Source organism: Alosa pseudoharengus, unplaced genomic scaffold (genome assembly GCF_046254945.1).
Source record: "Alosa pseudoharengus isolate Yale_2024_CS ecotype anadromous, Long Island Sound unplaced genomic scaffold, YU_APseudo_1.1 YU_APseudo_1.1_scf_4, whole genome shotgun sequence".
Lineage (NCBI taxonomy): Eukaryota > Metazoa > Chordata > Actinopteri > Clupeiformes > Clupeidae > Alosa > Alosa pseudoharengus.
The window spans coordinates 44009423-44080854 of NW_027468774.1; the positions used below are offsets into that span (position 1 = coordinate 44009423).

Genomic DNA, 71432 nt, shown 5'->3' on the forward strand with positions numbered 1-71432 from the left:
ATTCACTATTTGGATATGTTGGACACGTGAACACTGTATTTTAGATATTTATTAGATAAGCGGGTTCACCCAGGTAGGTCCTTAAACCAGATTAGAGATTTGATATTTTCTGCCATTTATTGAATTGCACATTTTGTGATTTATTTATTTTCTTATTTTATGTATTTTATTAATGTACTATTTGTAATATTTCCACTGCCTATTTAATACAATTCACATATTATAATACAGAAAAGTATTACACCTATACACCATCCAAGTGTTCTGAGTCATTACATTGCAACCTTCTATCTCCAGCAGTCTAACTTAGAAATCTTCTTACAACTGGTCCAGATACTTGATAACCCTAATTTAGATCATTAAACTATATTTCTGAGCTGAGTGCTACATAGGCATTGGCATCAAACAATAAAAACAGTCTCTTTTGGTGGACATAAACAATATTACCTTACAGTATAACTAACAGACACACACACACACACACACACACACACACAAACACAATACAAATGGGAAGACATAAAACACTTTGGTTATAACATCAACATTAGATAACACCATCAACACTACCCACACCGACAACTCACAGCCGCACCTAATAGCATTCACCTTTTCCACCAGCATTGTGATTTCCTATATTCACAGGAAAGGAGATGGATTTACCACAGTGGTGAATCAGCAACCAATCCTGTTCAATATTATGCAACATGACACAGGATACAACAGCAATGCACAATTGGCTGAAAGGGGAATATTAAAGACATCTAGATAGGTAAGTAGGCCTATGTTACATGACATCCATTGCACATTTAGACAAAGTATACAGGAGTAATTATTAACAATGATGGTAAAAATGGTCTCATAAGACTAATAAGATGTTCAAACATCAATAGTTTTAGACTTTGCTCCATGCAATATCACATGGCTACGCGTGAGCAGCAATAAAAGTAATAATAGGACATTTCGTATTAGGAAAGTATATGCAAAGGTAAAGGAGTTGACCATAACTCTATCCCGTTTTGCTTCTGTAAAGGCCGCAAAGAGTAGATTGCATTGAGAAACGAGAGCAGCAGGATAGTCATAGTTAAGGAGAAAAAGTGAAAGTGAAGTCAAGTCTAGATCAGTGTTCCAAAGCCTGTGCAGCTTAACATCGCCTATAAAGGTGTCCACATTTTGTGGTTAACACTTTCTCCTTACTTGACCTTTTTAGGTGACCTATGATTGGGAAAACGGCATAGACCAGAAAGAGTCAGCTTCTCGGTGTCACTTGCAGATGTCAACTTGATAAGGAAATAGGTCAAATGCGCTGATTTCACGTCCCCGTCAAAGAGGTTTGGCTGCCTGCCGGGGTATGTGCTTGTGAAATCACCAGAGGCTCATTACTTTAATTAAGTGTAGCTAACTACTGTATTATATGATCAATAATGTTGTTAACAGTTTAATCTCGCCATTTTACAGACACCTGAGGCCGCTGGTGAAGGATAGGAAATCCAGATGGATGTTGGATCTATGAACTGAGTAGTTGCTGGTAAGCTTGCTGAACAACTATCCAAACTGGTGAAAAACCAACAACAAATTAATCTAGAATGCTGCCTATGTTTTAATTATTAAAAAGACTCCGTGAAAGAGCACGCCAGCCTTGTGGATTAGCCAATAATAATGACAAAAGGAGATTATCACGGCTCTCCTGCACTAGGTTGTATGTCTGAGTCAGTGGCTGCTGGGATTTGTCCGGGGAGGTTTCAGCCTGATGGTCGTGAAAGTTGAGAGCAAGAGACCTAATGCCGCCCATAAATTTCGAGGCCAATTTGATAGGACAGCGGTTTTTAGAAAGTAGCGGCTGACGCAACGCAGTCCCGAGTGGATGTTTCTATTTCGCCGTTGTAGCCGATAGGTCGAGACAATGAGTAACGGTAGGTCATGACAGTTTCTAAAGACGCTCATATCATCATTTATTTGTCGAAACCTGGCAGTGATAGGATACAATACAATACACGTCTTCGTAAATACGCAAAGATGAAAAATTAAAGGGTTACTGGAAGTGTCCGGTGAGTAACTTTTTAGAAACTCATGTCACCTGAACCAGATGACTTTATTTAACAATTAGGCTAGCCTACTTAATAAACAGAGAAGCGGATATTCGCTGGCCACTCGTTAGATTATGTAGAAAATACATTAGAGAAAAAAAGTTTCATTGGGTGCCTTAGAATACGATTTCAGCTTGCTGAATATGAGAATAGGTAGCCTACTGCTGGCAGCTTGCTTGCTGAAAAATTTTCAGTTCTCACAGTGTGTTCTAGCACTGCTGTATAAGAAAATGTAGCTTTCCTGTCAATCCCAAAATCTCTGCATGCGGTTTTATTTTATTGATAAATTATGTAAATGTGCCTTTTCTGTCAATCCCAAAATCTCTGCATGTTTTTTTTTCTTTTATGTTTGTCAATATAAATACTAGAATAATGCTATAGTACATAGCTTTATTGAGGTATACATTACTGGTGTTGTTTGCCCCTCTACAGCCAAACACAATGACAGAGGGACTGGAGGGGCACCAGAAGCAATCTCCGAGATCTGTGCCCTCAAACGGCCAGTCTACCTTGGTGCGACGGAGCAGCCCTGATGCCCGCCAAAGCCACCTGACCTGGAGTTGGGCGTCCTCCCTGCGGTCTGTGGACTCGCTGGACGCGCTGGACACGGAGAGGGACTCTGACTCAGAGGAAAGGGATGGGCAGGAAGGGGCAGCATCAGGGCAGCCCAGCGCTCCCTGTGATAGCGAGGAGCCCGAGAGGCAGCGGGAGGAGATGCAGCTGCAGAGTGGACCGGAGGCGCCTGACGGAGGCTGGGGGTGGGTGGTGTTGGCCTCCACCATCATGGTGCTGGCACTCACCCTGGCTTTCCCTTCCTGCATTGGCATCTTCTACACAGACCTGCAGACTGAGTTCAACACCACCAACACCGAGACCTCCTGGGTCCCTGCCATCATGACCGCTGTGCTGCACGGAGGAGGTAGAGTTTCCTACCTCAAGCCCGGGCTACACCTGGTCCGCAACTGAGGTGCTCCATTGTAAAAATAGTTTTAGAAGACTGGTCTAATTTTTTTTGAACGTATGTGCCACTGTCTTATCTGATGTAGCCAATTCCATAGATTATAGTGGAAGCTTATTGCTGCAGCAGAAGCTCTGCAAACGGAACGCTTCAGTTACGAGGCCAGTGTAGCCTCCACACCTCAGTTCTCACCAGTCACCATGCTCTGTGTCTTTCATTTTACCAGGAAAAGAGATAATTCATGTCTCTCTTGCTGCTGGGCTCTCAATAACGGGCTGCAGGGAATTAGAGATAAGATAAAGACGCTCTTGTGTGTCAGTGTTTAAGGACTCCGTATAAGTCCATTTACTGTTGTTTGAAAGGACACTCCAAACCAAATTCATGCTGCTCATTGGTGTGTTCTGCCTGTAATGATGAGCTCAGCAGAGGATGTTCCCTTGCTGAGTCACCATACACATGCTTAGTCGGGAGTCGTTAGCAACTCTGAAAGATTCAGGGGACATCACTTTGGACTGGGCCCTCATACTGGGCCAGTATAGATTTTAGAGATTTAGTCAATATAGGGTAAATACAAGCTGTGGTTTATGAATTAAATGTTTTATTTTTCCCTCTGTTTCTGTCTATTTGGTTTGTCTCTGAACTCTGAAACCTGTGGCTCTACAGAGCACACACAGACAGGAGTTCTACACAGACGGAACTTCCACATGACAGTCATGTGCAGAGCCTAATCGCCCCAAAGACCGAATGAAATAACTGGATTATTATTGTTGCATCAAAGACTTGTAAAAACTCTCCTAGAATATGTGTAATTTAAAAGCATTAACTTGACTCATTTCGACATTCATTTTGTCTGGCCGTGAGCAGTGGATATTTGTCACAGGAATTTCAATTAATTCCGTCGTTATTGCCTGTCTAGTGCTCAGTACAGCACTGTGCACTGCCTGAACAGAGTGAATAACTGGATTATTACTGTTACATCAAAGACTTGTAAAATCGCTTCTAAAATTAGTGTAATTTAAAAGCATTAGCTTGATCATTTCAACTTTCATTTTGTCCTGGCCGCGAGCTGTGGAAATTTTGTCACAGGAATTTCAATTAATCCCATCATTATTGTGTGTCCAGTGTTCACCGTAACATTATGGCCTGCCTGGCTGGCACTTCTGGCGGGAAATTTTCACTTTGTGTTTGAGAATACAGCTTTGTATTTTAATCATGATCATTGTGCCTTTCCCCATGTGTTGGAAGAAAATGGTATTACGATTTGCATGCCTTTGAAATCTGTTCATCAGTGATTCAAAACAATGTCCCTGAGTGCTTTGTCTGATTGTCGTGGGTCTGTGTTGGCCCATTTGTATCTGCTTGTCTGTATTTGCATGTTGATGACTGCGTCCGTCCTCTGCTGCTTTTGTAGGCCCGCTGTGCAGTGTCCTGGTCGAGTTGTATGGGTGTCGCCCGGTGGTCATGCTCGGGGGGATCCTTAGCGGCCTGGGCATGGCGACCAGTTCCTTCGCTCAGTCCATCACAGAACTGTACCTAACAGCCGGCATCCTCACAGGTGGGCTTACATACAATTATATTATACATTACATTATATTATATTACACAATTATACACAGTTAAACACAGTTATATTCTTTCAAGGGGGTCACCAAAGGTTTCCTCTAAAGGTAAAATGGGAAAAAAGTGCTTAAGGATGATGCGCTTTTCTTTTGTAGGTTTGGGATTCTGTTTTTCCTTTCAGCCGGCCATAACGATGATAGGGCACTACTTTGTGCGGCGGCGCGCGTTCGCCAACGCTCTGTCGTCCACGGGCACGGCCCTGGGCCTCTGTGTCTTGCCACTCCTGGCCAACTTCCTGCGGGGCTACTACGGCTGGCGCGGCAGCTTCCTGATCTTCGGCGGGATCCTGCTGAACTGCTGCGTGTGCGGGGCAATGCTCCGACCCCTGCGGCCCAGCTCCCAGCGCAGCGGCCGGGGGCAGGAGGACCGCGCCAACGGCTGTCCGCGGCAGGGGAACCCGGAGGGACTGAAGGTGCGCCTGCGGGCCACGCTGTCCGGCCTCATGGCTTTCCTGCACAGACACATGGGCTTCGACCTCCTGCGGAGCCATCCTCGCTACCGGGCGTTCACTCTGAGCGTGGCCTGGATGATGCTGGGCTTCACCGTGCCGCTGGTCTACCTGGTGCCCTACGCCACTTCACACGGCATCACCCAGGACCGTGCCGCTCTGCTCATGTCCATCCTGGGCCTGGTCAACCTCTTCGTGCGGCCAGTGGTGGCGCTGGTCTTTGGGCTGCCACGTTTCCGCGGGAGCCCCTACTTTGTGTACATGTTCGGAATGGCCATCTTGGTGAACGGCCTGAGTAACATTGTGTGCGCCATGGTGCCCACCTTCCCCGTGCTGCTGACGTTCGTGGTGCTGTTCGGCCTCTCCATGAGCTTCATCGGCTCGCTGCTGGTGACCGTGCTGATGGACACCGTGGACATCCGGCGCTTCCACTCGGCCCTGGGCCTCATCTGCTGTATGGAGAGCATCACTGTGCTGATGGGCCCACCACTCGCAGGTCTAGAAACAATGCTATTACTACTACTACAGTACTACTACTACTACTACTACTACTACTACTACATAATACATTATTATTACTATTATTATTACTATTATTATTATCATCATCATCATCATCATCATCATCATCATCATCATCATCATCATCATCATCATCATCATCATCATCATTATTATTATTATTATTATTATTATTATTATTATCATTATCATTATTATCATGTGATTAATTGAGAAAACTCATTTGTCATGTCCCCAGGGAAAGGGGCAAAAAGGGAATAATAAAACATATTCTATCCTACTACATTAGAATGTACTAAATAAGTATAGCTCACAGTAGCAATACTACATTCAAGAGTTAGGAAGATTTAATAGACCTAAGTGGTCAAATTTGGTGAAATTTTACAACTTGAATGGCTTACAGATGGAACCTCTAGATTCAAAGAAATGCCTTTAAAAGAGTCCTGAATGAGCCTTTGCATACTGCATCACATTTGAATCAGATCATTGACTCTCCAGTGGATTGAACCATCTGAGTGTGTGTGTGTGCTTTTTATTCTTTGCTCTGTGAGGTAGACATTTTACACCTCTGGGGGAAATTCAGCAAAGTTGTTTGGAAATGGTGGATCTGTCCATAAGAGAGCGAGAGCCTTCAGGGAGAACCCCCGAGAGCCTTCGGAGCTCTGTTTGTGTTATGTGAATGTGTGAGGGAGTCACAAGGAAATGGAATGTGCTGGCCATGGAGGACCCTCGTCATCAGTTCAGGGGGGGTGGGGGGTGCACATGTGTGGGAGTGGGTGGGTACTGGTTAAGCAGTCCAGGTATTGGCAGAGGGGGGCTGGGTGGAGTGCACTCACAGGAAGCGGATGGATCCTGTTCCTCAGACACAGCTCTGGTGGCCACCAGCTGACTCCCACGTGGCGAGGTCGTGGACTGGAGCCACTTCAGCTATCGCTTGGGAGACCCTCTCTGGTTACCAGCTCCATGGAAACACAAATGTCAAGCCAGGCCTGCCGTCTGACCCGTGCCGGCCCGAGCAACTCCTAAATGCTAAAATGTTTAGACAACAGCTGCATTGAGATTGCTATAACAACTTAATGGCTTAGTTTAGTATAACTTTGTTTTGGATCCTCTGAGCAGTCAATGTCAGTGTGTTGTCCCAGAATTATACAGGATCCGCTCATACTGGCTGTAGCTCATAGTAATACAGTACATTTGAGTCTTGACCTTTCGCTTTTCCTGCAGGTCTGCTGATGGACAGGACTGGCCATTACACGTACGTCTTCTACGCCTGCAGCGTGAACGTGGCCTCAGCCGGCCTGTTCCTCATGGGCTCCTTCTACTACCTGGACCGGCAGCGGAACCGGGAAGCCCGGAGCTGCACCCCGCCCGCCCAGGAACACCCGCTGAGACCTGTCATCTCCCTCTCCACCTCTGATGTGGCCTACAGCCAAGTGCCCTTACAGACAGAACAGGATGAGAAGCCCGCTGATGTGAACGTCTCAGATGTTTAAACAGTGTGAATGGCCGTATACTGCATCTATTAAACAGAATGTCTCCTGTTGCATTATTTTTTATTTTTTGCTTTTTTTATTTTATGACTCCAGAGCAGAAACACACATAGAACAACTGACTGAAAATGACCTGTTCATGTTCCCCTTTGTTTTCCCTGTCCATTCTGTCATCTTTGCTTCCTCTATGTCCCCACAGTTTTTCATGGTGTTTTGTCTTGAGAGATGCAGAAGGGGGCTCACTTAGTCTTAGTTTCACGGACTGTTGAAATGTTAAATGCTGTACAATGTGAAAATGCATTTTCAACTAGATTACTAGACTACTATAACTTTATTACACTGTAATAGAATTGATCAAGAAATGGCTTCTTGGTGTGTTTTTACATTTGTGGTAAATAACAAATGTGGAATGCATTCAGGCCTGTGATTTATTGAGCTTTTGTTATTGAAAACCCTAAATTATAAATATCATTTTTATTAGATTTCAATTGCCATTGTTACAGCTAAAAATATTTTAATGAATCAAAGTATACATAATCATATAAATGAAAATCACTGGCCAGTTTCAGTTTATATGAATAGAGTGCACCATGAGCATGATGCTCTAACATGTTTACAATGATGTTTCTGGGCACAAAGATTTTATATTTTGAGAAAATTTAAACAAGTTCTCCTTTTAGAGGACTTCAAGAACTGGAATGTTGCTGAGGGACACCAAATATTTTCTATTGTCTACCTAAAGTGTTATTGCCTTAATTTTATCAGATATACGTACAGATGAAATGTATGTGATTTATGGTTTCTATGGGATTTGGAATAACAAGTATTTGATAGACTTATTTTAAAAATAAAAAATATCAACATGACCTGGTGTAGTCTGTAGTCTACGAGTGTGTCATCCATTCTTCCCAGAATGCTCGGTTGCAATGCAGAAAGAAAATGGGAATGCTGAAAGCTATAGCTTTCATTTTTGGCAGGTGACCCTATTTTGATGTCTCAAAACGTTGGGGACCCCAATCATTAAAATGTTGCGACTTGCGAGAGAGAGCGAAACTCATCTCTGTTGCAACATCCAGACGAGAGCAACTGATTTTCCCAAAGTGTCCTTGCGCGCCTGATGGTTTTGCTATTTCGTTTTGAACATTGATCAAGCATAATTCCGTCAAACATCTCATGCGGGCTGTCTAAGCTTAAGTTTATTTTTACTTAGCTAGATTGTAATGAAGGATCCGTTACTTATCTTGGATATCATGGGATTTCCAATATTTTTTTAATTTAGGTTATGTATATTTTTATGTAGCCTAGGCTAATGCACTAGTAAATTGTGAGATACCCAGTATGTCAGCAGACCCCATTTGAATTTCAGGCGACCCGACCCCAAGGTTGGGAAACGATAGAAGTTGAATTCCAGATGACAAGAGGATGAGGTTTTCTGTAGCACCTGTTGTGTAGCCCCGGCGACACCTTGTGGCTTTGCATTACAACGAATTTGTAATTTTAGCATTTAAATTAATTCAAAGAAGCTAATTTTGCATAAGCCTACTGTGTAGCCCCGGCGACACCTTGTGGCTTTGCATTACGAATTTGTAATTTTAGCATTTAAATTAATTCAAATAAGCTAATTTGGCATATAGCCTACTTTTAATTAATATAATATCTAAAGCTTGTTCATTTGTAGTCCCGAATGAGATATCTGCAAGTCCAAAGATCTGCAAATGGCTTAGGTAGGCTAATCAGTGACGGGAACAGACACGAACTGGTTTGTGCAGGTTTCTGTCCAAACTTGCAAATTTGACACAAGTCTGACACCGGTAGCGAAGCATATCAAAAATGATTGTAACAAAATTACTACCGTCTTCTTTTCCATACTCTCGATACGCACATTCTTGCACAGCGCAAAAGGTCTGGAAAAATCTTAGCGCATACTGTTGCAGGTAAGAACACCTGGAGAAGTTGATTGTTTAGTTGGGGAAAATGTTTTGCATAGCCCGTGTTTTTACGCCATACTGTAAGTATATTTTAAAACGAACTTTTTCGAAACTGATCTCACTTCGTTTAAAAACTAGTATGTATTGCATTGCTGTTGACTGAACCACAATAAAACAAAACAATGTATGTAATTGGTCATTGAGAAGTAGCCTAAACTACTCTCCAGTGTCTTAAGTTGATGGAGTGCAGCAGAGCAGCAGGGTTGCCATTGTGCCAATGTGCGTTTCTGTTGGCCATTTGATCTATTTCGGCTTGCTTAGATAGGATCAGATGGAACCACTGGCTGATTTCCTTTGGCCATTTCCATGTGTTTATGATGTTAACTAAATAGCTTGGGTTTCTGTTGTAAAATCAGTCATATTTTCTATGGCAGCAAGGGAACTGTTGAAGTGCAGAATTTATTCAGTTGCTGACGATTCTCATGGATCACACACAGGACTTAAATATTCCCACTGAGAGTTTAGATGGACAGAGGCACATCTCAAATGACTTTAAGTCCACACAATTTCCACACTTTCATAACATTGCCTCAACCTAACCTATCTCTCTCTCTCTGTCTCTCCCCCTCTAAGGTCACTCCATGTGGACAGTTCTCCTGGTATCCCGTCAGTTAAAAGCAGCTATGTCCACGGCACATCCTCTCTACCCCTCCTGCCCCTCACGGTTGGGCAGAGCTTGCAGAATGCTGCAGAGAAATGGCCGGAACGTGAGGCTGTAGTTTTCCCAAAGTCAGGTATTCGGAAAACCTTCAGTCAGTTTCAGCAAGATGTGAGTTCAAGCTTCTCTTGCCTGTCATCCGGGGCTCAGTAGCCAATCAATATTCCTCATAAACTAAACATAGGACCCAACAATTACCCACTCTGGCCCAAATTAGACAAAAGGGCACAATCTCAATCTGCATTGGACTTTGCCCCCACAAAGGAAAGTAGGAGAGAGGCCGCACTATGCATATATACTCTTTTATTTGCAAATAAAAGACTATATATGCATAGTGCGGCCTCTCTCCTACTTTCCTTTATGTATAACTATCCAGGCCAGCACTCTTAAAGTTTAAAAGTAGACAAATTGAGTGAAGCCTGCTCCTATCCTCACTGACTTTGCCCCCACAGCCATACCATTGGTTAAATATTTATCTGAATCAAGAGTGCCCAAAAGATAGCAGTTGGTGAAAAACAGTGTGGAAAAAGCACAAAAATGATGGGCAGCTACTTAGACTATTTGTATGCTATCTGACATTAATTCTGTAATATCTCAGAACACTTTCTGATCTGTTTTTATATTAGTACATGACTTCTGAAGCAAACACTGCTCCAAATATCTCACGCCTGATCAAAAATCCCACCATTTTCGAGTTACAATCAGGTTGTTAATTCACTTTATCTCATGTGTATTAAGATAACTTAGAACACTACTGTAGGTATGCACAGTACAGTCAGTTGAAAGGCACACAGTGTTGGTTAAGAGCTAGATGTGTAACCTCAGCATTAGTGCAGTACATGTGCTAATGTGTTGTCCCGGTCCTGCAGGTGGATCAGGCAGCTGCAGGACTCCTGGCATTGGGCCTGAAGAAGGGAGACAGGTTGGGTATTTGGGGACCCAACACCTATGAGTGGATCCTGTACCAATATGCCACCGCCAAAGCTGGAATCATCATGGTGAGCGTCACAATGCAATACTCCTTTTCACTTAGAAGTCCCATTTTATACCAAGTGTCTTGATTAGAGCATACTTGAGTATGTTAATACTCTAGTGGTTATTACAAGTTATTATGTCTTACGAACCCTATCCCTTACCTGAACCATATATTGTAACAACATATAGTAATATATCATATCAATTCACTCTGTAGGAGGTGTAGGTGTAAGGTGTGGCCTGATTACATAAATACAAATGTGTATCAGGTCAAAGAGAATAGGATGTTTTAATGTGGTTGTAATGTATGTTAGTTTGGGAGATTAAGTATGGCTGAAGATAGTAAATAGGCAGCAAATAGGTCTCAGTAGAATAGCAATAGACTGGCATTTAAATGAGGTTGTTATGGGAAAGTGACGTATCTTGACGTATGTGGTGTCATTTTCTGTGATATGTGTCTTAATACAGTATATCCTGTACTGGTATGTGTCTTAACACATCTGGTGTGTCCTTACAATTCATGATTATGGAGGGGGTGTTAGTCTGGGATGGCAAAAACACGGGTGTTGTGGACTTGAAACAGTGAAACACAGACCAAAGAAGGTGGTCACTTCACACCTTCAGAGAAATGTCTATGAAGTCTTTGTTTTATTATGGTTGTGGTTATGGTTAGCCTGTATGATTTAGCAGACACTTTTGTCCAAAGCAACTCACAAATAAAAACAACACACTAGTTAAAAACAGTTTCAACATGTTGGTAACCCTAACCCTGCGAAAATAGTGTTGTGGTGCACAGTGGTGTATCATATTACAGTACATAGGTTGTTGTTGGATATAACTATGTGCTGCTGTGAGAAGTTCCCAACTGGCACAAGGAATTTAACACCCTCCCCTGTTTTTACCTAAAACAAATCAGGGCCATAAATCAAACTCTTCCCCACAGGTGTCAGTGAACCCGGCCTATCAGGTGAAGGAACTGGAGTTTACACTGGGGAAGGTATGTGGGTCCCACAAATGCATGCAATATGTGCAAAACTATAACACTAGCGCAGACGTTCGCAACCTTTTTGGGGCTAAGGCACACCAAAGGTCAAACTAGAACGCCAAGGCACACCGACTTATGGTAACTGATTATGATGAATGGCACACACATTATTATAGTCTATAAAAGCCGGATGCTCATTCATGTAGGCCTACGTGCATATTTTGTCCCATCGCACAGGATTGCACAGGAAGTCGTGTTTGTTTGTTTTTATATTTATATTTAAATCTATTAGCGGACGCCTTGTCCAAAACAAAGTGCATTCTGTTTCAACCAAGGACCAAATGAAAGATGCCAGAGAGGTAGCTCACCCCTACCTTCAGTATTCCCAGAGAAACTCCACACAGGGTTAAAAAGTGTCATAGTCTATGGTGCAATTGTTTTGGTTTGAATATTGTTTGATGATTGTTTGATTATTGAATGATCACATAAGCTAACAGTAGTTAGGCCTAGCTAATACTATCCAAGTTAAAAAGAGCATGCTACAGGAGAGGAAGGGCGGAGAGAGAAGGCAGTGTGTAATTTCCCAATCTGTACATTCGCTTTTAAAATTCCATGGTAGCCTATTCTACAATTTCCAAATCCAGAAAGCAATGGCTCAAGAGAGGATTATTGTGCAAGTCAAGTCAGTGTTCTGTAATCGGGTTTCTTCACTTAACTGAGATCATCTCACCTTTGCACTCCCTTTCTGTTAAATATGTAACAATTTAGCATACCGTTTTCCAGTTTGTAACACGGATGTAACGATGCACCGTGAATCGGCTAAAAATCGGTACACACGTGTGAACATTACAACCGGTTGAGAGAAAAACAGTGACGGCGCCTGAATTTTTTCATTGGTCTAAAATATCAGTCCCTGCAGACTGTTGTTATATTAGCAATATAATCAGCAATATTGCGAGAGTGAAAACTAATGGCATGGTGTCCCTCTTAATAGGCTACCAATTCGCTGAAGCCCTTTTAAGGTTTGTTCGTCCACAGCATTGTAATGTTAACATTTTATTTACCATAAGTTAATAACGTTGAAGTGGCTCTGCAATGTTGGCCAAGTTTATTTGTTTGTTTGCATTACCTTGTTCCTTACATGCCATGAGATAATGTCCTCTTAACATGCATGTGAGCCTATCTAGGAGTTCCGTACCCTATGCATGGTGTAATTGGTTTTATTGGGCCCTCGCAGGTGGGGTGCAGTGCAGTACTCTGTCCAACCCAGTTCAAGACCCAGATGTTATGTGAAATGCTACGACAGATCTGCCCAGAACTGGACACAGCAAGGCCAGGATTCCTCAAAAGCTCCAGGTGCGGGGGTCGCTGTGGTACAACGGTACCATATTCGGGTCCCAAGTGCCCATGGGAACCCGGGTTTGAGTCCGACCTGGGTCATTTCCTGATCCCACCTCATCTCTCTCTCCCACTCACTTCCTGTCTGCCTCTCATTATCCTATCAAAATAAAAGCAAAAAGCCCCAAAAATATACTTCTAAAAAAAGTTCCAGGTGAAGCATAGCCACTCTTGAATTTCCCCTTGAGGATCAATAAAGTATCTATCTATCTATCTATCTATCTATCTATCTACTTACACAGCCCCATAATATAATATGATACATTAAAAACAATCATACCGTATATTCATACAAACTGTCAAGTTGTCAAGCCTTTACAGTATATCCCAGGTCCCATTCCTACATTTGCGAAACTTTCCTTTTTTTGCGTAATTCAATTGAATTAAACTGAAGAATATCACACATAAGGTCAGTGGAATACATCCAACTTTCTATCCAATAATCCTCTGTCTGACGGTAATCCCTCACTCTTCGCAATAAAAAAGTATCTCTCCCCTTCTGGCCCTCCAGGTTGCCAGACCTGCGTATGGTGATCGTGATGGACAGCCGCCAGCCAGGCATGCTCCATGTGGACGATGTGATGCAGGCGGCAGGCAGCCAGCAACACCAGGAGCTCCAGAGTCTCCAGGCCCAGCTGTCCTTCGACGACCCCATTAACATCCAGTTCACATCTGTACGTGCCTTTCTGTCCCTTATGTACTATTCTGTACCATACCACTGGCTGTACTTGAGCCGGGCTGTCATCATCGACCGACAATCGCTTAACCCGGGTTTGATTCTTGCTGCTGTGAATAATGTGTTGCTTTGGATGAAAGCATCTGCTAATAAATATCAACTATAGTCAACAGTTTTACATGAACTTACTATGACTAGAGCAGAGTCTTTCAACAGCCAAATGGACTGAGCCATGACTTACGCTCTGTGTGCTGACTGTGTTTGTTGTTACTCTTTCAGGGGACAACGGGCCTGCCTAAAGGGGCCACTCTGACGCACCATAACATTGTTAACAACGCCTACCTCCTGGGACTTCGCACAGGCTTCGACTGGAGGGTGTGTTGCCCCTTCTCACACCCATCTGATTCATAGGGCTGTATTTTGGGCACCAGCTCATGGCGTAAAGTTCGTTATTCAACCGCGCAAAGTTGAATTCGGTATTTTGCACGTTTATTTTTCAAGCATTGCGCCCAGGGGTGTGGCAATTAACAACCTAGGGAGGGGCCTAGCGCGTCATCATCGCTATCATACACCACCTAAACCTGGTCAGAAGTCAGTGGCGAGTTATTTTTGCTATTTTAAGAGCGCATGTCAACAGTCATATTGGCAGGTGCACGCACCATCCTTCTATCATTCACGCACACCAGCGCACATCCACGCAAAGCATTACAAATTGCACGATTACAATAGGAAACATAATTAGAATAAAGATATTACGAAAAACTGTACATCTCATGATGAGTAGTTATTCACCATCATTTGCAAATTGGTAATGACGGTTAAAAGTGATTAGGGGAGAGGCGAGAGACACATACAGTATGGAGCACAGCTGAAGACGCACTGTCACGAGATATAAGCAACTCCTCTGGAGGATAAATGTTGTTTTATTCAGTCATTTGAGCAATATTAGTGTAAGTGTTGCTTTTTCCAGCCTATGTTTTCGATGGTAACCCATTGTCAGTCAATAGTGAATGTAACTACATATAACTGTCTTCGTTGACTGACACCTTGGTGAAGTTAGTTTCACTTTGCCAATGAGTTCAAATAATAGACGAGTGCAAATGCGTGAAGGCTATGCTAGGTTTTAGTAAAGCATGGTTTAAGAATGACTATTTCATACGGTCTCGCAAGCAGCCTCCTTCAAATGCGCCGTTGAATGCCAAAATACAGATGCATTTATTTGACATATTGCGCTTTGCGCCGTTAAAGGGAATGCCAGATGTCATTCTCATTGGTTTAAAATGATGTTACGCCCCAAACACACCCATATGACTGATTAAAAAACTTAGGAGCACCTTGTTGCGCCATGCGTCTAGTTCTCGATTAAAAGCCAATAACCTTTTTTTTTTCCAAATTCACTGATTTTTTCCTCACAGTGCTCTTAGCTGTTCGTTTACAGCCCTGGCTCTGTAAATGTGGAGCAGTAAAAGTGTAAAAGTGACCAAACAATACAGACTGGTGACCGAAGGAAACATTTAAAAATGAGGGCGGGGGGAGTCAGTTCTCTCCCATGTCCACATTCCTGCCTGAGGTGCCTTTGAGCAAATCCCTTAACACACAACTGCTCCTGGACAATGGCTGCCCACCACTCCAGGTGTTTGTGTGCGCTCACTACTACTTGTGTTCACACATGGTGTGTTTGTGTGTTCACTAAGCACAGATGGGTCAAATGCAGAGGAAGAATTTCCCTCAGAATGAATAATAGTATCTATTTATCTATCTATCTATCTATCTCTATCTATCTATCTATCTATCTATCTATCTATCTATCTATCTATCTCTCTGTCTGTGTCTGTCTGTCTGTCTGTCTATCTATCTATCTATTATTCCATCCAATCAACAATGCCTCAGAACACTGAAATGAGGGGTGTACATGTTTGCCTGTTGAGTTCAAATACCAATAATCTTTTGCCAGGATAAAGGACTGTACCTTTAATGTTGCTGAGTGGGCCTGGATAGAGGACTGTGCCTTTAATGTTACTGAGTGGGTCTGCTGGCACCTCTAACGTCTAGCTTGTGGCGTCTCCTCCTCAGCCTGAGGTTCGAGTGTGTGTCCCTGTGCCCCTGTACCACTGCTTCGGCTCTGTGCTGGGGGGCATGTGCATGGCACTGCATGGCGTCACACTGGTCTTCCCCTCGCCAGGGTACGACGGACTGGCTAACCTGGAGGCTATTCAGAATGAAAGGTATATATTCCTCTAACTGCCTATATGCCAGGCACTTCCTGGAAGGCTTTTCATCCAGCTCATACATTTCCGATGGACTGTCACCTGTGTTGTAGCGGCTATTATTTTAGCGTACCTGTTTACACAGGCCTGGCTGGGTGTTGCACCTAGTGAATGAGCTCGTTAAGATGCTGAAGGATTTACGGTGTGTTACTGTAAAGTTGAATAAAGTTGCCCTGTTGGGCATAAACAAGATATTCAGTGTCTGAGTGAACACGAAAGGAGCAGAACATGACACTGATGCTCCTCCACTGGAAATAGATGTGCTGGCTGAAGATGAGCCCTCCGTGGCATATAGTCCACTCAGACGTTTGTAGTGGTATCAGTTTAGCAGGCGCTTCACTGGATTTCACAGTTAGGATGATATTCCTAATCTGTCCACCAGAGGACTCTTGCCTTTACACAGTACGTATGTTAGTATGTCTTCACACTCTGCACTATCACGAGTATTCATTTATATGCATTTTATTTTATTTTAATTATATTTTCATTTTCATTTTATTGTTCATATATATTCATTTTTCATATCCATTCATTCATTCTTCCATCCAGATGCAATTTCCTCTATGGCACTCCTACCATGTTCATCGACATTCTCGGGCAGTCAGATTTCCACAAATACGACGTGTCTTCAGTAGATGCTGGTGAGACGATCAACTAAACGAATGTATTTCTGTGGTAGGGTGTTGAGGTCGTTAATGCATGCTGCATTAACTATCATTGCTCTCTCATGGAAGGAATCATGGCTGGGGCCCCATGCCCTCCGGAGGTCGTGAGGAAACTGATTAGAGACATGGACATGAAGGAGATGATGGTAACAATCAAAAGCACATGTGACCAGACTGTCATGTCTTGAGGTCAAAGGTTAAGAATCAAACTAGACAAAGGGGAGCCGGAGCACTGCTGGGATCCCTTGTATCCTCTGGTGCTCTTGGAAAAATGTTCATCAAAAGAGAATTGGAAAAAATCCAGGTCCAGGCACTCAGTGAGATGCAAAAGTTCAAAAGCCTTTATTATTTCTGTGGGGTAAAACATTAAAACACCAACGCGTATCGGCCCACTGGCCTTCATCAGGGTGTTGCATATTTAGAATAAGCCAGTGGTGTAGTCTATGTGATACGTAGGACTATGCAGTATACCCACTTAAAAATCATTACCATCTCAGTATACCCACTTACTGTAAAATAGGCAAGGATACGTATTAACATTTGGGGTAACTGGTAACTGGAATAAGCATATTTACCAATCTTGGTCACACACTTCTTTCCTTTTTTTACTCAAAGGTTGCCTATGGGACTACGGAGAACAGCCCTGTGACATTCGTAGGCTTCCCTTATGACAATGAGGAACGCAAGACAGAGACTGTGGGCTGCATTATGCACCATACTGAGGTATGCTGAAGCCTGTAGGCTGCATTATGCACCATACTGAGGTATGCTTAAGCCTGTGGGCTGCATAATGCACCATACTGAGGTATGCTGAAGCCTGTGGGCTGCATTATGCACCATACTGAGGTATGCTTAAGCCTGTGGGCTGCATTATGCACCATACTGAGGTATTCTTAAGCCATGTGCTGTGCTCTGGCTGTGGTTGTCTGAAACTCTCTACACCACCTGATCAAGCTCAAACAAGTGCATGAAGAACTGTCAAAATTCTCATATTTTCATATTTTTTTCATATTTTTTAATAGTATTTCAAAACTACATTCTGCACTCTTAATTTCTTGGGTGAAAAACAAGGGATTCACGCAGGTAGAAGTGGCGTTTGCGCCTTAATTCCGGTCCGGTTCAAACTGGGAACACTGCTGATGGGCTAGACCCGGAGCGTTTGTGCACTATTGTTTCATGGCCTGGAAGACTTTTTCAGCACTAATATATTTTTGATATCATCCAGCCCTTGTGTGCGGTCTCTTCTTTTTTCGCACACCTCATTCTGCAGTGCATATGTGAACTGTGCATTCAGAAGAGTAGACTTGACTTTAAATGGCGCGGCTTCCTTGCCAATCTGCTTGGTCACTCACTCCTGCATCCATCAGGCGAAGATCGTGGACCCAGCCACAGGCGAGATGGTGCCCCTGGGGAGCTCGGGCGAGCTGCTGATCCGCGGCTACTGCGTGATGCAGGAGTACTGGGACGAGCCAGGCAAAACCCAGGAGTGCATCACCAAGGACGGCTGGTACAAAACTGGGTAAGAGACACAGAGGGAATCTGGAGGTGCAACATATACTCATATGTTATACTGTGTATAGTTCTAGCTGTGTTCAGACAGCCCATTGATGGTTGCTTCAAAAGTTGGAGTTAATTTAACTCTGCTGCAATTCTCACTTTTGCCACTTAAAGCTGCAGTTGGCAAGTCTGACAGATTGAGGGAACTTAGCCAACATTTTGAATGTTTACAACTCTCATGCCCCTCCCCCACTACCACCGAGCACCCTCTCATCGAGTTCATGCTCGTCAGTGCGCACCAGATTGTGATTGACAGTCAGATCTCACACAGCCCTGCTCTGATTGGACCAGAAGAACCGGGAGCTGTGGATTTTTGCAAAACAAATAACAGGCTCTAGGTGGAGGTAGAAGTGCAGGGTTTTTTCTGATTTATGTTGTTCTGTTTAATTTCATTAGCATCCCATTACCATTCCATTACCATTCTATGATCACTTGTTGCTAGTTGCTTCCTGTCTGAATGCATCTTAAGGCAATGAGTTACATGCTATAAGATGCAGAGAAGTATCGTCTCATGGAGTTAAAAGAGCGAAATACACTGCACAAGTTTATCTCCATATTTGTCTGAAGTGACAAGTAACAGTAGTTGTGTTCTAAAACTATCGCTAAGAGACAACCAGTCCTCTGCATAGAGGTCATCATGAACCTGTTGACGATTGTGTTCTTCCACAGAGACATTGCCATCCTGGACGGGTTTGGTTACTGCCGCATCGAAGGCCGCATTAAAGACATGATCATTCGTGGGGGCGAGAACATCTACCCAGCAGAGATAGAGCAGTTCCTTCACACCCACCCCAAAGTACAGGAGGCCCAGGTGAGGATGTAGCACATCAACACAACCACAAGGGGGCAGCTGTGAGTCGAGTGCTGATGAAGATTTACTGTGATCTGGTCTAAATTAGACCAGAGTGGTTTGAAGGTACAGTCCACAATCTATTCAAATACAGTTTTTTCGTCAGCCAATTGCTCCTCACTGTCTAGAAAAATGTTCTAGAGTTCGTATGTTCATACTTGCTCTGTAAACTGGAAACAAAGTGGCTCAGACCAAACCATGCACTATTCCAATCTACCCAATATCAATTGCTTCAGGTGTACGAAAAGGAAATTGTAATTTGATTGGCTGTTGACCTCAGATATGAACAATCTTTCATCAGAATCACTGACGGTGCCTTTAAATGTGCCTTTGCAAAACTGAATGTTTTTGTGGATATTTCAGTTCGGAGGTTAAGTTAACCTTCATGGTTCAAACATCCCCTCACAAAACAGAGCGTTAGAGGCTCAAAGGGATCAGAGACGTGAAACAATGTTTAGAGTAGCGTCTCTTCAGAAAGGTCTCCACAGCCTGCAGGGCTTCACCAGAGGTTTACAAACACAAGTGTGAAGAACTCGTTGGCTGACCGGTTTGTGGCCCGTGTGGATTCCCAGGTGGTGGGGGTGAAAGACGAACGGCTGGGAGAGAACGTGTGCGCCTGCATTCGTTTGCGGGAGGGGCAGGACTGCACTGCAGAGGAGATCAAAGCCTACTGCAAAGGCCAGGTACAGTACACTGCAAAACATAAAGTTATGTGTTATTAATCTTATGTTAAGATTAAAAAATCTATTTGGTATTGTTTTTTAGCATGAAGAGACTTACCTAGCACTCTCACGAGAGATCATTTTGATTTAGTTTAAGAAGATTGACTTATTTTAAGGACTCTTATCAAGACAAATTTGCTCAACGTACTGGCAGACATATTTGCTTGTTTTTAGAACAACTTGTCTTAAAGCATGCACTGGCAGACAAATTGGTTTGTTTTTAGGATGAAACGTCTTAAAATAAGTCACTTCTAAAATTAAGTAAAATGATTTTATGAGAAAGCGCTAGGTAAGTCTCTTTATACTGAAAACAATACCAACTAGATTTTTTGATCTTTATATAATATTAATAACACTTGGTTAGATTAGCAGTTTTTGCAGTGTACAACCACTGTCTCCAGCACTGGCCTCAGCCATATTTAGGTAGCCTCATGCCACCTTTTTGCTTGAGCTCTACTTGCTTCTCTGCCCTGAACGTGCAGATTGCCCACTTCAAGGTTCCCCACTATGTTGAGTTCGTCACCAGCTATCCACTCACAGCCTCCGGCAAGGTGAGGGATTTTGATTTCATGTTTGCATATTTAATGATCTGCTAAATTTAACAACTAAACATTGGTGTTGGTATTGTACATATTTATTTGCAGTGAAAAGGGGACCATGGATCATCATCTATTTCTGTTTTCAATCCTTTAGATCCTGAAAAACAAACTAAGAGAGGCAATGGAGAAGAAGCTCTGTGTTTGAGTCCCTCTTTCTCTTCCCCTCTCTTTCTCTCTCAAACACACACACACACACACACACACACACACACACACACACACACACAGGTAACAGTTACTGTTCCTGCAGGTGGGTCTTGGGGAAGGTTTTTTTTAATGAATTATTATTTAATGAAGCCCAGTGTTGGGCTGTTCATCCCTACTATCTAACACTTATCTTGTGAACCAAAAGACTCACCATGAACTCTGTTTCAACACTCTACCTGTAGCAGAATAAAACTATTGGAGACAAATGACGTTTTAAATATTTTCCACTTTTATTCGAACATATTAGACAACCGCTTCTACATCATGATAGATATGATTTTTAACCAAAGTACAATTCATAAAAGGTCACTCATCTTCATAACATGCCATAGAGAATCTGAAATAAATTAACGCAGATGTCCAGAGTCCAGAGATGGTATTTACAAACCTGACAACGCTTACAAACCTATATACACAGGCCATAGCCACAGGCCACGATAGTGCTCAATAACTTAGCGGTGAATTTACAAGGACAGGGTAAAGGGAGCAAAAAACAATAAATAAAAACCCCACCCTGACTTAAGTGCTCCTTAACTCCAAAGGCTAAGGGGGCGACAAACGTGGAAACCAGGAGAGACAGCACCATGGTGTAAATCCAAATGGAAAAACTGGAAAGAATGAACTGCTCGACAAAATTAACATGTTCAAACAGAGGCACGTGGAACAGAGGGGTGAGACTCTTTCACGTCAGAAAGACATTCACTCGGCAAAACGCAAAGTTATTCTTTTTCTAAACAGAACCAGCTCTATGATTTAGTCTGACCTAAAAAAAAAAAAGAAAAAAGAAAAGTAGAACGTGCCCTCGTTGATAACAGTACTTGACGTGTCACAAGATGACTGCAAACCTCACCACATGCAACGCCCTGGATTACTCTCAGAACGACACTCACTCCTGTTCAGATGATAGAGGTGCACAAGACGGTGATGACCATAAACCGATAATGCTGACCGAGGGTTGTCCACCCCTTGAATAGTAACAGTAACAGGGTTCTGTTTGGTGCAGGTGATTATTCCGGGCTGTTAAACGTCAGGAGGTCTTTCGGCCATACTTCAGCTAGACCATCTGCTCCAAAAACTCTTGCTTGCTCTCTTTGGACAACTGCTGCTCAGAGACAACCTGGCTGTGCTAACAGCTGTCCTGTGTCATTTCAGTCACTTGTGTGGCTGTGAGGAGGGTCCATCACATACCACACACACACACACACACACACACACACACACACACACTCTTTGCATTGAAAAGCATACAGTATAATGAACTTCAAAAGAAAAAAAAATCCCTTTTTCTGACAATTTTTAAATACATTTCTTTTATCTGTGCAACACATTCAAATGCCAAAAAAGAAAACAAAATGCAGCTGTTGCGGTCCGAGCAGAAGACCTTTGTCACGTGGAGTTGGTTTGTGCGAGAGGAGCCGCCAGCTGCTGAAAGTCCACTTGAGCTGTGGTGAAGCCAGCCACACATTCACTTGCACATTCACATGTTACACCTGACATGAACCTGCCAGGCAAACATTGGGAACGCCATCTGCTTCCAACACACACACACTCGCAATCATATTTCACACCGCAGTGGTGCACAGTCCTTGCTGCATTCTTTCTCCACACACCCCACACACACACACACACACACACACACACACACTTACTGGCCATGATCAGTTTCATTTTAAGCACACACAAGCTCTCTCGACCATCGCCCTCTCTCTCATGTCTTTATCCACAACACCAATTTTGCACTCTTTCATGAGTCCTCTCCGTGCTCTGTTCATCTGCTAGGGAAGGGGGAGGGGCATGGTGGCTCTCTCACACACTGAGGGGCAGCATGCCGGGCGGAGACACCGTCCGTGGGGGGGCCATGGTCGTCAGGGAGCTGGGGTCCAAACCGTTCATGGTCCTAAACAGAGATCACAGTGGACAAACACACATCAAACAATGACTCAGCAAAATGCCCCAGAGTGCTGACTAATACAGTGTTACTTTATGGCGAGGTAGGGGACACGGAAACACAGAGGTACAGTGGTCTTCATTGGGATCCTACAAGTCTGTTGTTGTAGACGTCATCATGGCATCACAAGAAAGGCTATTATGTTCCCCACATCACAGAAGAGGCCCTTACGCTACGTATATGACATCACGGGAGGCCCTTACGTTACGTATATGACATCACAGGAGAGGTCCTTACATTATGTTTGTCACATCACAAGTGAGGACCTTACGTTACATATGATATCACGTCAAATCACAGGAGAGGCCCTTACGTTTTGTCGAAGTACGTTGTGTGCAGTGAATGCGAGAACTTGGTAGCGTTGCTGTTGATCAGATTCCCATTTCCTGTGTAGTTTTTCCTCGCCGTCTGGTCCTTGGCAAAGTTCCGACAGGCGGCTAGTTTGGACTCCAATGCCTGCAGATAACCACATTCAGTTCAGTGAATGTTGTGACAGAATGTTGTGGCCAGACACAGTCTCTCAGAAGCCCTGGCAAAAGATTCAGTGAAGTACCAATCTGGCCCATCTTACCCCGACTTTTCGTAAGAGGTCTCCAACGATGTTGAGAGCTGAGATTCTGGCAGAGGGGGTCAGGGCTGAGTTTCCATTTGTCAAGTTCCCATTGGTCAACACTAATGAGAAAGGGAGAGAGAGAGCAGGACTGAGAACTGAGAGGCTCATTCTGGACAAAGACGTAAGACAAGATAGAACAGAGGTTAAAAGAGAAACTCCGACTGTGTGTGTGTGTGTGTCTGTGTGTGTGCGGCAAGCATGTGCACAAGAGAGAGTGTGAACGAGAGTTTGTATTGGTGCCTGTGTGAAAGACACCAATCCAATCCAATCCACTTTATTTATATAGCACAGTTTAAACAAACACAAGGTTCCCAAAGTGCTGTACAGCAAGATAAGAAACACACAAGACACCACAGAAGCACAATAATAGGATAAAGTATTAAAATTAAAAGAGATAAAAACTAACTAAAATAAATGTAGAAAATAAAAGTAAAAGACATTAAAAACCAACTCAAATCCAATAAATAAAATAAAATAAATAAATAAAATATACTGCCCACATAACACATTTACATACCATCAACACACTACCTGGGGTTAAAAGCCAGAGAAAAGAGGTGAGTTTTAAGATGGGACTTAAAAAGAGACAGTGAAGGGGCCTGTCTGATGTGAAGGGGCAGATTGTTCCATAGTTTCGGAGCTGCAACGGCAAAAGCTTGTTCCCCTCTAGATTTTAGCCTGGCTCTGGGCTCTGTCAGGAGCAGCTGGTCAGCTGACCTGAGGGAGCGGCTGGGAGTGTATGGGTGGAGCAGCTCAGAAAGGTAAGGTGGGGCAAGGCCATGCAAGGCTTTAAAAGCAAATAAGAGTTTTAAAATGAATTCTAAAATGGACAGGCAACCAGTGGAGTGAAGCTAAAATAGGTGAGATGTGCTCATACTTTCGTGTGCTAGTTAAAAGACGGGCAGCAGCATTTTGTACCAGTTGCAGACGAGCAACAGAGGACCCGCTAACCCCCATATAAAGTGCATTGCAGTAATCCAGCTGGGTGGTCACAAAGGCATAGATTACTGTTTCAAAGTGCTGTTTTTGAAGGACTGGTTTAATTTTTGCCAGCTGTCTCAACTGGAAAAAGCTTGATTTTACCACAGATTTTATCTGGCTGTCAAATTTAAGGTCAGAGTCCACTTTTACCCCCAAATTTGTCATGATTGGCTTGTGGTACTGTGCTAACAAACCCAGATCAACCAGGGGGGGTCACAGAAGTGCCACCAAAGACCATGACTTCAGTCTTTTTTTCATTAAAATTTAAAAAGTTAAGAGACATCCAGGCTTTATGTCATGTAGGCACTCTAGCAATGGCTTAATACTGTAGGCATCTGACTTTTTAAGAGGGACATAAATCTGTGTGTCATCCGCATAGCAATGAAAAGAAATGCCGTGTTTCCTGAGAATTGAACCAAGGGGGAGAAGACAGAGAGAAAAAAGAGGGCCAAGCAGAGAGCCTTGTGGTACCCCATATGAAAGGGGGACAGTGGAGGACACAGAGTCACCAACACTAACACAGAAGGTTCGAGGTGACAGGTAGGACCTGAACCATTCCAGAGCTGTGCCACTAATGCCCACCCACTGCTCCAAATGGGCAATCAGGATTTCATGGTCCACTGTATCAAAAGCAACAGTCAGATCAAGCAGTACAAGGACAACGCAGTGACCAGAGTCAGTAGCTAAAAATTCATTTAAAAAGTCCATGAGCTGGGAATACACAATCTTTTCTAAGATTTTAGACAGAAATTTCAATTTGGATATCGGCCTGAAGTTTGCCAAAACAGTAGAATCCAGCCCAGGTTTTTTTTAACAACGGTTGCACAACGGCATGTTTAAAATTACCAGGAACCACTCCAGAGGTCAGACAGCTATTAATAACTGCAGTAAATGATGGTCCAACAGTCTGAAAAACCTCCTTAAGAAGTCGGGGAGGGACATTATCAACTGGTGAGCCTGAGGGCTTCAAATGACCAACAATATCCTGCACAAAGGCCAGGGTCACAGGCTGAAATGAGTCAAAAACAGCAGAGAAGGGGACAGACACTGAAGGGTCAATGGCAGGTGGTGAAATAAGTGCTCTGGCAGATGTGACTTTATCAATAAAAAAGTGAAGAAAGTTTTCACACACGGCCGGGTAGGCCTCAATTCCAACAGTCTGTGGTGCATTTAAAACAGAGTTAATAACACCAGTATAGAAAGAGCAACAGAAGAAAAGAAAGAAATGAAGTGAGTTTTGTGTGTTTATGTGAGGGAAAGAAAGAAAGAAAGACAGAGAGAGAGAGAGAGAGAGAGAGAGTGCGCATAAGGTACCTTTCTGCGTGATGAAGGGGTGCTCAATGTTCTTTCCAACTGGGGTGGCTGGTAGGGACAGGGAGGCCTGCACTGCTGTGTCCATCTTATCAATGTCCAGCGTGGGCGAGCTGGGAGCGGACATGCGCGTGGTGTCAGTCGTCCTCTCCCGAACAGCTAGCTCCTGCCTCAGGTCTGCAGGGAACAGGGGAGGGACACAACAATGTTGACCAATACTTCTGTATTCCAAGCAATATGTGTGTGTAGCTCAACTAGAGGTTGCTGCAAGGGGTTCCTGACATCGATACTATGAGTTCAATACCAAATGGAGCACACACACATTATGCATCACTTCTGATGAAAGCGTCTACTAAATGGATAACCGTAAATATATATGAGTACATTACATAATGTAATGTATGTATATGAGTACTGAGAGGCACCTCACCAGAGGGCATCATAAAACTACAATCCCCAGGAAGAACTGAGGGGGGGAGTGAGGAGACTGAGAGCTTTCTGGTCAGTAAGTACCTCTGGCCTCGTCCTTCAGCCTCTGCACGGACACCAGCAGCGACTCCTTCTCGTCCAGTTCGCTCTCCAGGAAGGCGTTCCTCTCGATGGCCTGGTTCAGCCGCTGCTCAAAGTCTTCTAGGGACACGATGGTGGCCCTGAGAGAGAACACAAGACAGCACGTCAGGACACACACACACACACACACACAAACACGGACATGGACAAACAGACGCACGCGCAAAAAGCCCAGGGTACACACAGTCCTGTGGGAGGGGCAGATTTCTTTGTTCTGAATGCGTCACCACCACTCAACAGCTAATAATGATGAGAGCTGAATACAGTAAGCCGCAACTTATGAGTTATGTCTGATTCAGTGTTCACGCATAGTCATCCAGATCAATGGGACGTTCCGTGACTTACTGCATAGTTGTGTGGCTAACTCACAGAACTCCCGTAGTAGAAATAGCTCCCCTGAATCTTCATGTTTAGGTGTACATATTACGTAAGGAATAATGTATAGAACGCCGGTCATTATTGGGAAGTAAGTCCCGACAGGGCGAACCGGACCCCGACGCGCAGCGGAAAATGTTTTGTACTAATGTTATGTGTCCCACATTAAGGGGTTTTCAGCACAACAGCCATGACCCATACAGAAATCCTGTGTTGTGGACTAACTCTTAGAGGCCTGTGACTGAGCACAGTATGTATCATGTGTAGGGTTGGGTATCGTTTCAATTTGAACGATTCCGATTCCAATTCCGATTTCTTATTTCGATTCCGGTTCCTAACGATTCTCGATTCCGATTTTTTTTAAAGGCAGGGTCAAAAAAAGTTTAGGATATTTTAAATGAGCTAGCTAACCAACGGTCTTTCTCAGGGTATCTGCACATTTTCCAAGTGCAAATTTAAAGACTTTTAAGACCTTTTCAAGACATCTAAATGAAAATTAAGACTATACCACGGCAAAAAGATATATAAGACTGTTTAATGCAATAGTTTTTTTTTCCTACTAATTTTAACCCCCACCCCATTTTGGATGTCTACAGAAGTTACCAAAAATATTTTGGCGAAAGAAAATAATTGTGTGTGAATTACCTTCACAGCTATAAATGCCCAATTTTAGGGTCTGGACTGCTTGCTTTTGAAGCTGGCTGTACTGTACATATTTGGTTTTGCTTACTGCTGAGGCTGTTCTTCACCTGTGTCTGTAGTAGCCTAGGGCTACTTGCCAAAGACATGTGCACTGGACTGGATTCCCTTAAATATTTTTTTCAAAGTTAACTAAGCTATTTACATATTTTAATAAGCCTACTTTATATAATGTACTATGTGCATCTATTGTCCATATGCAGCACAGCAAATTAAAGTTAATCCACTACTTTACATTTTGCATACCAGTTGTATCTAAACCAACCAAAGCTTGACTGAAACATTGTAAAACCATTGACTTGTTTTAAATTAATTAAGAGACAGGTCCTCTTCGCATGATCCTGCTGAAAACTGCTGGTTTCATCTCAAGCACGCACGTATGAACGCATGTATTTTTATGTAGCAGTCGCCGACATTCAAAACATATGCGGTTATATTTCACAACTTTTGCTAAGTAGGCCTAGCCTACTGGGAAACGCTGGCAAGCAAGCTGCTGGCAGATATTACAGGTAGGCTATTATAACTTAGACAGATATTTTCTTCCCTAGGCTAGGCCAGCAACACACGCTGGAAAGATGCAAACAGATCAACTTAACATACCGGTATACAGTATTTCCTCCTGATTGCGAAGCACTGCACATAATTTCACCAGCAGTCTTCGCGTCCATAGTTTGTGAAACGATGCTGCGTCCGAGCAAAGACTTTAGATGCCAAGCGCAACTCCAAAAAGGAGAACAAATAAACGTCCGGCTTGAGGCTGCGGCGGACGCCGGACAGGGCTTTTAAAATCCATATGTCCGGCCTAAATTCGAACATATGGCCAACCTATCGCTAACTGGCTTACCAACTCTTTCTCCCGCTCATTCTACCGTAGGCTCCCTCATTCCACGTAGGCTACCCTGTCTATCTCTCAGGCCTCAGCTACACCACGAAAACGCCAGGCATATTATTTTGTACATAGGCCTACTGTATTATTACCGTTTTCACACCTTTAACCAAACCCGTTCACTCTGCAACCACTACACTTCCTCCCGTAGCCTAATAGCCTATCACGTATACAATTGCGTTTTAAATACACGAAACTGGATGGAGACATCACTAGCTCTCTTGCACTCGCTGGCGGTCCCATACGCACATTTAATACCTCTCTTTCGAAAATTCAGTTGTAGCCTATTTAAGACTTTTTAAGGATCCTCGGGAACCCTGCTTTCTGAATGAAATAGTCTGACCTTCTCCATGAATTTTAATTATATTAACTATGCGCTTCTTCCTTGGTGTTCAGACGTTTCTTCTTCCTGTCGGCAGACTGGGAATCGAAAGTAGGAATCGAAATTTAAACTTTTGAACGATTCCGGGAAAATCGCAAAGATAGTCCCGGTTCCAACCAATACTCGATATTCGATACCCAAGCCTAATCATGTGTGACTGCTGACTACCTTTACATGCTGTACGTATAAATGGGCGACTGCTGACTACCTTTAGATGCTGTACGTATAAATGGGGGCTGCTGACTACCTTTAGATGCTGTACGTATAAATGGGGGCTGCTGACTACCTTTAGATGCTGTACGTATAAATGGGGGCTGCTGACTACCTTTAGATGCTGTACGTATAAATGGGGGCTGCTGACTACCTTTAGATGCTGTACGTATATAAATGTGTGCGCACCTCTTGGCCCTTTCCAGGTCATCATTGGCCTGCTCCAGCTCCCTGACGTATTTGTGCAGCTGCTCCTTGATGCCGCGCGTCTGTACCAGGTCGTCCTCCAGCATGGAGATCTGCTTGTAGCTCTGGGCATACTGCTGCTCCAGTTTCTCCTGCAGGCAGATAGGCAAGAGGGAGAGAGAAAGAGAGAGAAAAAAACTAATTTATCCTGATGCATTCCTTCTCTACTGGGACAGAGCTGACAGGGGCATGGAAGGACGAGGAGGAGAGGACGAGGATGAACAGGCTAGGGGTGGCCCATCCCTGCTTCCCTCAGACAAGTTAAACTACTTTCCCTTTCCCTCGTTAGCTCAGAGCACTCCTCTCCTTCCCAGCCACTCCTGCATGCTCTGGGGAGAAGAGGGGCACTGTGACCCATATCCTCCCCTAATAAGATCAAGGTCAAACACAGGTGTGTTCCTACAGCCTCTGCACGCCAGCGAAGCTGTAAGCACCAGGTCCGCTACCTGGTTTACTTTCCTCCGGCTCGATCTGCCTGATGCAGTGAGGAAGAGACAGCGTGTCCTCATAAGATCGTTACACTGTACACATACAGCTTGTGTGTGCCAGGGAACCGTGTTTACTCACAGCGCCTCCTGACAAGAGTGGGCTCACATCAGTTTAGGCTTATTTTAACTGTCTTGATCCTGCCATCCAATTATAGAGCAGTGAAGGATTAGTCTTAGGAGGTGTTTGCATACACTCTCTCCCTCTCACTCAGACACACTCACATGGCAATCATCCAAACGTTGGGATTGGATTGGATTGGATTGGGTCAGGTCCCAATTACCAGTGATCTGATTTGCCTGACCAACAGTGACTACACAGTGGTGCCTCAGGGAATTCTGAGGATTCATTCATAGAATTCAACAACAGAAGGTGAGGACAAAAACAGAGCAGGTGTGGAGGACAGGGTAGGTCACAGGGGCAAAGGGTAGAGTACAGGGGCAACGCTAGACACTAGCTCCCAAATATAAACTTTGGTTTGATTTGGTACTTGTTTTTTGTTTTTTTACATCAGGGCTGTTTGTCTTCTTGGGGTACAGTGTGTACAGTTCTGTAACCCTAAGATACAACCCACCCAATCCACCCCGGGCTAAGAGCGTCTGCTTCCTTGACTTCCAGCAGACACTGGTCAAATGGACCTTCTCCAGGTGAAAGCTTCCTTACCTTCAGGGACTCCACTTCGTTCTTGAGCCTCTGGTTCTCAGCCTGCAGGTCGCGGATGCGGTGCTCGGCCTGACCCAGCTGGGCCTCCAGCTCGGCCTCCAGCTCCCGGCTGCCCTCCTGGAATTCCTGCAGCTCCTCCTGGGCGTCATGGCAACTGCAGTGGCCAAAGGAGAGGAGAGAGGACGGGGGTCAGAAGTGGGGTGAGGAGGAGGAGGAGGAGCGGGTGTCTGTCCGGGGCCATTCATTCACTTCATAGTCTAGTGGCTGCATTGCTTTAGCCATCTGCCAACAGAACGCCCCCCCCACCCATGACTTTCTTTTCATGTATTATTTAGTTCAGCGTGACAAGACTCATCCTAGAGAAGCTGGCATCTGCTCCCGGTGGAGATAATGACTTACAGACACAGAGGCCCAGTTCAGTAATGTAATAAACTGCAAGAGCGGCAGGCATGCAGGCAGTGTGGCAGGACAGGAATACAACTGAGATCATTAAATCACAGGGAGGGAGGGAGGGACCCTCACATGCCTCATTTCTGAAGTCAGGTCATTAAATCAGAGAGAGAGCGAGAGAGAGAGAGCAGGAGTGAAAGAAAAAGAGAGATGGAGAGAGAGAGAAAAAGAGAGATGGAGGGAGAGAGGGAACGAGAGTGAAAGAAAGAGCCCATCTACAAGTCCAGGTCATAAAATGAGAGTGTGAGAGTGACAGAGCAAAAAAAGGAGAGCGAAACCGTCTAGTCTCTCTCAAGTGCTGTATAGCCGCGGTGGCTCTAGCTGGGAAGGCAGCGCTTGTGCTTCACTTTAAGTGTACACAGAGCGCTAGTCAGCACGTCTGGTCACAAAGCAGCGTCTAGGCTAATTATAAAAAGAGCTGAAGCAGAGTCGTGCTTGACAGACACACGTGCTGGTGCAGATGGGTCTGGGGGTCATGTCCTGAATGACCCCTCCGAGGTCAGGGGTGAGAGGTCAGTGTTATAGGGTGTGGGAGCAACCAAGCAAGTGACGAGGCTACTTTTCGGGGTCGGTGTGTGCAGTGTTTTGAAGGTACGGCTGGCTGATCTCCCATTCCTGCTGGCAGCAGAGTGCCTTAAATAAAAAAGGGCACAGTCACACTTAACTCTGCTGTTGCTGCGGCGACAGACACCAAGGCTGCCTCATCAGCACAAACTTAAATAACACCTCGACAGGAAAGTCACGTCAGCTGGCACAAAGCGCAGACCTTCTTCCAGGTCCCTTTTAATCAAATTGAAGGACTTAGGAGAAGAATTTAAGATAGTCCTTCATCAATGCAGTCCTTGGTAGTTTAGCAATTTCTGTGTCCTTCAGAAGACACACACTGTGCATGTTAAATGATTCATTATAAACTAGCCTGGTTCATATGAGATGTGGCGTACTGTTTCTCACTGAGCAGTTACAATCAAGCTCAGTGGGAAAGAGAGAAAATGTTCCCTTCTAACATTTGTGGTGTCTGAAAAAGGTTACAGAAGTTGCAGACTGCAGTGTAATTTCCCTGGTCCATTTGCCTCAACAGGAAATTCTTGGGATTCTAAGCGCTTCCCGTGGTCCACCGGAGCTTGGCGGGGTCTCCTGACACGCTGTCTGACTCAACTCAAGCATTAGCTGCACATGTAGACTTGTGTTTCTAGGAAGTGTATGAGTTTATGTGTGTCAGAGAGAGAAAAAGAGAAAGAAAGAAAGAAAGAAAGAGAGAGGAACTTAAGAAAAATGAAAGAAAGAAAGAAAAAAAAGGAAAAGACAGAGACAGAGAGACTTGTGTTGTGTGCTTTTTGGTTTATATAACCTTGTTTTGTGTCCTTTTTGATCATTTATTGTTAATACAAATGTATGCTTTGACTGTTTTGGCAATGTTGTACACTGCACATTGAGGCAGGGGGGTGAGAAAGAATATGTTTATGTGTGTATGTGTGTCAGCGTGTGTGAGCGTGTACGTGTGTATGTGTGAGCACACAAAATATGAGTTGGAACAACTGGGCCATGAGACAGAGCCAACCAGCACACTGCCAGCACTCTCCCCAGCAGCAGCAGCAGCCGCAGAAGCAGGAGCAGCAGCAGCCACACCTGTATGGGCCCCCAGAGCTCAAGCGCCCTCTCCACTCCACAGCTGTTTCACACAGGGACAACCTCTACCCTGCAGCACTCAGTCCGCTCTCCTAATATGGTCACAGAGGAAACCACGAAAAAAAGAAAAAAAAATGCTTTGCAGATAATAGACCGCAGACACTTCAAAACAACCACAATCAAGTGTGGTGTTGTAATAAAACACAGATGTTTTACTTTTGTGTGTACTAAAACAGCAGCAGTAATAAAACAAAGAGCAAACGAATAGTGTAGAAACTCTCTGAACACTTCAATGGGATGGACATTGACACTGCGGGCCAGTGTGTCCAGGTTATTATGTAACCCTGATGGTCTGAGACTGTTGGCAGCACATTGGCCGCGGCTCTGGGCTAAGCGCTTTACAGTAAGTCTGATCACAGAGCCACTGTGTGTGTGTGTGTGTGTGTGTGTGTGTGTGTGTACAGTACTTTAGTCTACTCTCCCTATCTCAAGCAGGTCTCTTTGTTCCTTAGGAGGCCTTTAAAACCTGAGCTTTTCAGACACATCCGCCTCCGATAACCCCATTCAGCTGTCACGGCCGAGGCCGCACACAATAGTGAACCTTCCTGACAGAACTAGGCTGCTAATCCAGGTGCCGGTTGGGTATCGCTGGATTACATGAAAGTGAAAATGTGCACGGTGGTGACTCAGGATCCAGACAATGCTAGGAAAAAAAAAAATCACAGGCTGGCGTCATGTGACATGCAACATGCCCACGACGTCACAAGCCTTGTTTGTGTTTCATGTCCAGCTTTGTGAGCAGACAAAAAGGCTCTCCTTTATGCAAGCCACAGTATGAGCATGACTGCGTTCACGCTTGGATGAGCAGCTATGGGAACACAAGGCTGCCTGCCTGGAACCCTGAGGAAATAGCACGGGAGAAAATCTCCTCAGGAAAAGCTTTAGCTAGCAAACACAAAAAAGGAGAAAACAACTCACTCGTAAAGGCTTCTAGACACAATCCTATTAACATTACCTAGAAACTATTTAGTGAGTAGTGCAGTGAATGGACTTGATAGATTTCCCACTCTTAGTACTGTTTTCAGTGTGATCTAAACACACATGCTACAGTATGTGATGCAGGCATTAGGAGTTGACTAAGCAGACTGAGAGAAGTGATACACACCTTTGCTTGTACTTTATGGACAGATTTTTCCAGTACTCAATTTCTTCATCTTTTGAGGAGAACTTGGGCATCATCTCTGTGTCCATGGTAGGAAGGCCTGTAGGAGATGAAAAGACATGAGAAACACATGGTCATGTTGAGCACCGACTCCAATCGAAGCAGATCCAGCCAAACAGTCATCCATGTCATCTTCCCACCCCCTCTGGGGCTGATGGTATGAGCTACCCCCCCCTCCCCCCCTTTTCTTCCCCGGCCAATGCCACCCCTAACACACTCACTCCTTACATCAAAGACAATCCACAAAGGATAAACATCCCTTTGCTTTAAAGCATACCACAGACTACTACTCTGTGATCTCCAAGGAGGGTTCAACCAATGGTACTGTGGTTTCATCAAGCCTGTGGAATCTACAACAATTAACTTTGTTGTTGTAATTTGCACAGGGAGACCACAGAGACTGATTCTGCTTCATTGCTGCACGGTCCTTACAGGCTGTGTGAAATGAACTGTACTCATATTTTGATTTTAATATTTTGAAGTACGGTCACAAATATGTGATTTGAATGTTCGCGAACCAAGAGTTTTGCATTATGATGCGACAATTATCCTCAGAGATTTTCCCCATAGACTGTATTAAGAAAACACTGAAACTATAGATTGTTTGCGTTGAATTCTATAAGGAACCAGGAAAATAATTCACTCCTCAAAAGGTTAATATCAAAGATCCTTGATTACTAGCGCCACTTTAACCCTCTCTGTTAATATCTTGATAAGCTGATGCTTAATATCACATTCATTTGCCCTCCATTGGTCCCCACCACAGGCTGAATCAATACACCTCATTAAAATTCTTGATTGCGAATTTGGGTGAATGTTTGCACAGTTCGTCTCTATTTGCAAGTGCCAAATTTCAGCTCAGGGCATTTGTACTACTGACACCCACTTTGTGGAAAGTACACACTCCTCCATCCCCACAAAAATGACCCGAGGAGCGGTCAGGTCCTCACCACGTGTCTGAGAGCTAAATCTTCCTTGATCTGACCAAATAGATGCTGTGCTGCTGTGGAGAGGGGAGAAAACGTATGTCCAACTTCTCCTGGAGCTCAATGAAGGCATATAAATATCCCTAATTAGCTGAGTGGCCTAATGCTCACTGGCAGAGACCTGAGCATGGCAAAGGTCCAACTCTGCCAGCCACCAACTTGTACATGAAACGAGGATCAGGGATGTTATATAATTTTTCTTTAAGATAATCTCTCTCCAGTGAATCAGAGGTGTTAATGATGGTGAGGCTTTAAAAAAAAAAAATCACACCCAACAACAGGTGATAAGACCCATACAAGCTTCAGCTTGCCACTGCAACTGCCCATATAGTCACGTTGATATGTGATGTTTCACTGCATGTCTAACCCCCAGTCTATGGTCTAACCTTATAAAGTCTAAGTATGTGAAAAGAGGGAACTGCCATTTCAAATTAGCAGCATTAGCACAAAGACAGCAACCATGTTATGTTATTCTCGCTAATGATGCAGGGCCAAGCAGTGGTGCCTACTTAAAATAGACATCCAAAATGGAAAGAATTGGAAGGAAAAAACAGAGCGGCAGAAACAAGCAGAAGGATGAAGCATAGACTGTAAGGAGTTACGGACTAGCTGCTGTTGCTAAGACAACACTGTTGATAAACACACCCATTACAGGGCAGGCAAGTGATTTCCTATGAATCCTGCCAAACAACGCAATTTAGGCAGTGTAATAGAACCTCTGCTGAATAAAAAAAGGCACTTCTTTCTTTGTGAGCTCTACAACATCTGGCAAAATTAATTCAGATTTCTCTTTCTCTCTTATCTCTCACGCTCTCTCTCTTACACACACACACACACACACACACACACACACACACACACACACACACACACACACACACACACACACACACACACCACACACCACACACCACACACACACACACACCACACACCACACACACACACACACAGTAAACAAACATATTGTAGTTGGCAATAACCCTGATACTGATTTTCACACCGATCTTACTAAGTGGCCACTCACTAGCATCACACTGATGGAGGCCGTCACTACCAGCCCTACTTTCTCTGACTCCAGTGACCGGTCCAGACTTCCTTCTGGTCCTCCAGCTGGTCCATATGGATGCCCGAGGGCTGGAATGCAAGCTCTGGGCTCACGTGGAGGGAAGTATGGCGTTTCCTGTCACTGTCACTAGCCAGTTCAGCCGTCACGCCGGCAGCAAGGACTACAGGCTTGCACACACAGTAGCCCTACAGCGAGGCTATACAACTATGCATTACAAAGTTTCTATGAAAACCAACACAAATCCATCCCTAGATGAAACACAGAGATGCTTACTGTTTGCACAATACAGAATTCTAGATGTCTCCTGTACTAAAAAGTCCTGTCCTGGTCAGCCGTTTTCATACCTGAACTGCATGACACTATGTTGCTTTACAATGTTTGCCCCTGGATAATGAACAGAGTGCACACATCTATAAATAAAAGATTAAGCTATCCCTGTGTCTTTCAACATTGTTATGCATTTGTAAACATTTAGAATGCACATGTATGTTGTTAAAAATGAAAGTAGAATAAATGTTTCTATTATTTGGATGTGATATGACAATGTATCCACACAACATATAAGGTTTAAGACGGCAGCGTAGCCAGTACCACTGACAGCTACGCTTGCATATGCGCCCTTCAAAGGATAAACATGTGGGAGACCATACCTGACATACACTGTCAAAACAATCAACATACTCTGGTAGTTCCACACAAATGTTTGTCATGCAATAGCACCACACATAATGACAATGACCTTTAAGAATTTGTTCAGCGACATTTTTTCAGAGTGTAACATCTGTAACAACAATCTTTATTTGGCAAACTTGGTTGGTAGAAGGGCCACCGCGGACAAACCTGTGAGATATGCTCATCATAGGGTTTACCTAAATGGTACATGATAAGTAGGCTACCGACCTCGCTTTACATACCCTGATTAACTTGATCATCATCTTCACTACGGTAATATGTTGCCATAACTAGAGCTTTCTAAGTTATCGCTGTAGTATTCATTAGCAAACAAGGTTAACATTACAGCTTAGCTGGCTGTCTTTCACTGCGCTACCGGCTAGCTTGTTATCTTTATAGTAAACAAACATAAGCTTAAACCTCATTAAGCAGAGTTAAATGAAAATAATTAGTATGCTTTCCCTACAACAACCCCTACGAACACTTAGGATTTTACAAGATGTTGGTTTAATTGCACTGCATAACACATTATCGAAAAACAAACATGATCTGTAGCTAGCGAGCTAGCTAACGTTAACGTCATCATAAAAATTAAAATGTCTCTGAATTTCGTGTCGTAGCACTGGAAAACAAGCTGTCATCCGACATTAACCAAACAATAACAAACGATTAACATACCAATAGCAGATTGTTGGTGTGAACTTTCTTCTTATGTCTATTTTCATAAATTACAACCCCCGTTGCATCTTCCTTCGCTGTGACAGTACTAAACTAGCCGGCTGACTGCCTCGGGTGGATCTGAAAGCGAACTGCCAACGCGTCTGATGTTAGAGTTAAACGTAGTTTCCGGTAAGAGCGCCATGACATCACCAATGACAACGTGCGAATTCCCGGCAAAATAGGAGCATTTTCGTGGATCAAAATTAGTAGGAAAGAAATGTAGACACCTGCTGTGTTCTTTTACTTGTCTTTCTATGAAATAGACAATAGAGGGTCCAACAACCCAACCTAGTTAACTTTGCTCGGTATTTAGTCTAGTTTTGCCATATATAGTCAGGGGGCCTATATGGTTTCTGTGGGTTTGAAATGTTAATTTTTAGAGAGTGGTTTGGACTGTCTTTAGAGTTCATTGAACATGGAAAAAAATATGTCTCCATTTTTTTTTACCTGTTTCAACCCTATTTTTTTTTTAATTGTATATTTCACTGTAATTAACACCATAAATTTCGCCTAAATCACTGGCTATGTTGAATAAAGTTCACAAAACAGTTATTTTCAACAGTATGATTGTATGTCAGTATTATGATTGTATGTCAAACAATTAGAGATAAGATCAATAACCAATCAGTTTCACCAAATAGGCCTACACATATTCCATTGCTGAAAGATAGCAAAAACATAACAGAATCACAGATGAGACCTCGAACAACATTTAATTCATTTACATATACACAACATATTAGATCTCACCTCCACAATTTCCTCATCAAAATCTACAACTAGTCTACTAGATAGATCCTATTCCTACACAGTTGCTAGGTTACGGGGACGCTGGCGAGACACGCCGCTCCGTCTGGCATCATGTTTTTGTTTGTTTTTATGTAATGTTCGTAATTTTATGTAATGTTTTGTTATTTATTTTTATATTTATTTGTCAAGTTTAATGTTTTCACCTTTTATTTACGTTATTTTCGATCGTTTTGTGTTATTCTTGGTCCTTTTTTCTGGCTGATAACTAACAGTAACCTATAGTTTCTATTCGACTGGGCTGATGAGCTTGCCTTGACTACCCACACAGCAGTAGACTCCTAGGCGGATCCGCCTTCAAGTCGCCAAACCCGCGTGACTGTCGCATTCGTTTTGGTGCCGCACAGAGGATCAGCTCCGCCTCCAGGCGGCTCCGTAAATTCTACTGTCAAACAGCGGGTCCTGAGTGGACCCATGTCGGATCCGCGGGCGCGGACGCGCCTGTACTGTAACGGTTGAATATGACTGTACATCAAGAGCCGAGAAGAGTCATACTAGTGGATATTTTCTTTGCTGGGACACGGTTGAGCTGAACCCTCTCGAGTAAGTGATATTTAATAATATATTGCGACATTCACAATAGCTAAACATTGGCCTTTGTGGTTTTATACTTATCATGTTTATTGATTGTAATGACGTTGTTTGATATTAGTGCAGAGTTTGTAATTTTGAGCAACAGGCTAAGTTAACGTTATTGTTAGCTGTGATGCTCATATGAGTCTGTAGCCTATTTGATTTAAAATGGGTTAGCAATTTCGGCAGAATATGTTATGGTAGTGTGATTTAAAAAACACACATTGTTATTTAACGTTAGTCTGGTCTTGTCTGTTAATGTGTTGCTGTTGTCCATAGTCCATAGTGCTACTATGCTAGCGGCATACAGCTGCTATCGATAGCTAGCATGCTGCTAAGCGCAATTGCATAAGTTATTGCTAATGTCTATTATACATATATATGTTTGAGATGACGTTTGCGATGCAATCCTTGATTAAGCTGATACATTGGCACTGGTATTTCAGTCAATGAAGTCAGTGAAGCACTCGTCTGCTATGAAAGCTACCTACAACTTTAGCATGTTGACTCACTGATAATGGTTTAGCCCTAGCTTCTAGCTAGCTGTGCATTAACGTTTGCATTTTGCCAAGTTTGGTCTCATACGTAACTTTAGTGTCCTTCTGCCATCTTTGTAATGAAAGCCTCGGCATTTTAATCACTGTTTAAGTCGGTTCAGACAACTAATGGGTATTGGCGTCTGTTTGTGATTTATTATGCTAACGTAACTTAACTGTATGGAACTTGGTCCCCATCTTCTATTTTGTTTGTTCTGCAGCGTCAACTTTTATCTAACGTTATTTTTGCCTCTGTTGGGTTCGCTTGATGAAGATACTTTCTGGGTTGTTAAAATGTAATGTGAACACATTCCCGTAGCATTCCAAAATAGACCAGAGATGCTTGTACTATATGTATATTTGGAAATTTTGGGATTGCAATAACCATAATGATATCGTTATTTAACAGCCATCGTTTCGGGGACTCTGATGAGAGTGAAGAAGAGCCAGTAAATGGTGACTTTGCATCTCTGAGGTACCTTCCAACTCGCCTGGTATATCAGTTGAAGCCTCAAGCCCAAGCCAATTGCACTGGCAAAGTAAGTAATAATCTCTTAACATTGAAATAACTAAATCATTATATTAATATTAGAGATATGGTTAACATTCTTAGTGCTAAAGACATTCCCCTCTCCTTGTATCTATTCCTCCAGCTCCACCATCTTGCCGAGTGCCAGGCAGCCGAGTCACTACCCCTCAACCTGGAGAAAACTGTTAAGGTAAAGACTGATCTCTGAAATAAAATTGAATACAGTGGCCCCATCTATATTAACACAGCAGTAGTCACTCTATTTCAAATCAACAGATTGCATCTGCATTACCATCTCAGATTTTCTGCATACTTCATACATTACTTTCAAAATCTCAGCCAAATATTTTGTCAGTTAAAACATCTGCATTCATGCAATGTTGCCTGAAAAGTTAATTCATTATTATCAGATTGTATTGAAACACATTGATTTCAATGTTAATCCATTCATGGAGTTGATATAGATAGTGCATACCAAAATGTTGAAACATACAAATTCATGTCCAGTATGACCAGAGATTTGTTTTTGTTTGCCATTGTTTGACCCTGTAGCTCTCAGCCTACCATGGTTAACAGATCACAACCATTTATCTCCCTTAGCACCTCACCATGGGGCAGGACCGCAACACTCTTCACCACCTCAACTCCCTGCACCTGCACCCGCATTTAACATACGGAGAGTTACTCAAGGTAGGGACTGATCTCTGAAATATTAGTGAATAGAAAGGCCCCATGTGTATTATCAATGATGACTACCATTTAATACATTTTTTCCCCCTCTCGCACACCGCCCACCTCACTATGGGCCAGGAATGGCAGTCCCTCCTCAACTCCCTCCACCCCCACACCAGCCCTCAACGTGCAGCGAACAGAGGAGCTTTGTAAGTCATGTTTCTTTTTAAATTTAATCTCCTTAATACCTATCTCATATATTGTATTGTGTAAGCATACTTGGCTTTGGATGCTACATACCATAAACATAAACATATCTGTCTGTTTGATTACAGGTGCTGTGAGGAAAAACATGGTGACACGGTCAGCCACGGACGCTGAGGTCACCAAGCACGCAATTAGGTGTTTCAACTGGCGGTGGATCGGGCAACGAGGAGACATGTTCCGCCTCCATCCACACAAATGGATTAGTAGGAGAAATAAGCATTAAACAATCTTTTTATTGAACTTCTTGTCATTCACCAGTTATTCATTTTCTGATATTTTAGATGTGCATAGCGCAGCATTTCATTGAAGTTGTAGCCTATTAGATAAAATATTTCATGTCTGCACTGACCTAGGCTGATAAAGCACTAAATTAGGTTTTGACCTCAAAATTAATGTAGAGTAGCCTAGGCAACGTAGGCTACTTAACAAAAACAGAATAGCTTATAACCTGTAACTTTCCATAAATGTCCATTTTATATTTCCATTGAGTAGTGATCACGTTTGTACAGTAAATTGATGTCTTGACTTAAACCTTTTCTGTTAGGTTTATTGACAGTATTGTTAAGTTAAAAATACGAGGCGATGCTAATCGTAGGCCTATCTTGCTGTAGTAGCCTAGGCTAGGCCTAGTGATAGTTTTACTTTTATCCTATAGTTTATCCTATTTAATCCTACAGCAAAAACAGAAGGAATTTTGAAAATGAGATAAACGGGTCCGAAACGGACCCGGGCCAGATGAGCCTTTATGAGTCCGTTGCGGGTCCGCGGCGGGTGTATGTATCAATTTACGGGTCCCAAACGGACCCGCCGCGGAGGTAAGGTTTTAATCGCGGATGCGGGGCGGATGCAGCGCGGAGCCACGGCGGGTCCGCGATCCGCCTTCGTAACGGATCCGTTCCTGAGAGCATCTGGACTCCGATACGGGTCCGTTTCGCGGGTCCGTTCCGGATGCCGTCATACGTCCGCGGCGGATCCGCCGCGGAGTCCTTTTGCTGTGTGGGTAGCCGTCCCTCTTCCATCTGACGCTGCACATATCCTCTGTCTGGACTCGTCTGGACGGAAAGATTGCTCAGGGCAATGGGCCTACTCTGCGAGAGATCTGCAGCTGCCACGACCACCGAGCTGCGGCTGACCTGCGAGCTGCCTTAACGTTAACGTAACGGGCCTCTGACGCTGGGTGCCTGCAGTCTGGATTGAGTGCTGAGGTGGGGAGCTCTGGCGACGTCGGGAGCCATGAAGCAACAAACGGTCCTTGCTAAAGCCACCGAGCTGCTGATCAGCAGGAAGGTCATGACTTCAGACTGTTGTTTTTCCGGTGCTCTGCTCTCCAGACTGCCAGTAAATTCTCTGAGTTGGTCAGTGAACTTTGTTGGTCTTGCATTGGCAGTTTCACGCGGGTCATCATTGCCCTTGGACTTCAGCCGGTTGGAAATTGGACTAATTTTTAACATGATTTTTATTATTTTATTTATTTATTTTCAATTTGCTGTGTTGTCTGTCTTGTATGTCTTAGTGTCACGGGGACGCTGGCGACTACGCCGCTCCGTCCGGCATCTTTTGTGTTTGTTATTTCTTAAATGTAGTTCTGTCTTGGTGTCACGGGTACGCTGGCGACTACGCCGCTCCGTCCGCTATTGTCTTTGTTAGTCTATTGTCATTGACAATGTCTTATATGTGGAGCGCTTTGGGTTGCACTCTGTGCACGTTAAATGCGCTATACAAATAAAACTGACTTGACTTGACTTGACACACGACTGCTCTCCCCTTCCTGGATAATGTTTTGCTCTAGATTGTGTAAGGGATAATGCCCGATGAGGTGTCCATTATCAGAAATAAATGGACTACGCGGAGGTGTGAACTGTCCGACGCGAAGAGGAGGACGGTTGCTTCCGCGAAGTCCATTTATTTCTGATAATGGACGCATCGAAGACAGGTGTAGTATATCACTTTTTAAACGACACCCTTTTCGTTTAAGACATCTGTTATTAAGCCCCCCCTCAAAAAAACTAGCCTTGTATCAATACTGGTCCTTCTGGACCTTAGCGCTGCCTTTGACACCATAGACCATGACATACTACTTAGGCTTGAAAATTTGATAGGCATCAGACTCAGCACTCGCTTGGTTTAGATCATACCTTCCTAACCGTCAACAATTTGTACAGGTCCATAAACCATCTACCCAGATTATGGTAAAATATGGAGTTCCTCAAGGCTCAGTACTGGGGCCCCTGTTGTTTAGCAGATGATACACAACTATACCTCTCTCAATAAAACCTGATGAATTAACCCTGTTAGCCAAACTTGACACATGTATAAGAGATATAAAGACATGGATGACAAATAATTTCCTGCTTTTGAACTGAGATAAAACAGAAGTCAAGGTTTTAGGTTCTAAAAAGATGAGGGATATCCTATCCACATCACAGGCTACATATAGTGATCTTCCACTGACCTCATCCACAAGTGTTAAAAACTTAGGAGTTATAATTGACCAGGACCTAGCACTAAATAATCACATAAAACAGATCACCAAAACTTCATTTTACCATTTAAGGAACATTTCAAAGATAAGAAAGTCCTTATCCTTACCAGATGCCGAGAAATTAATCCATGCTTTTGTCACCTCAGGGATAGACTATTGCAATGCTATTACGCTGGCTGTAATAATACCTGTCTAAAGAGCTTACAGCTTATACAAAATGCAGCTGCTCACACACACAAAAAATATGAACATATTTCCCCCATCCTAGCATCTCTACACTGGCTACCTGTTAAAAGTCATTGACTTCAAAATATTACTTATATCTCTTGGTTGGTTGCTCTTTTGTCTGCTTCTGATGGAAGAAGCACTTACTGTATGCTGGCAGCAGCTGAACAAATGTACAAAGTCCCTCTAAATGGACTTGATGCAGTTGGTGTTGCTACAGGTTCAGAAGATGGTCTACCATGTCTTTTCTGAAGACACTAAGTCCTGCCTGCTTCACATGATTTCTTTGGGCTTTTTTTTATGCCTTTAATTAGATAGGATAGTGGCGATTGACAGGAAGTGAGTGGGAGAGAGAGTCGGGGTGGGATCCAGAAAGGACCACGGGGCGGGAATCGAACCCGGGTCGCCGGCGTACGGTGCAGGTGCCCCAGCCAGTCGCGCCACTGCTGGGGCCCTTCACATGATTTCTATAGTGAATCTTAGCATGCTGCAGTTGCTCACTGTTCCAGGTGGATTTGTAGCAGTTCCTGTGCCAAACTGCTTTGTCCTGTTGTAAAATAACTGCACTGTAACATTGTAATCGTTGGCTGATCTGTGATCACCAATCTCCATACTCTCTCATGGACAAAAACAAGAAATTTGGCATATGTCTCTAGTGATGGGTCATTCACCACATATCTACCACTGGATACATAGCCCAAAATCGGTTTCTTTTAGAATATGTGTGCCATCACCTGACTAACAGAAAGACACACCTCAGAATATAACCTAATTAGACTGTGCCACCATGAACTATGAAAATGTGCTTGCTCAAATGTAGAAGGATAGAAGGTCACTAATATCACCAACGATGAAGAACAGAGCACTATGTGCTTCAGGTTATTCGATATTCTAAATTCTATAACTGCCAGCTAAACAGCCAACTGTCACTGCTAGTGTCTCTCTTTCTCTTTCACTCTCTTACACACACACACACACACACACACTCACCTGTCTGTTTGTCTATCTGATCCTTTTACCCTATCTTTTCTTCACACTTACATAGGCTACTGAAGGCCTTACAGATCTCAGCTGATACTAGCTATGTAAAAGTCTATTAAACTTGATTTAACAGAGATCTCTGCACTTTGTGCTCTGAATAGGTGTAGACAAGAACTGGCAGAGCAGGCTAGGCCTACACTCAAGCACACTAATAGGCATGAATTTATATTGAAGTATTATTTTTTTAAGCAGACAATTTCGAGAATTTTAGGCACAATTTCTTGTTAAAGAGATCAATTATCAGCCTAAAAATGTTTTATAATGTTGTATTGTTTATGTGGTCTACTTTTGCACACTACCTTGTAGAATATCTTTGCTTTTTGGCACCAAACCCTATGCTATAATACCAGCAATGTGAGGTTTATGGACAAAACACCTTTTCTGAATTTGACCTTTGATTTGGGTCCTTCAAAACCTTCCAAAAAAATGGAGACATGTTTTTTTCTTAAGAACCCCTAGAACAAAGATATAATACTCTCCAAAAATTAACATGCGAATTAGACACATAGGCCCCCATGGCAAACTATGTTATTGTGGGGGCACTGTGATGGCTCAGTGAATTAAAAGTGAGCAACCCTGTAAAGGCGGCTAATACTTTATTCTAATTTGTAGAATACCAATTTATTCAAATAATCACGATAGTAGTCTAGAGCAGTGTTTTTCAACCTTTTTTGTGCCACGGCACACTTTTGACACTTAACATGTCCCACGGCACACTAACATCCTGTGTGAAGAAAAAATAAACATACCATAGCCTAAAATTTCAAATAATACACAGATATGGCCTTATTATGGCTTCAAGACCTGGTCAATAAAACAAGCGCCCTCTGTTTCATTTGTAGGTGACTATATCTAATTGAATTGTTGTTATGAACTGGATATGTGATGATTCTGTGAATACTGAATATGGGGCCCCCGTTGTACAATGCCTGCATACCACAAATAGGTGGTATGCTAGTGCAATCATACAATCAATGAGAGCATGTGGTTATAAATTATTTGATGCAACAGTTGCTTTTCTGGACCAGTGAGTGACATTTGGGTAATTTGCTGTGGCACACCTGATGATCTCTCAGGCACACTAGTGTGCCCCGGCACAGTGGTTGAAAAACACTGGTCTAGAGCAGCGTATCTGTAGATCACCCAGAAACAGGGCAGACTCGTCAATCTTGGATTTTAATAGTCTCACACCTGATCTCACACAGATTTTCTCATTCAATAACTAGACGCAGTGGCAACTGCCGTTAAGTTGATTTAAGTGAAGTAGCCCACTATATTTCCTTTAGTCTTAATTACCCAGGTGTGCTCATGCTGCGCTGCGCATATCTGACTGCTTCGGGTGGATACAAGACCAGCAGTAGGCTACACTTCTGCTTAATGCCTGTTTGTAAGCCTACCCACATACGGATCTGACCCACACAGCCCAATCATGCCACCTGCTGGTAGGAAGTAGGAGCATCCTTGGACTGATAGGGACTGAATCCTAGGTTTCGGGCCACATACGTGAGGAATAATATGGGATGTTATTTTTCTGTTTGTATCTTATTTTTAATGTGTCAGTGCCATTAGATTACAGTAGATGTTTGGTAATGCGAGCAGGTAACGTGATACTTCACCTCAAAAAAACTATGGTGGGCGGTTCGTAGGCTACGGCAAACTCTCACGGTGTATCCCATCTTTTCCCGGCTTGCACTGTAATTTAACTTTTGGCCACGTCCTCCAGGCCACGTCGCTCTGACTTCGCCATATTCCTTTGAATTAAGTGAGAAGTTTAGAGAAACAGTGTTTTCTGAAGAGCTCAAATAAGAAGGCTCCATTCATTTCTGCAGCACTGACAAGTTAAAGATGAACATCTTCAGACTTACAGGGGATCTTTCTCATCTTGCAGCTATCATTATTCTGCTGCTCAAGATATGGAAAACCAGGTCTTGCGCCGGTAAGTCTATACGTTAATGTAACCTGTTACATTACTATGATCCATCATTGTAATTTATTTGGGTCTTCTATTTATCCTAGATGTAGTCAATCAACCAAACAATATACACATCTATTGTAACAGTTTGCTGTAAACTGACTTGCTGTAACGCAAGGTGTTCTTGCTAATCGAGGCCTTGTTAGCAACTAGCATAGCCTGCTAGGTAGTTAGCTAAGAAGCCATATAAATATGATGGTTGAAAGTAATGAATGTATCCTGTCCCCTCAGATAAATAAACCTAAACTTTTAATGTGGACAGTATTTAACATTAGTAGGGAAGACACGGGTGCAACACTTTAGCTGCTGTCCTCTAAAATAAGATATTGCTTAGCAAGTAAGCTAATGTTGTCTGTAACTGATATCAGGACGCTAGGCTTAGTAGGCTAGCGAAGTTGTCAGGTGTAATTTGGAACGTTGGCAGCCTGCTCCGTTAATTTCTACAGACATAAATTTACCCTCACATATTTGGCCTACATGCGAAAACTATTTAACAGAAAAAGCAATGAGAAATCACTGTTCGATTAGTTAGGCCTGATGGGCTTCTGACGTGGCATAGCCGTGAAGCCATAGGAGCGTGTGCTGAGTTGGCGATAACTCATTTTAGTAACCCCCACTCCTCCCCTGACTTGCTTGCATCAGGACCACTGCTCTTGGCAAGCCTTCTGATGCAACCGGCCTACATTCTTGCTTAAAATCTTCATTCCCATGACGTTTTAACAAGCAGAGCAAATAATTGCAGCGGCATTGTATGCTTTTATACTAGCTAGAGTATGCTAGTTAGTGATCTAATGATGATTTCCGATGTAGACTGACCTTAGGCTGTCCCCTATGTCTATGTATTGCCTTCATTCAATTTTATTGAAACATGTTAAATCATTTAAGTCCGGCAACAGCTCTTTTTGTTTCTATTTGTGTTACGAAATATACTTTATTTAAAAAAAAAAGTGTCTGTACTATCAATGGACTAATAAAATGTATCTTTTTAAGGCATCTCTGGAAAGAGCCAGATTCTTTTTGCAACCGTATTCACCACACGCTACCTGGACCTACTCACCTCCTTCATCTCCCTCTACAACACGACCATGAAGGTGAGACATTCAACATGGAAATGACATCACAAGCGATGTCATATAATCTAGTCAAAAGAAGCTGGTGTTAAAAGTGTAGTCAGGGATTGCATAGGAAGTTGCGTTTGTTTATATTTCAATTTATTAGCAGATGCCTTTGTGCAAAAAAAAAGTACATTATATTTTAACCAAGGACCAAGACACGCCAGAAAGGTAGGCCCCCCCCCCCCCCCCCCCCCCCCCCCCTTAGGTGTATTCACAGAAAAATTCCACGGATCTTTTCGTTTTTGTTTGGGGGACAGGCTGCCCCCCATTTTATTTCCAGTTTTCGGAGCCTGGTCTGTCTATAGAGACCGGTTTTACCATGTACTCACACAATGGGCAGCTAGTGGCCATGAGAACATGATTGCTGAATATGACACAACATGTTATGGGCTTAAAATCGCATAAAATCCCTGACTTTTTCTTTTTTTCAAAAATAGGCCCCTAAAAGTTGACAATAACTCTCCCCCTCTTTCTTGTTCTGCTCCAGGTGATCTACATTGGCGCTGCATATGCCACTCTGTACCTCATTTACATGAAGTTCAAGGCTACCTATGATGGAAACCATGACAGTTTTAGAGTGGAGTTCTTGTTGGTTCCTGTCGGTGGTCTGTCTTTCTTAGTCAATCATGATTTCTCTCCTCTGGAGGTAAGATGCAGCAGCGGAATATTTCTTAAAGGTTTTTAATTAAAAAACATTTTTTTATTATCAATTGCATTGATTTATGATTTCTTTGTTTTTTTTCTCTCTACTTGCAAATGCTTTTGCCCTATAGATCCTGTGGACCTTCTCCATATATCTGGAGTCAGTGGCCATCCTTCCCCAGCTCTTCATGATCAGCAAGACCGGTGAGGCTGAGACCATCACCACCCATTATCTGTTCTTCCTGGGCTTGTACCGATCCCTCTATCTCTTCAATTGGATCTGGCGTTTCTACTCCGAGGGCTTCTTTGACATGATTGCCATTGTGGCTGGCATTGTCCAAACCATCCTGTACTGTGACTTCTTCTACTTGTACATTACCAAAGGTGAGTTGTGACAGTCCAGCCATGTTAGGAAACAAGATGAAAGGATGATAAAAGCTCATGGTTGGCAAATAAATACTAATGCATAAATGTATTATGTTTAAACTTATAAACGATAAATAAGCATGTAGTTACAGTGTGTGATGGGTGGAAAATATATTCTCAAGATTGATTTGTTTATTAGGTGTTTCCCTTGCAAATCCAATCCTTGTCCTCAAATGTTAATATTGGATAATACTTTGCATTTACTTCTATGGTATCCTCTGTTCACAGTGCTGAAAGGAAAGAAATTGAGCCTCCCGGCATAAGTGCCAAGAATTGGAGAATCATACTCTTACTAGACTGATTGTTTGGAGCTAGTGTGAGATGCACAGGGACAGAGCACACAAAGGAAACACCACAAGCTTTATTGTGAGTATCTGCGAGTTCTGCCAAAATGTTCCGGAACACAAGCAAGGATTCTCTCTGGTCTGTGAAGCATCTGGATGTCTGTTTTTGGCATCTTGCCTAAACTTCAAAGGACAAAAACGTTTTGTATGTGTGAGGTGTCTTCTTCATGCTTTAGCATCACAAAGGGGCTGACATGGTATAAACTGTATGCTTTATTACAATGCACAAATCGATAAAAACACATGAAGTAAAATGTGGTGTTCTGTGTCAAACTATTCTGCAGGACATATTTACAATCCCCACCCCCTAATCCTGGTATAAGCAATACTTCACCCAAGTTAATATAACGACCAAATTAATACCTTGATACAAACTTAAATGATGAGCTATGCTGTACCTCTCTGTTTATGTAGAATCAATGCTTTTTTTCATTGGCTTAAAAGTGGTCCGTACCTACTGTAAATTCAAAGTAATTGAACAATAGCAAATTTTGTATGAACCTCGTTTTGATTATCAGAGAGAGTTTCCAGGCAGTTTCAATTGCAATCCTAATGTTGGATCAGCCTTTGCTGAGCCACTAAAGCTGTGGCTGATTATAATGGGTATAGATCAAAAACCATGCAAAACATTGTCATTAATTTGATGTTCCTTGGCACATCTTTTATATCTATCAGAACACCCTGCCATAGCCTTCTCTCGCACTGAACCTTGGTGGATTATACTAATTGTATATGGTCTCCATATTGTTTTCCCCAATTAAGGATGTTGTAGATGTAATTCATTCTAAAGGTATATAATATTGTATGGCTGTGAATAACACTACCATTGAACAGGTGCCAGCCAGATGTTTCTCTTTGTAATGTTATAATAGATGCAGTAATTTATCTTTAAAGACACTGTGTAATTGTATACAGTGTGCACATTGCAGAGTTCCTTGTTGATCTGATTTGTGAAGCTTTATAAAGGAGAGTGTGTGGCATGGGTGAATATGGCGATTGTCAAGGTTTATCTATCTCTGGCCTTTTTCCAGTAGAACATTCTTCCTTGTCCTCCCCATTTTGGTCATTCCTTTCTATAGATTTGTTTTTCCCTTTTTGTATTGCTACATGGTATCAGCTCCAATAAAGATCTTTTTTGAACACCGCCTCAACATTTGTTTTAAAAAAAGAGATGAATTTATTAAAAGGTTCTTTCAGATTCTAGAGTGTAACAAAATATACAGTATTCGTTACATGATACATGATCACAACAATAAGTATAACAGTAAATTTGAACACAGTAAACAGTTTTCGACAAGGCCTTGCAAAGTGCAAACAGGGCAATTGCCTTTAGATAACATGGTAACATTTTTCTGTATAAGGATCATTCAGGATGTGTTCATCTGCATCCCTTAGCTTCAAGTAGTGCAATGCCGTTTAAGGTGCAGCATATAGCTTTTCACTGGGACAATGTTGTCTCAATAATGCCATCCTAAAGTGATTAACAGTGCAAAGCAGCATTGGAAACATAAAGCTGAGATATAACATTTATACTTAGTCATGTTGCATATTACTGATAATAGTCTGATAAACATCATGTTATTTGGGGGCTTCATGTTACTGGCACATGACCTCTGTAGAGCTCCAACAAAATTATCTATCACAGGTAACGGGGATCTTTGCACATCTAAACCTGAGAGCATTTTTTTTTTGGCAAAAAGAACTGAGGATATACACATTTCTATTTTCAGAAGTAAAACACTCTGACCTCTGAACAATATTGACATGTTGACCCTCAAAAAGGCACAGTGAATCCCCACGGAATAATGCTCTTGTATAGAGTATGTTAGTTTAGATGTTTTGGCGATTAACATAATCGGGAGCCCATATATCTAATATGTTGATATAGTGTTGTCTTTTACCACAGTTAATTTTAGATTCTTTAAATAATGACCAATAAAAAGCAGTTGACACGATAAAGTAATAACACAAACTGTTGACCTTACAGGAAACATGAAAAGGGGAAGAACAACAATGTTGAATTGTGCACACGAAAGAAAATCTTGAAACAGTATTTTAAATGCTATCCAATAATCAACTGAAGAAACACAATCATCATTAATTTTTACATTCACTAGTTTTGACTGCTGTAAGATTACAGTTAAAAGCCTGAGAAGTGGCTGAAGTACAGGTGTTATTCAGCAGCTCAACTGGTTAAGCTAGATGACCGTAAAGCCATGACTTCCCCAGGGAGATAAAACTGACACCTTACCTGTACCATAGGTCATTTTGAACAGACATGTTTTCTAAATGTAAATTAGATCATTTAACAGTGCCTGTTTGTAGAGTTGTGGATAAACATCTTATTTGAAGGTTCTTTGTCTCAGTCTATTTTTGGCCTTGAGAATCTCTTCCTCTTTTCAGATGGGCTTAAAAAACAAAAAGGGCAAACACATCACAAATAATGAAACATTGTGACTTAATAATGAATAAATAAACAGGTATAATATATATAATTTAATCATGAATGACAACATTAAAGGAACCGTATATAAGAAATGTATTTCATTTAATCATAAAATTAGCCTGATATGTCACTAGACATTAAGCAATCATGTTCATTTCACTGACAACAGTAGTCCGTCCAGGATATTGTCATTTAAAAAGTAAAGTTGCAGCCCTCAACTGATGTTGATGATGTGTTTTGTCATGTCATGTTGTGTTTTGGCCTGATCCTCCACCTATCTACTAATCACGAAGTCAGTAGTGTTTCGGCATCCGGGTTGGCAACCTCAAGTCAGGGGGGAGGGGGAGGGGATACACCGCTCTACAGTTATTTGAAAGTGATTGCAGTACCAGTGTTGGCCACAATCTTACATATGGTTCCTTTAACTACCAGTAATTGTGTAAAATAAATGTTTTTACACCATATTCAGAACTTCAGTTCAAACCCACCAAGTTCAAAACGTCAGTTTCCTGTGAATATGTTAAACACATGAAGTACAATCGTATCTCTAATTTCAATATCTGTTAAGGTAAAAGGGCCTCTTGTATCATGATTAGAAAATCCAAGTACCGTTTGCCGTAATACAACTTGTGTATGCAGGAGACAGTAATGTAGCAGGCAGTTAGGAAGAACGAGAAAAACACCGCAAAAATGGCAAGGCATCCCAGAACACATAGTAACGTTGCCCCTCCCACAGCCAGCAGGAAAACTGTAACAAAACAACATGGGGTTGAAGTTTTTATGTCAAAATATTTTATTGTCTAATCTGGTCAAATGCACAAATTACATTGTCCTTTCTGGTTACCAATTTTCTTCTATAAGATCATCAGAAGCCATGTGATGCTTGCTGCACTAAATATTTGTCAGATCCACACCATGTCCCCACTTGAGATAAACAAGTAAACTAGTAAATCTGTACCTTACAGTTTGTGCACATATGCAAAACATTGGTCAAGTCAAACTGACCAACAGCAGTTAGTATGACTAACCCCCTGTGTATGTTTGCGCACATTTTTAACACACTTCAATTCACTGTGAACCTGAACAGTCAAACTAACTCAAAAGGATAATTTACATAATTTAATTCTTGAAAACAAACAAACAAAAAAAGACTAAAAAAATAAATAGTTAAAAGAGTAACTCCATTGTTTTGAATGTTACCTAGTCTCCCATGATCCTTTGCCAGATTAGTGAAATAATTTTAGTGTTTCAATAGTTCTTATTTGTTTCTGGTAATGCTAATGATACCAATATAATTTGGGAAATGTGTGTTTTATGTTGTATCACACTAGTAACACTCGTAATCAACCTAAACAAAAGACTAATATGTTCACAGATGTCAGCTGTTTAAAGTGTAAGTCATTCTGAGCAACTCTTGCCAAAACATTTCAGAAGTGCAGCAAACACATAACTTGTAAATTAAGGTTTTAAATGCAGTTGTTTACTCAATTCCAAAGAAAATACACATTCCTGGGTTTTTGATGATTCGGAAACGGACTTCAATGGGATCCTTTCCAGATGGACCTGCAGAGCAAATTCTAATTTGCTAACAGGTTCATCTGGGTTTACTCATTCTAAGTAGATGGAGTATGGTCAGCGTAACCATTGCGGAGAAGTCAGTTGAAAAAAACTTCAGAGATCTACTTGACTTAAACTTGAATGGGATTACAGTGTTGAAAAGGGGCAGCTGTGGCCTACTGGTTAGCGCTTCGGACTCGTAACCGAAGGATTGCCGGTTTAAAACCCCCGACCAGTAGACACGGCTGAAGTGCCCTTGAGCAAGGCACCTAACCCCTCACTGCTCCCCGAGCGGCGCTGTTGTTCCAGGCAGCTCTACTGCGCCGGGATTAGTGTGTGCTTCACCTCACTGTGTGTTCACTGTGTGCTGAGTGTGTTTCACTAATTCACGGATTGGGATAAATGCAGAGACCAAATTTCCCTCACGGGATCAAAGAGTATATACTTATACTTACTTAAATACATCCATAACTGTCATCTGTATTAAGACTTACCCTCCACAAAGATAATAGACATTGTAGTGGCAGCAAGTGTTACAAGACTGAAGCCAAGAAAAAGTCCTACAGGAACTGTGGCCATTACTGCAAACACCAGTAAGGTCAGTGCAATGAATGGGTGGTCACTCAGGTATCGTCCCACTGAAGAGTTCATAAACTCTTCAATCTATAAGTGAAAAGAACATGTCATCTCTAACTTACTCTCTTCAGAAAACACACAAATACACATAAATTACAGTTTTTCTCAGTCGCTTTGGTGCTTTTCTCACATCACTATAAACATTTGCATAGCAGTTAGTGCATTTCTCAAAATAATTAGTGCAAACTGCAAAACCTAGTGGATAACCTGCCAAAGCACTTCACTTGCTCAAAATGGATAGTCCATTCCTCAAAAGCAAGTATTGATGTCAATGAAACTGCCAGTGTCATCAAAATGAGAAGTCTTGACACCATCGTTTATGAACAAGATAGTCAAATGGCTTTGTCATGTTTTCATTATAGTCCATGAGCCAGGGCCCCAAATTTGGGCCATCGTTATCATCTGGGGGAACAAATGCTATCATTGTTTTTTGGCAAGGTATACACCCCTAGTACTAGAAAAATCACGATAGCAGTGCAGGGGTGGTAGCGAAATCACTTTTTTCAGCTCATGAAGTTACTAACCCCCTAAGATAAATTCCGTTTTAAAAATCTGGTGTATATCTTGTTTGTGCTCATGGTAGGGATATTGTCAATATTCTATAATATGGTGCTTGGTATCATTGGAAAGGGGACATTTTAGGCTTTCATTTAAGCCCAGTGCTGAATCTGTCTGACAAACACAGACATCACATGACTTCTTTAAACCAGAAATAACAAATTTTCTCACAATTTCCGCCTAAACTGTATGCTTTCTTTTATCCCTGTGGCTTGAAAGAACACCAGGGACACAAAACTCAACAACTTCAATACTCAAGGCACTCTGATGATTCAGAAAATGTACAATATATACAATATAGCCATACTATTTATTTGTGAGAGCCTTAAATTAGACTTGTGTGGCCAAGTCTTCAAAATAGAATGGAGCCAATAGAATGGACAAATAGAATACCCTATTAGTCCAGGGCCAAATGGCCTAGTTTTTGAGATACCTCCACCCAATCATGTTTTTTATATTTTTGATATGTCTAGTTTATGAAATGGATTGTTGTATAAAAATATTTTACTGCACAACTAGTTTTTTGGATGGTATTTGAATCTTTTCCAAAACCGGAAATTGTGAAAATTCCGGATTCTGCAAAAAGTACATTATTTGCTTTGTCACATATATCTTTGGAAGTAATGATCAGAAACTCACCAAATTTGGACTGTATGTTCCCAGGTCGTTGGCCCATACAATGAAGTGATAAATTAACCAGGGGTGCAAATAGCCTTACCCATATATATATATATATGTGTGTGTGTGTGTATGTATATATATATATGCTAACTATGCTAACCATGTGACTTAGCTAACTTAGCTAATCATTTTTAGCAGTTTTGCTAAAATGCTAACTAGCATGCTAGCATGCTAACTATGCTAACCATGTGACTTAGCTAACTTAGCTAATCATTTTTAGCAGTTTTACTAAAAATGCTAACTAGCATGCTAACATGCTAGTATGCTAACATAATAGCATGCTAACCATGCTAACTAGCTACAGTGGGTAGGAGTCATAGTTGATGACAAGTAACAGTTACAATGGCTGAACAGTTAAAAAGTTCAGTAGTTTAAAGGGTTAAATTGTTTAACAGTGAAATATTGTAGTGAGGACTTTTATTTTGAAACAGTTTTTGGCAGAGGAAGCAGTTGAACAGGATGTGTAGTCTTAATAGGGCCAGTTTGTATGCTTAAAGCCTGAGACTGGCAGTTGATGCAGCTGGCCCGAACACCTGCCATAGGATTCTAATAGACCTCTCCAGAATATATCCCGCCTCCTAACTTCCGTATCCATCCAACTTCCGGGCGTGGATTGTCTATGGGAAATAACATGGCGTTTTGAAAGATCGTACCTGTCAAACTCTGTAGGTGACAAAGTAGAAAAAGCTGCTGGGCAGATTGGCCTACACACTTCTGCCATCTAGTTTCCACTGGATTTTTTGATTTTCGGTGCCGTTTGAGTAGTATAGTCTATAGTATACTACTTAAACGGCACCGACAATCAAAAAATTCAGTGGAAACTATATGGCAGAAGTGCGTAGGCCAATCTGCCCACCAGCTTTTTCAACTTCGCTACCTACAGATGTTTTACCGGTATGATATTTCGAAACGCCATGTTATTCCCCATAGACAATCCACGCCCGGAAGTTGGATGGATACGGAAGTTACGGAGGCGGGACTTATTCTGGAGAGGTCTATTGCTATGATGTCATAAAGGCCTAATGTTAAGTCAATGGGGAAATTTTAATGGTTTTTAATTAATAGTTTAAAAAGTATAAAAGTTACAAAGTTGAAAAATACAAAGCACCCATGTCCTAATTAAGACCTACGTGACAATGTTTGAATGAAGTTTCTACGTTAAACGGTTGAATCTGCATTAACTGCGTTAGAAGAAGAATAAGAAGAACTAGAAAAGCATTTCCTGAAGGAAATACAGTGCATGAAAATGCAAAAAATATGATGTAAAATATCATAGAGTAAAAACAAACTATATTGGTTGCTAGGTAGATGAGGTTTAATATAGTTGGAGTGACTGAACAGTTAAATAGGTGGATAGTTTATATGGTTAAATGATTTACTTGGTAGATAAGGTTTAATATAGTTGGAATGATTGAACGGTTAAATAGGTGGATAAAACTTAACTTAGTTAACTTTGCTAATGTTTTCATTTTTAGTAGTTATGCTAACTAGCATGTTAGCAATGCTAACATGCCAACTATGTTAACCATGTGACTTAGCTAACTTCGCTAAACATTTTTAACAGTTATGCTAACTATGCTTATTAGCATGCTAACTATGCTAACCATTTTACTTAGCTAACTTAAGTAATTATTTTTAGCAGTTTTGCTAAAAATGCTAACTAGCATGCTAACATGTTAGCATGCTAACTATGCTAACCATGTGACTTAGCTAACTTAGCTAATCATTTTTAGCAGTTTTGCCAAAAATGCTAACTAGCATGCTAACATGCTAGTATGCTAACATGCTAACTATGCTAACCATTTTACTTAGCTAACTTAGCTAACTAGCTACAGTGGGTAGGAGTCATAGTTGATGACAAGTAACAGTTACAATGGCTGAACAGTTAAAAAGTTCAGTAGTTTAAAGGGTTAAATTGTTTAACAGTGAAATATTGTAGTGAGGACTTTTATTTTGAAACAGTTTTTGGCAGAGGAAGCAGTTGGACAGGATGTGTAGTCTTAATAGGGCCAGTTTGTATGCTTAAAGCCTGAGACTGGCAGTTGATGCAGCTGGCCCGAACACCTGCCATAGGATTGTAATTGCTTAACGGCAGTCTTAATAGAGCCATATTGTATGCTTAAAGCCTGAGACAGAGTATATAGTTTAAAAGTTAAATGTAGATAGTGTAATGGATGTTGATAGACAGAAAGTTGAATGGATGTTGATAGGCAGATTGTTTAATGGATGTTGATGAATAGTTTAATGGGTGGATGAGTGAATGGTTTGAAGAGGATGAATGGATAGAAAGTTGGAGGAAATGTGTCTTATATCCTTGTAGAATGGAGAGACAGAGAGAGTTGGTCTAGTTCAGTAGAAAGCAGTTGATACAGGTGCAATCAGTTGAACTGAATCTTTGATGGGGCCTAGATGAGCAGCTGGAAGATGATACCAGGTGCAAATCAAGTTAATTAGTCCATTGTGATGTCATCAGCCCATGTTAAGTCTATGGGGAAATTTTGAGCAGTTTTTAATTAATAGTTTAAAAAGTATAAAAGTTACAAAGATGAAAAATACAAAGCCCACATGTCATAAGTAAGACCTACGCAACGCAGTTTGAATGAAGTTTCTACGTTAAACGGTTGAAGCTGCATTAACTGCGTTAGAAGAAGAAGAATAAGAAGAAGAAGAAGAAGAAGAAGAAGAAGAAGAAGCCTAGGAAGAACAGTAGAGTGCATTTTCATGCACTCTAACTAGAAAAGCATTTCCTGAAGAAAATATAGTGCATGAAAATGCAAAAATATAATGAGTTCATATGGTTGAATTATTTGCTTGGTAGATAAGGTTTAATATAGTTGGAATGACTGAACAGTTAAATAGGTTGATAATTGAAATGGTTAAATTATTTAGGCAGATAGTTGACGATAACTAACAGTTGGAATGGCTCTAATGTTTGCTAATAGTTATGCTAACTATGTTAACAAAGATAATAATGTCAACCAAGTTACTATGCTAACTAGCATGCTAACAATGTTAAAATGTTAACTATGGTCACCATGTGACTTAGCTAACTTCGCTAATCATTTTTAGCAGTTATGCTAACTATGCTAACTAGCATGCTAACATGCTAGCATGCTAACTATGGTCACCATGTGACTTAGCTAACTTCACTAATAATTTTTAGCAGTTATGCTAACTATGCTAACTAGCATGCTAGCATGCTAACTATGGTCACCATGTGACTTAGCTAACTTAGCTAACTAGCTACAGTGGGTAGGAGTCATAGTTGATGACAACAGTTACAATGGCTGAACAGTTCAGTAGTTTAAAGGGTTAAATTGTTTAACAGTGAAATATTGTAGTGAGGACTTTTATTTTGAGTTGAAACAGGTGGCCGAAACACCTGCCACAGGATTCTAATTGCTGTGATGTCATAAAGGGCAATGTTAAGTCAATGGGGAAATTTTGATAGTTTTTAATTAATAGTTTAAAAAGTATAAAAGTTACAAAGCTGAAAAATACATAGCACCCATGTCCTAAGTAAGACCTACGTAACATAGTTTGAATGAAGTTTCTACGTTAAACGGTTGAAGCTGCATTAAATGCGTTAGAAGAAGAATAAGAAACATAAGAAGCCTAGGAAGAACAGTACAGTGCATTTTCATGCACTGTAATAAGAAGCCTAGGAAGAACAGTACAGTGCATTTTCATGCACTGTAATAAGAAGCCTAGGAAGAACAGTACAGTGCATTTTCATGCACTGTAATAATAATCGTAAGAATAAGAAGACTTGGAAGAACAGTACAGTGCATTTTCATGCACTGTAATAATAGGTCTACAATAAACATGACGTTTAGGCTACTTTTGACCATCGCATTTATCGCCTAACTCCGTGATAAGGACCTAACAGCAAAGTATTTGGCTGAGCAACGTAGGCTAGGTTAATATGTTCTGTTTTGTCCACATGATATAGGCCTATGTCTAATCATTGTTGCACTCGAACACTCTGAATCATTGTTGCACTTGTTGCATTGTTTCATTCGTCCTCCCTTTCAATCGTCCCGAGCGGTTGTTCTCTGTCGAAACTAACTTTATTCTCAAAATGTTGAGTTTAATGTCGACACGTCGAGATTAAAGTCGATATGATATTTCAACTTTATTCTCGAAATGTTGAGTTTAATGTCGACATGGCGACATTAAAGTCGATACGTCGACATTAAAGTCGATATTACATTTCAACTTTATTCTCGAAATGTCGAGTTTAATGTTGACATGGTGACTTTAAAGTCGACATGTCGAGTTTAATCTCGTCATGGCAAAAATATTTTTTCCTTCATGTGTGGCCCTAATAGAGCTGCACAGTCCCGCCCACAGACAAAACGCGGTTAGGTGCCGGATGTAAGCTTCCCATTCATTTGTCCCATTGACGTTTGGAAAAATCCGTATCTAAAGAGTTTTACAGCATGTCTTAGGCTAACCAGCTACGGCATAACTCATAAGCATACAACATATCATTTCGAGTGAAAAAACGAAGAGAAAATCCAAAAAAAGTCAAAGGTACAAGACTGTGTACATATTTTCATTTCCGAGCGAAGGAACTACTCATCCCATAAACCACCGGGCCTCACTGAAAAATATATAAGCAGCACGAACCAACGCGAAATATTTAATTTCCAACCGGCGACAGCAGCGAACCCTTTCCTCCAAACAGTGCTTTTTATATAGTGAATGTGCAGTTAATAGCAGTTATTTCAGGAGTAATCGTGTAAATAAGTGTTTTGATATTGAATTTTATATTTATCATCGTGTATTTTATATCGTGTGTGTGAAAGCGGTTAACGTTAACGGCAGTGCTTCATAACGTTACCTGACTCATCCTATGCTGTCATCACTGCTCAGTCGGGCTGATGCATGGTCTGCTCTTGGACCACCATATTCAGTTTATTAATTTGCCGTGAATTATTACACAAAATGTTCATTAAATGCACGAAGTATTCCTAGGTTAAGCAGCATTAACATTACAACCTCCCTGCTTAGCTAACTCACCACAACTTTGTAGGTCTTGTCCCTCATGCTGCTGACCCTTACAAAACCCACAAACTGACTCTCGGACACACAACAGTCAATAATGTGACCCGATTTAAAGTGGCTTTCACCCCTTTGGACACTCACTAAAACATAATATTCATACCTGTGTTGCAGCATGTAGGCTAATGTTAGCTGCATTATGTAATGACATACAATGTCGGAAATGCTAAAGGTTAGCCTGTCGGCTAGTGCTAGCCTACCTGAAAAGTTTGAGTGTTTAAACTAACATTTACAGTGGTCTATTTGATAGTGTATTGGCCCTGACTAAGTTCGTGTGATGTATAAACCCCAATCCTTGTTGATACAAGTACCAATATTCGTCAAGAAAGTTTTTAATCACATTAAGATTTTCGCCATAGGCAGTAAAAAACTCCTCCATCTTTGTCAATATTTTTCCGCTGAGAAAGTTTCAAACTATGACCATAACGGCCTTTCCACCAATCAGAGGCATCACTGTGGGATTGTGGGATTGTTCAGGATTGTGGGTAATGAAGTACTTATCCAAGAGATCGCGAATAAAAGGCATTTATCTCAAAACAAGGTTAGTGCCCCACGAACTCTTGGGGCCCTATCATGACATTCTAAAGTGCATCGTCACTCGTTAAAAGTCTATTCAAATTTAGTAGGATGTCCAGTTCACATTGGGAGGGGTTTCGTTCTCAAAAGTGGAGCGCATGGCGTAACAAGGTGTTCCTAGGTCTTTTAATCAGTCATATGGGTGTGTTTGGGGCGTAACATCATTTTAAACCAATGAGAATGACATCTGTCATTCCCTTTAACGGCGCAACGCGCAATATGTCAAATAAATGCATCGGTATTTTGGCATTCAACGGCGCATTTGAAGGAGGCTGCTTGCGAGACCGTATGGAATAGTCATTCTTAAACCATGCTTTACTAAAACCTAGCATAGCCTTCACGCATTTGCACTCGTCTATTATTTGAACTCATTGGCAAAGTGAAACTAACTTCACCAAGGAGTCAGTCAACGACAAGACAGTTATATGCAGTTACTTTCACTATTGACTGACAATGGGTTACCATCGAAAACATAGGCTGGAAAAAGCAACACTTACCCTAATGTTGCTCAAATGACTGAATAAAACAACATTTATCCTGCAGGAGTTGCTTATATCTCGTGACAGTGCGTCTTCAGCTGTGCTCCATACGTGTCTCTCGCCTCTCCCCTAATCACTTTTAACCGTCATTACCCATTTGCAAATGATGGTGAATAACTACTCATCATGAGATGTACAGTATTTCGTAATATCTTTATTCTAATTATGTTTACCATTGTAATCGTGCAATTTGTAATGCTTTGCATGGACGTGCGCTGGTGTGCGTTCATGAATGATAGAAGGATGGTGCGTGCACCTGCCAATATGACTGTTGACATGCGCTCTTAAAATAGCATATGAACAACTCGCCATTGACTTCTGACCAGGTTTAGGTGGTGTATGATAGCGATTTTTAGACAATGCGCCAGGTCCCTCCCTAGGTTGTTAATTGCCACACCCCTGGGCGCAATGCTTAAAAAATAAAGGTGCAAAATAACGAATTCAACTTCGCGCCGGTGAATAACGAACTTTACGCCATGCGCTGGTGACCCAAAATACAGCCCTTGGTGTCTATAGGAGCATATACAATCGCTTAGTACAACCGTAGCTGGTTTTAAGTCTACCACGTGCAGTTAAGCTTTTATGGCTTACACCGCAATTGTCAATGGAGAAATTGCATTGACTTTTTACATCCGGCATCGGCTGTGGGCGGGACTGTGCAGCTCTATACTCCGTCGTATGCAAATGAGCAGACGTGTGAAGCACCGGGCATAACTTAATTTCGCGGCTACGTGGAGCAGTAGTAGGTAATTGTTGAGCAGGCCCATAGTTTGAGAAAAGCTGCAGATAGCCAGAGAAAGCATAATGCTTTGAGAACAGTAGCCAAAGGTTTTCCTTCAGAAACAGGTGCCCGCTTTCACTTTGACTCCCTGCATTGTGACAAAAACTGTCAGTCAGACAGTGAATTTTGGTTTACTAAATTAGCATAATGCGGTAACAATTTCAATTCTATCTGAAATCTGCTCACTGCAGACGTTACAATGCAGACCCAAGCAGCAGCACAGCCTTGAAAGACGCACACTTTGAATTTGATCAGAGCGGCTCTGGTTCTTCACTAACTTGATGTGATTGGCTGGATGACCGTTCAATCAAATCAACAGACCTATTTGTGTCTCTGTGTGTGCGTTATAGATACGGTTCCAACTCTTTATGGGAGCATTTATTTCCATATTTTACTTTAAATTTAATTTGACAAAAAGTGCGGGGGATAGAATCGTGTTCCAGCAAAAGTGTGTAGGCCTACGTTATAACACCCACATCCCCCACGCTTGGCGCCTGTATATATCTTCATGAAAACACTACATTTGAATTAAATCTAATAGCAATTTGCACTTTTCTTATCCTGTCCTGCATTGTCTTGTGTATTTTGTCATTGTTCTTCGATGTTACATTAGAAATGAACAAGTTGTTTTATTGCTCAATTTTGTTTTGTTTTATTTTGAAAGCAATTTAAAACTAGATGTACCGCGTAGCGGTACAAAATATGACCGCCGCTCAGTCCTGCACATCCATTCCGCGAAAATAAATCATATTAATGAATTTGTCTCAATCTTCTACTCCATCCCCCACTCTTGAAACTTTTGTGTATGCTTGTTTGGAATGTGTGTTTGCACACATTCCGCACGCAAAGTAGCCTACTGGCGCTGCAAAGGTGAATAGATTTGTTTCTGGGCCAAAAAATCTGTAACATTGTTATAAAACCTTTAAAATCTCTAAACAATCACAAGTAGGGCAGTTCATCACAGTCCATCCATTGCAACTGGACTGATGAAAGGTACACCTGTAGGCTACATTGTATTTGGGAAAAGCAGAAGGTAGCAGCATAATGTATTTATTTATTTATTATTAAACAAAACAAACCCTGTCAGTTCCATGCAGTTTTCAACAGCTATCAAGAAGAGAGGTCATGTCATGGATTTTTGTGAATGTTTCTTCTTCTACATATGCATAAGTTTAGTCATCTAGTTCAAATGATATTCAGCTTTATTGTCAATGCACAAATTAAATACCAGTAGTCTAAAACAAAATGCCGTTTAACCCAGTGGTGCAAATAACTGACATGTCCAAAAGGGCCTTCATGAAATGCGTTGCGAGACTACACATTTTAACGGGCAAAGTTGAAGAGCTACTGTCCGTTATTGTTTGTGCAAATAATATGCTGATTCATGTTCCCTTGCATTTTGCAACCATGAGGTCCATGGTTAAGCTCAATCTTTTGACGCAATATTTTGATTTTCAGCCAGCCTAGTCCATGGTAGGGGCCCGATAGAAATATTGTTTAATTTTGCGATTGAGATATCCACGCACTGGCGCCCCCCCTGCAACGTGTTCGCCCCCCGGTTTTAGAGCTATTCTAAATGCAAAAATGCATAGAGGGAGTTATGACAAAACCGTGACTGTTAACAAACTATAAGCTATATAAGGTAGGCCCTATGCTAGGCCTATTACACAACACAAATTGTCACTAGGCTATGCTGGCAACCCAAATAAAATCTCCTTTGGAACCAATGACTTACACCTTACAGTATCAAGCTGCCACCTCTTGGCGAAAAGTTAATAGTTTTGCATATCAGTAGTAATACATTTCACGTAGCGAATCACGGAAAGGGCGAATGAAGTGGACACTTCTAAATGGAACCCAACCCACTGTACAGTAGCTCAAGGTCTGTGGCTAAAGCAGCCATAATGAAAGCGTTATCATTGTTTGGATACTTCACACACACGTGTTTTTTAATCGCATAGACTACAACTACCAAGCTGGAACCAAAGCACATCGACTCCCCTCTCACACCCTAAACACGCACTTCGAACAAACAAAAAGCGCCTCAGTCTCACGGAATAGCCATAGGCAAAACTGTATCTGACCGGTGTAACGTTGGTACTAAATCATCCATCGCAAAGAATGATTTTTGTAGCACGTGCAACAAATATGTGTAGGTACAGCCCTGCCCTGAATACATCTCAACGTGCGCTCTAAAACATCTGGTTTAAATGGAGATGTAGATCATCACGGGTGCGTTAATAAATCTACATTGCGGCGAGTTGACACAAATTATTCACTTTGACGAATTTATGTAGTTTCAGTTACTTTACTTTGAGCCATGCTCTTCCTTACTTGAATCACCTTTGAAAATAGAGGATTGAAGTAGCCTATGGGTGTTTGGTAATGAACGTTGACTCAGATGCTTTTTGAGACCTTGAGCAGAAATGTCCCAGCCTGGTGTTTAGGATGCATCATAGACAGGTTATCTTTCAGGTAGTCTATATATTTTCCATTAAAAAACCATCAAGTAGCGAACGTGTTGTGGCTAACTCATTAGCTCCTGTTAGTAGGCCTAGCCTAGGTTATGGTCATAAGCAAATGAGATGACAGTCGAAAGATACAATTAGTGCTGTTATCGATTTGCTTGGTAGCCTATAAACGCATTTATGGTTTTCTACAAATACATCAATAATCAAATTGGCCTCCATCACTCAACCATGCTAACGGTAACATTATTTTACCTACGTTCTGCTATTGATAGGATTAACGTAGCCTACCTGCAGTAAAAAACAAGCATGTCCGATAAACATTCTCAGATTTATTTCGGCTTCAAGAGGAATTGGGAATTACATGTCATGCAGAAATCATCCTACCCTTAGACGTTCTCTGCGGTAAACTACTGTAGCCTACAGTCTTGTCCTTGTAGGAAGCGTAGTGTCTTTCCAACCCACTTTAGATTAACTTCCAACAAAATTACGTCTCACTGCAACGATGCGCCATCTAGTGGACAAACGACTACTTATCGCCAATACTGGAAATGCAGCCATGATGATGATGATGAATATTTATTTTGGCTTTCTTTTAATCCTACTGAATTTGTAATTATGTATCGGCCGTTCTAATACCGATAGTATGTGGGTGCCTGTGTGTGTGTGCATGTGTATATGTGTGCACCACCATCTACAGGCCAATGAGTGTACAGTCACTAAATGTACACATAACTTAATTTTTTAGACCCCCCCATGGAAGAAATTCTACGAAACTTGGCATACCCCCAGAGAATGTCAGGTTAATCATACACATAAAATTTGGTGCAGTTCTGAACGTCTTTACTGAAGAGAGGGGCGATTAAAGCAGAATGATATTGCATTTTCATTTTTTACCGGGGGGGTGCAAATCACAAATGAGTGATTATGGGCTAGGTTGATGTGGGCCCTTGAGACCAACATACCATAAAAATGTCTTCATCCTCGGTGCCACGGTTCAGGTAGTTATTTAGGAAAAACTGCATTTTTTGGGTTTCGGGGGCCCAGCGCGGAGGGGGAGTGGCCCCCGGGGACCAAACGAAATTTTTCCGTAAAAGTCTAGTGGGGCTACATACCCAACAAATTTCATGTGCCCCGGTGTTTCGGTGCCCCGGGTATCGTTGACCAAAATTTCAGGAAGTAGATGAGGAAAAAAATGTTAAAAAACTTTGACAATCCCTATATGACCGCTTCGCTAGCTTCGCTAGCGGCGGTCATAATAAACATGGTTATGTCATATTTCGCATTACCTTTTCAATGTCCGCCTACATTCCATGTATGTTGAAGGGTAAGTTTTTGCTACATACTCATAAAAAATGGTTAGTTTATCACTTCATTGTAGCCTATGGGCCAACTACCTGGGGACATACAGTCCAAATTGCTACTATGATGTGCACACATGACTAAATGTTGTGGAGGTTGAACTAATTTTCATTCTGATCTGAGAAAAGCACCAAAGTGACTGAAAAACTGTCATATGCATTAATTCTACACAATTCAGGATATTTTTGTTGTGACTGGAACAGAGGTGGAAGTGAATGGACTGGCTCCTCACGAGAGAAGTGATGCCATCAAGAACTAACAATAATCATTGTTGTTTTGTCATTTAGAATGAGGAAACGGGGACTGTTGACACTGGATAGATTTTTTTGCACTTCATACCTTAGGATCGATGTGCATTTTTTCCATCAAGGTGTTCATCCTCTCCGACGTTTCATCTTGAGGGGGAAAGGGCTCATTATCATACAGCATACTCTGGGGCAAAGGGGAAAACATATTTGCAATTGTCAAGATTTTACTTGTATTTTATTGCTTATGCCTAATCTTTACAATTGTCCATTACCACTGAATTACATTTGAACAGATGATGCGCCCAAAGCTGAACTGCTGTCAATGATTAAATGAGTTGCGCCTGCCCAAGTCTACCACACACAGTTTGACGACACAGTCTAGGCTACTTGCCCACTAGAAAAAAAGTCAAATCATAAACTTCTACGTTAGGCTAGGAAGTTGCAAATTCAAAAACCATGATAGCCTGGACTTGCAAACACCACTAGCTCATTGTTGAAGGACAGTGAGCCCAGCTTTCAGCGCTGTCATTCTTGAAATCAATCTATCGTTGTCCAATGATAGGTGATTCGATTATTCGTCTACTAACCATGAATGTGCTTTTTCCGTGAAGTTTCAGATGCTTACAGATGTGGACTTCCCACATCCACCGCAAACTAGGAAGTGTGTGGGGATGGTTGACCTAGAAATGAAGTACCGCGAGTTTACAGAGATCATGTGACGTGACGTCGACGAGGCCTCGAAATGAAAAAAGAAATGTAACCTAATTATGATGAGGTTTTTGTTAATTTATTAATGAAGCATATAACACAAATCATCATCTTGCTCTGTATTATGTTGGTGTAAAAAAAATCTGAGCAATACACTATTCAAAACCATTTTATCTTATTCTCTGTAAAAGCTGTCAAATTTGTCAAGTTCACTTGGATGTAGAGCAATGTTTCACTTTTAATGTGAAGTAAACATTAGTCTTAGACTTTTATGGTGGGGTCCTGAGCTAGCTTAAGTCTTTTTAGGCTTAATACACTAGTTATTACGATCAGTAGCCTACACAGGTGCACAGCGCTGTTCTATTTGATTTGCAAACAGTTAAAATTATGAGCCTACCTATGTTGTCTATATTTAGAAGAAAATTCAAGCCCATATTACTTTTACTTCTGAAACTGACAGAAGGGCGTTCGTGAAAACAAAAAAAATACAGTCATGCAAGCACAAACGATATTAAGTAAAAGTGCCACACATTAGGCTATAACATCACGAAAATCTGAAAAAGGCAAATAAATCACATTCTACGCTTTAAGAATATGACGTCATCACGTGATTGTCTGGACAACAACTCAGCTGTTGTGGGTCTATGGGAGAGACTACGAGAAAATATTCCACGTAATAGGCTCCATCAGCCACTTCCCGGGAGGGACTGTATGTAGCACGGCTATAGCTGGGAAATTTGGAGAAAAATAAGGGAATATTGTCGCGCCCGCCTTTACAGTACCAGCCGTATTGGTGGAGGAGCGTGGGGATACAATACGGGACATATTTGCCATAGAAAGGGAAGAAAATGGAGTTGGAGGACGGAGTTGTGTACCAGGACGACCCGGGGACAACGGCTATGATGTCGGAAAGGGTCTCGGGCCTGGCCAGCTCCATCTACCGTGAATTTGAAAGGCTGATAGGGAAATACGACGAAGACGTTGTGAAAGAACTTATGCCGCTTGTAGTCGCGGTGCTGGAGAATCTGGATTCTGTTTTCGCAGAGAATCAGGAGCACGAAGTCGAAATCGAACTGCTGAAGGAGGACAACGAACAGCTCATCACCCAGTACGAGCGGGAGAAAGCACTAAGGAAGCATGCAGAGGAGGTGAGTCTGTGGGGCTTGGGAGAGAGGAAAGGGAGAATAGGGCGATTGATGTGAGAGAGCGGGTTTGATGTGAAGTCAGTGATGCTCTCCATCACTGAAACCTAGCCATCATTGTTTTGCACCTGACTCGCTCCTACACGTGTGTTGTCCTCCCCAAAAAAGCACCAGCTAGAGAAGACCTCTGTGGCTAATAGCGTTATGCAATACATTTTGTTACAGTAGGCTATGGGTTTCAGGCTTCGCTTTTTTTGGTTGTGGAATAGCATTGGCAGAACACTGAATTGTTTTCATCCAACATTACCTGGATCTTCAGTGTGTGTACACTGAATAAGTAGCACTAGCGATCGCATTCCTAACGTTAACCTGCTCAGAATTCTATTTTATGCCAGAGCGGTGATACCGGCCAATTTTTAACTGTTGGCCAGGAACCACAGTGTGCTCATAACGGGTTTCAGGAGCCACGGACGGGTCTCAGTGAAAGTGATGCTACTGGACTATCCATGCTCTTTGGGGGGGGGGGGGATGGATTTAACGAGCGGGCATGTGTACAGTAGATTCGCTCTCAGACTAAGCCAGTGAAACGGTCAAACTGTTTTAATCCAGAAGACTTTAATGTGCCCTATTCTGCCCAGGGTGCAATTAAAATAATGTAGTAGTAGCCTCGCCTATAGACCATGCTTGTTTTTGTTGTCAGTCTTTTCATATGCTAATAATGCATCAGCTTCACTTGAAGTAGGGTTTATGCTGATCTCCGATGAAGAAATAACAAACGTGTCCCCATAACCATGCACTATTATAATAGAGTTTCAATAGTGGGCTGCTCTCACATTTACCTTACAACCAGATAGATAGATAGATAGATAAGATAGATAAATACTTTATTGATCCCCAAGGGGAAATTCAGGAAGCAACTGTTTTTTCTGTTTTCTGTCCATTCTGGGTCCTTGTAGGTATTGTGAAAATGGCCATGTCACAGTGCTGAAAGCCAAAGCAGCTGACTCTTATCGCCCCTACACCAGTTTCCATGTTAAAAATGCCCCATACCTCAAACACAACATGATTAGTTTCTTGTTGAATTGATGTGAATCGGCTGTTGTTGAGAACATGACACAGCATTCTAGATGGTCCTGAGCTGGTGAATGACTCAGCACTTTCTCTTCTGTCAAGTGGAGGACATTGTCTGTGAATATCATGGACTTTATACTGTAGAAAACGTGATAGGTTGCAGTTGTGAAAGCTTGAATAAAAATACCACATTGGCTCTTTTATAGTCCCTTGCATCCACATTTGTATGTGTAGCTGCACGTAATTCCAGGAGAGAATGAAAGCCTAAGAGTCTTTCCGTTCACCGTTGTTTGTCACAACAAGAAAGGGTCCTACCTTGAAACTGAAGGTGCCTTCAGGCCTCTTATTGGCAGTCTAGGTGGTTTTACAGACACTTTAAAAGTGAGACCACATCCTCACAGTGTGATCGCTATTGCTTGCGGTGTTTCATCCCCTCTGACCTGTTTGTGGTTCCCCACATTATTTGATTATTTTTGCCCCAAACACAAACACACAGTGACATGTAGCCTCTGTAGGCTCCGGGCACTGAAGTAGCTGCTGTGGTGCTTGGCAGTGGTCACTTCGCTGGTCCAGGCAGCACCCTGACTAGGAGCGAGAGTAACAATGATTCCTCTCACAAACTCCCAACTCACACATCCCCCACCCAGCACCTTTAGGAGTCCCCTGAAGGAGCCCTGCCTCCCTCGAATCCCCTGTTGGCTTCTCCAGCCTGGAGGGGGGGGGGGGGGGGTACACTAGGCTGGGCTGCTGCCGTTACTTCCAGGTCATATGATCCTTTGTTGTGACGGCCAGAGAGGAGTGTTTCCTGTGCCTGTGGGTATTTGTCGGTTTATCAGGCAGGCGGTCTTTTACAGGGGGTTTCTAAAAAAACTGTCCCTCTGCTTTGAAAGAGTGTGGCATTTGAAGCATCCACTCACATTACACTGTATTGATTTTATAGTCAGTGATACCCATAGTTTTCATCTAAGACAGTCTTCTAATCTGCCCTGCTATTTGGTGAATATAAATGTGGGCTGACTTGTGTGCAACTCAAACTGGAAAGTGGATTGATGTCCATTTAATGACACCAGTTAATTTAACACTTCAGTGTTTACTTAATTTGATAACTTTATGTGGCAGCGCTTTATGTTAATTCAAATGTGGTATTATTAAGGTGTAGCCAAGCCTACTGTGTGTTGAAAATGGCACACGTTGTATTGCCATAATTAGGGTGGCCTATCCCTGTCAGTCTCAGAATAATTAAAGATTCTACTTATTTTTTTCGGAGATCTCATTTCTTCCATTCCTGGAGGCCGGGTGAAGATTGGCGGGAAGCAATGCATTGTGGGCTACTTTGGACAGGATGTTGCATCTGTGCAGGACGCACAGTGGTGGTGGGAGGTGTCCCGGAATTCCTCTGGCAAACAAAAAAACGTTCACAGTTTCTATCTGTTGGATCACAAGCATTTTCCAGACATCTTTGTGTTGTGTGACACATTTGTTTCTGCCACATGTTTCCTTCCTTTCTAGAGTGGTGTGACAGGAACATTTTGATATGTGGATGCATCACTTGCTAAGTATGGTCTTGACAGTATTTTCCAGATAGCTTATGTGTACAAATGTGGTAATAATGTATCATGCGGAATAATGCTGTTTCCAGACTCTGTTTACTCTTTAATGGTCATACCACACACTAATACTACATTATAGCACAATCACACGCTATAATCTCATTATAGCTGGCGCAGCTCTATATCAATGTAGTATGTATGTCACCACATGTTTATGATGGTTTTCACACTAGGCTGGCCAGGCTTTCATATCCCCTCGTCCCTTCTCTCCTCTCCTCTGTTCTTGTCTGAGCAGAAGTTCATTGAGTTTGAAGACAGTCAGGAGCAAGAGAAGAAGGACCTTCAGAAGAGTGTGGAGAGGATGGGACTGCACTCTCGCCAGCTGGAGCTCAAGATCAAGAACTATGTCGACCAGAGTAAGAGCATCCCTCTGTCTCTCCCCTCGTTTCTTCCCTTCCTTCTTTCAGCCGTGGCCTACTGGTTAGCACTTGCTGGTTTGAACCCTGACCAGTAGGAACGGCTGAAGTGCCCTTGAGCAAGGCACCTAACCCCTCACTGCTCCCCGAGCGCCGCTGTAGCAGGCAGCTCACTGCGTCAGGATTAGTGTGTGCTTCACCTCACTGTGTGTTCTCTGTGTGCTGAGTGTGTTTCACTAATTCACGGATTGGGATAAATGCAGAGACCAAATTTCCCTCACAGGATCAAAAGAATATATATACTTATACTTATACTTATACTTACTTCATCTTCTTCATTATTTTCTCTCATTTCAGATCCCATTGTCCTACATTTGGGTTATATTCCACCCATATGATTGCGACCAATATATAGGCAGCTCGTCTTTTCCCATTTACTGTGATTTGCTGTGTTTTTGACATGCTCAGGGAGATCTTAATTGGATTACTGGATTAGTGTTGCATTTATCCTCTCAGTGTGGCTAAGATACGGTCTGTCCCATTTGCGGATTTCATGGTGGTGTTGGGAAACGCCGTGCACTTCGAAGTCACAGAGCAGTGGTCATGACCTAATTGTTAAACTCTTCCATTTACACTCCACACACCATACTCAAGTCCATGAGAGACTCAGTAATATGTCACCACACACACCCACAGCACACACCACACACACACACACACACACACACACACACACACACACACACACACAGCACACACACAGCACACACCACACACCACACACCACATACGCACCACACACACACACACACACACACACACACACACACACACACACAGCACACACAGCACACACCACACACCACATACGCACCACACACACACACACACACACACACACACAGCACACACCACACACCACATACGCACCACACACACACACACACACACACACACACACACACAGAGACACATGCACACACACACACACACACACACACACACCCCTCTGTTGTCCCATCGTGGGGAATGATTGATGACTGTTCTGCCGCAGCTCAGGGCCAAGTGTGTTGGGATCCGAGTCCGTTGTTGCATCACAAATCATCACCCTGGCATTGACACACCCACTAGATTGGATTTGGCCTCCAAGCAGGGCCGCATAGGAGATGACTTAAGCTGGACATGGGCCTGCCCTGTAGCCAGAGATG

General features: G+C 42.2%; 5 protein-coding genes and 1 long non-coding RNA gene across 8 annotated transcripts in view; 4 read left to right on the plus strand and 2 right to left on the minus strand.

Annotated features, from left to right (window-relative positions):
* Positions 1 to 1902: 1902 nt before the first annotated feature.
* On the plus strand, positions 1903 to 7856 carry slc16a5b (solute carrier family 16 member 5b). Its single transcript, XM_076264759.1, has 5 exons — positions 1903 to 2048; positions 2520 to 3006; positions 4457 to 4600; positions 4761 to 5609; positions 6860 to 7856. The coding sequence occupies exons 2-5, from the start codon at positions 2529 to 2531 to the stop codon at positions 7126 to 7128; spliced, it is 1740 nt and encodes a 579-aa protein (XP_076120874.1). The 5' UTR covers positions 1903 to 2048; positions 2520 to 2528; the 3' UTR covers positions 7129 to 7856.
* A 1083-nt stretch (positions 7857 to 8939) lies between these two features.
* Positions 8940 to 20886, plus strand: LOC143102724 (medium-chain acyl-CoA ligase ACSF2, mitochondrial-like). Its single transcript, XM_076266522.1, has 16 exons — positions 8940 to 9059; positions 9687 to 9882; positions 10641 to 10769; positions 11690 to 11743; positions 12969 to 13087; positions 13641 to 13803; positions 14085 to 14180; positions 15879 to 16030; positions 16622 to 16713; positions 16807 to 16883; positions 17353 to 17460; positions 18105 to 18256; positions 18964 to 19105; positions 19717 to 19827; positions 20349 to 20417; positions 20560 to 20886. The coding sequence occupies exons 1-16, from the start codon at positions 8956 to 8958 to the stop codon at positions 20608 to 20610; spliced, it is 1815 nt and encodes a 604-aa protein (XP_076122637.1). The 5' UTR covers positions 8940 to 8955; the 3' UTR covers positions 20611 to 20886.
* Positions 20879 to 36850, minus strand: ndel1b (nudE neurodevelopment protein 1-like 1b). 2 transcript variants are annotated; one of them, XM_076266523.1, is made up of 9 exons: positions 36746 to 36850; positions 33284 to 33380; positions 30043 to 30196; positions 28837 to 28985; positions 26039 to 26175; positions 25529 to 25702; positions 23192 to 23292; positions 22934 to 23076; positions 20879 to 22569 (listed from the first exon to the last, which is right to left on the minus strand). In XM_076266523.1, the coding sequence occupies exons 2-9, from the start codon at positions 33367 to 33369 to the stop codon at positions 22479 to 22481; spliced, it is 1035 nt and encodes a 344-aa protein (XP_076122638.1). In that variant the 5' UTR covers positions 33370 to 33380; positions 36746 to 36850; the 3' UTR covers positions 20879 to 22478. The 2 variants fall into 2 exon arrangements, with proteins under 2 accessions (XP_076122638.1, XP_076122639.1); XM_076266524.1 differs by lacking the exon at positions 36746 to 36850 and adding an exon at positions 35354 to 36137.
* Positions 36851 to 45611: 8761 nt separating this feature from the next.
* LOC143102726 (ER lumen protein-retaining receptor 2-like) lies at positions 45612 to 49558 on the plus strand. The gene is made up of 5 exons (XM_076266525.1): positions 45612 to 45855; positions 46882 to 46982; positions 47494 to 47652; positions 47780 to 48032; positions 48303 to 49558. Exons 1-5 carry the CDS (start codon positions 45765 to 45767, stop codon positions 48335 to 48337), a joined length of 639 nt encoding a protein of 212 aa, XP_076122640.1. The 5' UTR covers positions 45612 to 45764; the 3' UTR covers positions 48338 to 49558.
* Positions 49559 to 53055: 3497 nt separating this feature from the next.
* LOC143102727 (uncharacterized) lies at positions 53056 to 66002 on the minus strand. The gene is made up of 3 exons (XR_012982637.1): positions 65925 to 66002; positions 65429 to 65484; positions 53056 to 53084 (listed from the first exon to the last, which is right to left on the minus strand). It is a non-coding gene; the product is annotated as an uncharacterized LOC143102727 (long non-coding RNA).
* Positions 66003 to 66710: 708 nt separating this feature from the next.
* Positions 66711 to 71432, plus strand: part of spag9a (sperm associated antigen 9a) — a 32787-nt gene continuing 28065 nt past the window's right edge. For both annotated transcript variants that reach the window (XM_076266526.1, XM_076266527.1), the window contains exons 1-2: positions 66711 to 67193; positions 70104 to 70224. In XM_076266526.1, the coding sequence (XP_076122641.1) occupies positions 66894 to 67193; positions 70104 to 70224 (421 nt within the window). In that variant the 5' untranslated portion in view covers positions 66711 to 66893. The remainder of the gene's footprint in view (positions 67194 to 70103; positions 70225 to 71432) is intronic.

Bases quoted from the DNA above. Each gene is read 5' to 3' on its own strand.
- slc16a5b (XM_076264759.1), top strand. From the start codon at position 2,529: ATGACAGAGGGACTGGAGGGGCACCAGAAGCAATCTCCGAGATCTGTG. The intron at 4,601-4,760 runs GTGGGCTTACAT...TTTCTTTTGTAG, and splicing joins AACAGCCGGCATCCTCACAG to GTTTGGGATTCTGTTTTTCC. The intron at 5,610-6,859 runs GTCTAGAAACAA...CTTTTCCTGCAG, and splicing joins GATGGGCCCACCACTCGCAG to GTCTGCTGATGGACAGGACT.
- LOC143102724 (XM_076266522.1), top strand. From the start codon at position 8,956: ATGATTGTAACAAAATTACTACCGTCTTCTTTTCCATACTCTCGATAC. The intron at 16,714-16,806 runs GTGAGACGATCA...CTCTCATGGAAG, and splicing joins CGTGTCTTCAGTAGATGCTG to GAATCATGGCTGGGGCCCCA. The intron at 18,257-18,963 runs GTAAGAGACACA...GTTCTTCCACAG, and splicing joins GACGGCTGGTACAAAACTGG to AGACATTGCCATCCTGGACG.
- ndel1b (XM_076266523.1), bottom strand. From the start codon at position 33,369: ATGGACACAGAGATGATGCCCAAGTTCTCCTCAAAAGATGAAGAAATT. The intron at 28,986-30,042 runs GTAAGGAAGCTT...ATCTGCCTGCAG, and splicing joins ACGAAGTGGAGTCCCTGAAG to GAGAAACTGGAGCAGCAGTA. The intron at 22,570-22,933 runs GTAAGGGCCTCT...ATCTCTGTTTAG, and splicing joins ACAACGTACTTCGACAAAAC to GACCATGAACGGTTTGGACC.
- LOC143102726 (XM_076266525.1), top strand. From the start codon at position 45,765: ATGAACATCTTCAGACTTACAGGGGATCTTTCTCATCTTGCAGCTATC. The intron at 45,856-46,881 runs GTAAGTCTATAC...TATCTTTTTAAG, and splicing joins GAAAACCAGGTCTTGCGCCG to GCATCTCTGGAAAGAGCCAG. The intron at 47,653-47,779 runs GTAAGATGCAGC...TTTGCCCTATAG, and splicing joins ATGATTTCTCTCCTCTGGAG to ATCCTGTGGACCTTCTCCAT.